The sequence below is a fragment of the Caretta caretta genome, chromosome 9 (assembly GCF_965140235.1).
Source record: "Caretta caretta isolate rCarCar2 chromosome 9, rCarCar1.hap1, whole genome shotgun sequence".
NCBI lineage: Eukaryota > Metazoa > Chordata > Testudines > Cheloniidae > Caretta > Caretta caretta.
In genome coordinates, this window is record NC_134214.1 from 5100004 (window position 1) to 5170957 (window position 70954).

A 70954-nucleotide genomic window follows, 5' to 3' on the forward strand; every position below is an offset into this window, starting at 1 on the left:
AGCAAGAAATGCTCTTCTGGTGCCATTTCTGCCTCTTAGTAGAAGACAGCCACTACCAAAGGTGAATTTGGGAGCAAAGGACCCTAGAAGTGGGAGAGGCCAGCCATTCACCCCTAGATGGTGGGTAGGGATAGTGGGCCTACCTGTGTGGGGGCTGGGAGGGAAAAATGGCTGCTGGGTTTCTCGAGAATAGAATGCTGGAGGCATTAGATGGGACCCTACCTCCCCAGGAAAACTTGCAAACTGGGAAGAGGAAGCTGTGGTCTATTGAGGAAATAAGCAATTGAATCAACTGTTTGGATACAATATTACGGTTCTGAGTGTGTTGAGGAGAACCTTACATCTGGAGATCAGAGTCCAAGGGCTGTTGCAGGAAAGGGTTGTGTGAGGATTAGGGAGGGAGCAAGGGTTGTGCAGCTTTCGAGCAGGGAAACCTCAAAAGCTGTGGTACATATAAATAAGCTTCAGCTAACGAGCCAGGATGAGTTCCTCAGCTGACGTAAGTCGAAGCATCTCTGTTGGTTTCCCCTAGACTTTCGACTCCTTACCCAAACTGCAGCCAGATTCAGACAGTGGTGAAGTTTGCCCATCCCGAGTTGAACTCACTTTTACTGGTTTCATGGGAGAGCAACAGGTGTGGGAGGCATTGCTGAGGGGACGTACCTGTACACTCCTGCTGCACACATGCCGCTAATGCCATGGAGGGCTGGAAGAAGTGCAGAGACATACTGGGGGGGCCTCGTTCCATGGGCCATGACCCTGTTCTCCTGGTCATGTCTTTAGCTCCTGCCAGCCAGCCAGCCCCACATACTAAGGGGACAAGATACTACCATGACAACTCCTGTGCAGCTCCCACAACTCCCATTGAGATGGCCCACACATGTTCTCAGGTAACACCTCACTTTCTGGGAGGTTTTTATGTGGGGCAGACTTAAGGTGGCCAACACTGTATTTCAAAAATAAGGGACTGCTTTCTTACCACCCCCGGCCCACCTCTCCTCTCGATATTATTATTAGTGTTATTAATAATAATAATAATTAGTAGTAATAATCCTAATCAGTAGTCACCTACATTCGCCAGAGGTATTTCTTGCTGCTTTTTGCAGCACGCAACAACCCTCAGTCTTATTGTACTGAGATGAAGCCCGGGACAGGGAATTTTCTATTTCGGTTTATTTATTTAGCATGTGCAGAGTCATCTAGCCAAGCAATGGCATCTTCAGTGGCGTGGTGCAGTTCTTTTAGGCCACCACTGAACCTAGTCAGCCGGCATTCCTCAATAATGTGCCTTATCATCTGTGTCACGCCGCAGCTGCACAAAGGGCTGTCACGACGGCCCCAGCAACACTGGTTGGCTGCACGCAGACCTTGCCCGGTCCGGAACCTGTCCAACAGGGACCACTGGCGATGGGGCGGGTCAAAACCAGGCGGGCAAATTGCGGGGCCGGCGACAAGGGACTGGTTGGGGATTATAACAGATATCCATTCCTCTTGCCAGAATGTTTCCGCCCTAACATCCTGGTGTGGTGGATGAGACCATAATGAGCGACGTGACGGCCAACGTGCAGCTGGTGGTTTTAAAAGATCATTGTGCAGCGGCAGACTTGGGTTGGCGCGTACTTCCTCCAGTAACTTGCCAGTGGCGACCTCTTGTCTGATAGGAGGAGGAGCAATATTGCTCAGAACCGGGAGCCAGGGGAGTGGAGTCGGCCGCAGGGTGCTGGAGAGGATACGCATGGCAGCATGTAACTACGTATCCACCAGTTTGGAGTGTGGCGATCAGCTCCACACTGGTGCCCAGGACCCTGCCACCGAATACGAGGTGGCAAGAGCTGACGTCCGCAGAGTTGGAGCATGAGCGCCCCACGACGAACCTGCCAGTTTGCTGAGAAGATTGTGGAACGTCTTCATATGGGACTGTGGGCCAAACTAGGCAGACTCGATGGGGCCCATAGTGAGTGAATAAACAAGAACTGCACGCGATTCCCATTCTGCCCTCTAGAGGACAGGAGGAATGCATACTCAGGCTGGGTACTACAATTCTTGGCAGACTGAAGATTGAATGGACCAGAGAGTGGACATGCCTCGTGTGTGTTTCTCTCTAGTTAAGGATCAAAGACACTCCTCAGTAATGCCTTGCATGCGGCTACTCTGAAAGCCAGTTCAGATCCAATGGGTCGTTCAACAGGACTGACGGATACAACTGTAATGTCAGATGCGTCTCTATCTCACTTAGCATCTGAACACATTTGGCTGATGTGACAAGTGGTTTCTTTTCAACGCCTTGCATAGAAAAGGTGAGTGTGGAATTGAGCTGTCATCTACAGCACTTTGTACCCAGTTAGTGCCAACCATGACACAATATTGTTTGATGTCACCATGTCCTCCAGTTGAAATCCAACACCTCCCATTGCCAGACAGCCTTACTTAGCAGGGGATCTCCAGGGCTGTTTCCTATTTTGTCTGATTTTCCTAACTTTATACGTGTGTTTGAAAGACAGGGATGGGGACAGAGGGGAATTAACAGAACGAATAGATATATTTTTAAACCCAACTTTTTAATGATAAAAGATTGACATGATTCTTTAACAAATACCTGACTTTGGAGTGTCAAAATGTGGATGATGTCATAAAGTATTCAGGGAGGTTGGGATTAGGGCTAACATTTATTAGAGCGATGAAATCTGAGAACCTATTATTTTGAGCTGGGCTTTCAGTATTCCTCTGACATTAGTGGGGATCGTCAGTTGTTGCAAGGGGCAACTCACAATTGGACAGCTTCAAAGCATCTACTCTGTCTCGTTGTAACACAAACACAAGGACTTGGAAAGGCAAAGGCCATTTATGTAAGATGCTGGGTAGCATTTCCCCCCCCCCCATGGTAGTATCTTCTAGAAAGTCAGTCTGATCTTCCAAAGTGGGAATAGGAAACATTTGCTAAAAATCCTTTGTAAAGATTTGAACTAGATCTGATGTAGCCCAACCTAAAGCTGATGCTTGATGCAGGACTCACTGGATGAAATTCAATGACCTCTCTTATACAGGAGGTCGCACTCGATGATCATAATGGTCCCTTCTGGCCTTTGAATCTATAAATCTATGAAATAAAGAGACAATGTGAGAGATGGGGACAAAGCATTCTCTGCTGAGAAGATCTGACTGTGGAGCAATCTTCCAGGGGAGATCAGTTAAATCCGGAGTCTGACCAGCTTCAGGAAATGTTTCAAGGCTTTCCTCCTTGAGAGAGCCTTTCCACCATATGTGATACTTGCAATTCAAATACCCCTTTTATTCCCAACCCACTAAAAACCCCTAACCTACCTCCCAAAACCTACCCCAAACACACTACTGACCCTGTAAAGGGAATAATACCAGAGACTCCAGGAAATCCACTAGGGACTTTGCCATTGCTATGGCTTTCACATGGCAGGTGTTCAGATACCGTGGTCACGGGCAGTAGTATATAAAACACTAAGATATACAAGATCGATAAAGCAATGATACTATCTAAGTGTCATGCTTCATCATCATTTAGAATTTGTTTGATAGCAACCCCACCTGTCCAGTCAATCCCAGATCAATATCACCAAGGTTTTCCCAGTGAGTTTGCTTTTACAAAGGTTGAGGGAGAGAAATACAGACAAAAAATACCAATTGCTCTAGGTCAGCCGTTCTCAACTCTGGTCCACCGCTTGTTCAGGGAAAGCCCCTGGTGCACCGGGCCGGTTTGTTTACCTGCCGCGTCCGCACGTTCAGTCGATCACGGCTCCCACTGGCCGCGGTTCTCCACTCCAGGCCAATGGGGGCTGCAGAAAGTGGCGTGGGCCGAGGGATGTGCTTGCCGCCCTTCCCCAGTGGGAGCTGTGATCGGCCGAACCTGCAGACGTGGCAGGTAAACAAACCGGCCCAGTGCGCCAGGGACTTTTCCTGAACAAGCGATGGACCAGAGTTGAGAACCACTGCTCTAGGTGTAGATGCCAGTACACTGGAGGCACCATGGTGACAGTCAAAATGACAATGTACTTAACTATTTCACTGCTGAGCATTTTAGCAGAAACATCCAGCTGATATGACCAATGGCTTTAAAACTTCAGATGGCAGTTGGCTTTGGAATATTAAGGATATGCCAGCTTTTCCCGTCCAGAAAGCATCTATGGTCAACTGGAGAACTAACAAGTTTATGCCACCAATGATACCCAGGCAGTGAAACCTGATTCAATGGAAGGGGGAAGTAATTTTTGTTCAGACTGTTTAAAACTCTTTGGGTTTGGTTGTTTTGGTGAAGAAGTCCTACTGGACTCAGACACATGCTATTCACCCCCCTGCTCCTGTCATTAAAACTTCAGAAAGCTTCCATTCCACATCTCTGAGTCATCCAAGAAGTTCTCCAGCACAAACAGGAAGATAAAGCTTGATGTTCCTCATGTCTCTAGGGTCAAAAAAACAAGCAACAAAGGAACTTTTCAAGCTGTCTAATGTGCCCAAAAGGTCCCTTGATTTTTCCTTGACAATTCCCCCTGCTTGTAAGAATTCTTCTGAGTGGAGCACAGACCTTAGCTCCGGCTCAGCAGGGGAATGACACATTCCTCCTGGGATGGGAATGGGACATGAGCTGGCAAAGAGAGAGAATGTCAACACTTGGGAGGCTGGGTGACTCCAGCCCCCCACAGCAGTGTTCTTTCATGGCACAATAATGAAAGCTTAGGGTGTTTTCAGAGGAGGGCTCTGATAACTAGAAGTACCAGACATTGGGTCTCCATTGGTATGCTTGTCTTAACTGCTGTCTTTCTTTCACAGGCTGCTTTTTGGACAGGAGTCAGCACATTTTGATTCCTGCATTCATATTTGTCCATGCCAGGTGCAAACAGGGCTGTTTCACAGATGCCGTAAATGTTACATCAGTCTCTCCCCTTTATCTATGTATTTATAAATTTTGCCTTTGTTCCAACTTGGTGCAGCTGGCATAGGTAGCTAGCTACACCTTGTGCTGAAGGCCAGTTCCTGGGCACGTGCACAGCTTCTGGAGTCAGTCTGCTCATCCCCCTGTGGACAGGGCATGATCCTTTCCGCTTCTCAGGAGACAAAGCCCTCCTTGACTGCCACCGGAGAATGGCAGGGCTGGACACTACACTGGCAGGAAGGAGGAGCATGACTCTTGTTGGTGTCCATGCAGTGATGAAAAATGCCCCCACCCATCAAGACAATTGGCAAGCCTTCTCTTTACTCCCTGGAGTTACCAAGTGCGGGCCAGCCTCTCTAAAACTGGCTGCCCTTCTCTTCGGAGTCCGCTCGGGCACTTTCAATACTAATAAAATGTAGCAGCTCCGCGGGGAGGGTCACACAGTGGCAGAATCAGGTTTAGAATAAAAGCCACCTAATTCTCAGCTCAATCCTCTAAACTGCAGCCATCACTGGCCAAGGTGAATGGAGCTGCACTGATTTCCACCAGCTGAGAACCTGGCCTGTGCTCTTTGCCCTGAAGGGATTCCAATCTGGATTTTAGACACGACACAAGAAGGTATTATTTATTGGTAGTATTTTGATAGTGCATAGACATGCCAATCTAGATCAGGGGCCCAGTGTTCTAGGTGCTGCACTACCAGGCGGTAAGAGGTGAATTGGGCCCCGAAATACCTACAGTCTAATTCAAGGCAAGACGCCACAAGTGCGTGTAACACTCAAAAGGAGGGCAGGATGCAGGTAAAAGGAAAAAGTGAGAGTATAAACAGACAGGAGGTGAGCAAAGGAACATTACAGAATGTATGGAGAGCACTTCCTTACCCATTGTGATGCTGCTTTGTTTATTAACTCACTTCTTCCACGTGCCATGGCAGGAATGGATTTGTGGATAGAACTGATTGGGAAATGGAGTTTTTTTTCCCCATTAAAAAAATGTAACGGAAGCAATACGGTTTTTTTCCATCAAAAGTTTTCAACACTTTTGGGGGAATAGGGGTTGGAGTCTTGTTGAAAAACCAAAACTTCTTGAAATGTTTTCAGTTTTTGACAACTGAAAAATTCCATTCAGTGGGGTGAACATTTTTCAGGAGAAACAAACACTGTACCCCGACAGGTTGATATTCTTGAGTTTTCAGTTACTGAAAACAGAATAAAATCAGTTTGGGATGGTTGGTGGGTTGTTTTTGTTGTTGTTGTTGTTTTTAAGGAAAACCCCAAAAGTGGTGTTGCAAATGGATATTTCCCAAAGCAAATTTCGTCTTGACCAAAAAAAGCCATTTTTCACCAGAAAAACATTTCAAACAAAAAATGCTGACCAGTTCCATTTGTAGGTTGGATTTGCATGAGGAGGAGAAGGTGTTGCAGAGAACAGTGGGATGAGAAGGGGCACCATGGAAGACACAGGCATTTGGGGAAAGAAATGAAGATACCATAAGTCTGGGGTCACTGGCAGAAAGAAGGTTCCTGGGGAGAAGGGCATAGGAGATGGAGCTGGGACAATCCACAAAGACCTTCAGCTTCCTGTGTTGTAGATCTGGCACCTATCACTGTCATTTTAAAAAAAAATACAGTATGCTAGTAATCCTTGGTGTTACAAAGGGAGCTCTGGTTGAGGCTGAGACAGAATGAGGAGATAATGATGAATCTTTATTACAAAGATCAATTTTCTGATGGGCATGTATCTTAGTATTTCCAGTCTTAGCACCCCGATTGCTTCTGGTTTCACTTATGTGTTGGATGCTAGCACACTGATTTGTTTTTTGTCCACTGAATTTAATGGTTCTGAATCATAAAAGGGCCTCGATCCAGTTTCCAATTTTGTGGGAACACCTTATAGCATTTAAACATCCTGATTTTAGCTGATTCACCACGGCACTTAGATTTTGCAATCACAAAATCAGAAGCCACTTCTCAAAATCAGCCTAAATGTCTCTGGTTTGGGAAATTCTGCCTTAATTTGTGTGCATACATCCCATAGGCACACACTCACACATACAGACATCCATGTGCAGATGGGCACACACAAATACACTCCATATTGGTGCTAGTTACGTTGATCAAGGAGGATAAAATGTATATTGCCAGCCTCCCAGTGCAACATACCAATTTTCAAGACACTCTAGATTGGAACTGTCCTGGCTCCAGATTGAAGGTATCCGGCTTCACTTCTATCAGCCAGTCCATGATCCAGATTCATAAAAAGTCATTGTCTAATAACTCGCACAGGGATCCAGGATCATTTGCCCACCATCCACACTTCTTGAGGGTTTGCCCTTTTGACACCCCCTCCCCAGATTGCACCTACCATCTCTCCATCTCGTTGGACAGATAGGACCTCTTCCCACCCCTCAAAGAGATGAAATTGAGGATCCATCCCAACACATTCCATTCTCAAACACTCCGGATCCCCTCCTCTCACAAATCTCTTAGACAGTGAGACAAATTAGCTGCTGGCATGACTTCACTGGATTTACAGGAGCAGAGAATCTGGTTCCTTACCTGAATCTATGTATACAAGGATTACGTCGTCTACCACTGAAATGCAGCTGCCTCTGGTGTAGAACATAGCAGTTGTTTTCCAGCCCTCTAGCAATACTGCACAAAAGTTTAGGGCAGAAAGTGAAGAATAGAATATTAAATGGAGATGGTAGATGGTCAAGATATAAATATCTCGTGGAATATGGCTTTGGCATATCTTAAACAAATATTGACTGGCTCTTGATGTTTCAGTCAACATGAATTGTCCTGAAGTCTAAACAAAGGAGCCAACAATGGTTTATAAAGCCAGAAGGCCAAGGTTAGGAGCATGATTGTTCTCTGGAGGTCAGTTATTTAACCAAGAGGAAATAGTTTTCCATTAGAAATAACTTCAAAGCCAATTCAATAGCTCTTTGTATTAACCCTTTAAGTGTTGAAAGGTTTTGTGATGCCTTTAATGGTTTCTGTGAATCCTTTGGAAGAGAGAAGAATGCAGCATTGCAGATGGCACATATTTTCATACCTGAATTAATGAGGCAACATTAAGGTAGTTTAGGCCTGCTCTATACCTAAAATTTAAGTCAGTTTTTATATCGCTCAGAGAGAGTGAAAAACTCACCCCCTGAGAGCCGTAGTTGAGCCAACCTCAGCCCCGCCCTAGATGCTGCTTGATTTCTTCCATTGACCTAGCTAACGCCTTTCAACAACAGAAAAATCCCATCTTGTGGCTGTAGCAAGTGTCTATACTATGGTGGCTTAGCTGCCATGCTGCTGGTAGTGTAGACACACCCTTGAATTTGGCTACATTTTTTAAAACATTAATAAAAAGAAACATTAATAGAAAATTTCTAAAAAATCAACAAAAACAGCTTTTTCTTTGACTTTCACCATTTACAAGACAAACCCTGACGCCCTGTGCTGGGGCCTGAGACCTATTCATTAATATTTATAAGCCACTTAGATAACACAATAATGAGCACCTGAAATAAAGGAGTCTGAATAAATAAAACAAGCAATACCTTCTGTTCAACGGGATTACTTGTGGTCTTTACAGACTTGGGACCTTTAATGTGGTGCAAAAAGATGTGCAAATCAGCTTAACTATTTGACCAATGGTGCTGATTCTCCATTAATGTAGCGTCCCAGCATAGCAATGGTGGAAGCTGTAGAGCATACAGGAATCAGGCATCATCACAATCCCATCCAAGGGGCACTACGTGATACAGTGGAAGGTTAGACATTCAAATACTCTGATGGTGAATGCCACGTACGAGGATGGAGCGGAATACCATGTAAGTTGAAGGATAGTCGGCAACAGCATACAGCATTAATAGTGAATATTGATTTAGAAAATGTAAACATTCTTTCCATTCCAGCGATCGCAGGTGCTCTTAGTAACAGAGGCCGCAGTTGTTGCTTTGGAAATCTATAACTACTTCTTCTAAACTAAAAACAGATCTCGATCCCATGACAACCACTAGCAGAAGAATTTGTTCTCTTGCAGCCAAACAATTCACAATCAATCCCTGCTACATGCTGAACTACTCCCTACGGCTAAACTCCCTCTGAAAGATGTACAAGCTATCTTTCATCTAGCAGATTTGGCCGGAACAATAGGAATCATCCTCTTCACGATATCATCAAAGATAGCAAGATAAAGCCCCTGGAGAAGCGTTTACAGTGAAATATGTATGACATGTTCTAAGGAGTACTGCCTTATACATTTCATTAATGATCTGGATGATGGGATGGACTGCACCCTCAGCAAGTTCGCGGATGACACTAAGCTGGGGGGGAGAGGTAGATATGCTGAAGAGTAGGGATAGGGTCCAGAGTGACCTAGACAAATTGGAGGATTGGGCCAAAAGAAATCTGATGAGCTTCAGCAAGGACAAGTCCTGCATTTAGGAAGGAAGAATCCCATGCACTGTTACAGGCTGTGGACTGACCGGCCAAGTGGCAGTTCTGCAGAAAAGGACTTGGGGATTTACAGTGGACGAGAAGCTGGATATAAGTCAGCAGTGTGCCCTTGTTGCCAAGAAGGCTAATGGCATTTTGGGCTGCATTAGTAGGAGCACTGCCAGCAGATCGAAGGAAGTGATTATTCCCCTCTATTTGGCACTGGTGAGGCCACATCTGGAGTACTGTGTCCAGTTTTGGGCCCCCCTCTACAGAAAGGATGCGGACAAATTGGAGAGAGTCCAGCAGAGGGCAACGAAAATGATTAGGGGACTGGGGCATATGACTTATGAGGAGAGGCTGAGGGAACTGGGCTTATTTAGTCTGCAGAAGAGAAGAGTCAGGGAGGATTCGATAGCTGCCTTCAACTACCTGAGGGGGGGGGGTTCCAAAGGGGATAGAGCTCGGCTGTTCTCAGTGGTAGCAGATGACAGGACAAGGAGTAATGGTCTCTAGTTGCAGTGGGGGAGGTCTAAGTTGGATATTAGGCAAAACTATTTCATTAGGAGGGTGGTGAAGCACTAGAATGGGTTCCCTAGGGAGGTGGTGGAATCTCCATCCTTAAAGGTTTTTAAGGCCTGGCTTGACAAAGCCCTGGCTGGGATGATTTAGTTGGGGTTGGTCCTGCTTTGAGCAGGGGGTTGGACTAGATGACCTCCCGTGGTCTCTTCCAAGCCCAATCTTCTGTGATTCCTCTCCTGGGCCAACTTTCTACCTTATACAGAGGTATCAGCAACTTTGCAGCCTATTAGACCCATGTGTTCATCTTACATAGGAGCATAGAGTTGCTGTGCTAGATGAGACCCGTGATCTGCCCTCAGCAGGTCAATTGTGCAGCACACATACCCCTTGTGTCCTCCATTCTGCAGCACACAGAGAGTGGTGCCTCCAGGTGCCTCCAGGCATCCCATGGCAGCAAACATGCAGTGTAGGCCCTCTACATGAAAGCCTCCATTCATCTCTCCATCCCTGTTCAGTTTACGCATGGACTTAAAGCCTCTTGACTTGAATGGGACTTGAGCACATGCTTAAAGTTAGTCCTCCGCTTACACGCTTTGCTGGGTAAAGATGGAATTCAGCGTGTGTTACATGCTTTGCTGAGTCGAGGCCTAGGTGGGGAAATAGATCCCTGTGCCAAGGGCCAGCAAAGGCCCAGGCTTGAGGGCTCAAGGGGATGATGCATAGGCCTCGTGCAAGGGGTGAATTTCACTCTGGGAGCCAGGTGTTTCCACCCCTGAGTCAGTGAGTGGGGTCAGCCACACTGTGCCCACCAGCCAGGTGGGCTCTGACCACCAGAGGCTGAAGCACAGCCAGCAGGGACTGGACATCATTATTTTGTCTGTGGGTATTTTTAAATTGTATGTATCTATTTATGTTTTATAATAAATCTCCCCCAAACTGGCCGACTCAACCCTTCCTCTTCTACCTTCCTTTCCCTGCCCCACCACTGCCCAGCAAAGAAAAATGCCCAACGCAAGGCAATGCCAACTGATTTCCTGCATCCCTGTCAGGGAGAGGTTACTTTAGATTCCAGCTGCAGCTGCATCTCTGCTGAGGCTGCTTTCAAAGGGATCCATTTCACGCCAGGCATGGTGGGCGGAGGCTTATTGTGGGGTGGATCTTCTGCTGTGGTGTCCATCACCCAGACCTCTGCAATGGCCGACATTTCAAGGGACAACCCTCATTGCCTTCTTAATGCTCCTTGTACATTTGGTTTCCCCCATGCTTCTCCTGCTGGAAATTATTTGCATCCAAAATGCCGACTCCCAGAGCTCAGGTCACAGGGAGGGCCAAGGCTGAGCCCCACTGTGTTCTAAGTTTTCTGCCTGAATATTTTTTGGGTGCCCCTAGGTGTGAAGTCTTTGTCCTGCATTTGGGCCATGGTGGTTAGAAAGATATGCACTGCCCACTAGGAAATGGGCTGAGAATCACCAAACTCACCGTACCTGGGCAACCTGACAGCTGCCAGTTATTTTTAAAGCCTCCCAGTCACTACAGACTAGAGTTGGATTTGAACCAGTGTTCTAACAGCAGCAGAGCTGTCTTTGATCTGAAGATAACATCTGAATCATGCAACATAAACTTCAATGTCAGCCTGATGACTCCTCCACTCCGCCTGCACCCTGGACAAATCCTGTCTCATTCTCCAACCCACTGAGCGCCTTGGGCATCATAAATACTATGATATCACTGTGCTAGTCAGAGAGGCATGATTTTCAGGGTCCACTAAGGGGGTTTGCGCCCCCTCCCATAAAGCCCAGACAACCCATTGCATGACATCACGTAGGGATGGCCCGGGGCAAGGATCCATTGCATATTTTTCCTCCTGTCCATTCTCCCCATGGCAAGGGCAGGGTAAATCTGCAGTAGAATCTATAAAGTAGATCTGCAGCTTGCTGGAGGAGGATTCCCTACCCATTCATCCCTCCCATCCATGGAGATACTCAGTGCACGGCCTAGTACTGGGGCTGGGCAGGGCATGGGAAAATAGGTGCCCATGTGCTTCATTAGCTGAATTCTTCCTGCCTGGGAGAAGACTAGTTACTCAGCTCTGATATTCTGGCATCACCCAAAAGTGAAAATATTTTTTGGCAAGGGAAGCAGGCACAAAATTAGCTGCTGTATTAAACTGCCAAATCCCCTTTACTCCTTTATTAGCTGCACTTGGTGATGAGAAGTGAGGCATTAACCAGTCCACAATGGATCAAAAAAGTATTACGTTGCTTTCACTTGGTGGCAGGGAGAAGGAAATATATTTTATTACTGAGATTCCCTTGAAGGTATTCGCTTGACTTTGAGGCACCGGAGATAGAAATGAAATAAAACACAGAGATCTTGGCAGAGAAGATTTGGCAGATAATAAATAGATGAGCGTTTGGTCAATTGCTAGCCCAAAATATATCTAGGTCAGTGGTTCTCAAACTTTTTGTATTGGTGACCCCTTTCATACAGCAAGCCTCTAAGTGCGACCCCACCCTTATAAATTAAAACCACAGTTTTTATATTTAACACTGTTTTAAATGCTAAATTTATAACCCTGTTGTTTAAAAGGAATTTACCTTTTCTCACCACTTTTAAATTAAGACTAAAACACGTTATCGAATTATTGTTATAAGCAGAAAAGTTATTTTTTAAATAGTTATTGTTTAATACTGGGAAGAGGCTGCGAAAAAACTTTGTCAATATCACTTTTCACAGCAGACTTAGTGTCCTATTGCCACCCTTAATTCTGCGCTGCTGCTGGTGGCAGGCGCTGCCTTTAGAGCTGGGCGGCCGGAGAGCGGCGGCTGCTGGCTGGGTGCCCAGCTCTAAGGCAGAGCCGTCCCCAGCAGCAGCACAAAGCTGCAGAAGTAAGGGTGGCAATGCCATATCATGCCACCCTTACTTCTGTGTAATGTTTGACCTTTGCGCTGGGAGAGTTGGCTATGGGGAAGAGGGGGCTAAGACAAATTTTGGGGTAGCGATAGCCCCTGCAGGCTCCTCCTCCCAGTATCACCCCTGCCTGTGTGTCTGACTGTTAAATTATAAATTACGTGTGTTTTTTTGCCGATCTCAGTGTTCAGATTGGTCTGTGGTTTAATGCAGTTCTTAAACTGCTGAACAATCAAGCCCTTTAATATTGCCTCAGTCCCAGGGCCAGCCTTAGGGAAAATAGCACCCTGGGCGAATTTCTATTTTGGTGCCCTTTCTTTGGAGGTGGAGTGGGTCTGGGGGTGGAACTGGGCTGGAGGGGCTCAGGCTGTCAGCCAGAGCCCCACCACCTGGGGGCTAACAGCTCGTGACCCCCATGTAATAACCTCGCAACCCCCCGTTTGAGAACCCCGGATCTAGGAGATTGAAGCCTTGTATTGAGGTTGAGTCTTTGGTGATCTAACGGGTTGTAACAATGTCAATATCACAGCCGGAATATCAAGGGTGAAGGAGGGCATCTAAATCTAGACTTATAACCTGGCTGTGATATACATTTATGAATCATCTTAATATAATAACAATTCTGTTTTCTTCTTTTTAAAATCACACACAGACACATTTATCTTCCTCCTGGTCACAGGTCAAAATCAGAGCAGGGCCAATTTATACGAGCAGAAGATCTGGCCCAGTGTTTTTTTATATTCATCTGGCTTTCACCCTGATAAATAACAATTTACTACATCTCAGAGCACTCAGAAGCTGCAGGGCTGTCTGACCAGCCCAGCGAGGACCGATGCCATCCCAGGCTGTGTTTCAGTGCCCTTGCCTCAGGACACAAATTTTTGGGTCAAACACTCCTCATCCCCAATGGAGTAAAAAAAAACAAAGCAATTCCCCCGACTAAAGCAGGCTGTAGCCCCAGAGACTTTCCCCGCTGATTCTCTCAGCTTTCCCCGGTTCCTTTCCTAATCCCAAAACATTCCTACACCCTACAGATCTCCAGCCCAACTCAGCTCTAGCTGGCCTTCGCGAGGACGAGATGCTCACCTCAGCCCTAACCCCAGAGTCTCAGTTGGGAAGCGACTGATCGGTCACAGCTGGGGATGGTCCATCGCCCCTTTCCAGTCATCTGTGAGTCAAGAATGCCGGATCAGACCCCTAATTTTTGTATAACTCCAGTTTGCCAAGCATCCAGATTTGGTGCCCCACAGTGGAAGTTTAGCCTGAATAAATCCTGCCTCATTGGACCTTACCTTAACTTACTGTTTCTACACAGGGCTAACCTAGGCTAACAGATCTTCGCTGCTGCACTGCTACACAGGGTGAAGAGTCTCATTAGTCAGGGTAGCATGAAAATCGTCATTAGCAAGTCTTAATAGAAAGTCAGGGTCCTGCAGGTCAAATACTGAAGGCAGCTAATGTTGAAAACTTAAGGTCAAGTCCTGCAAACACAGAGTCATGTGAGTCACTTTACTCCGGCGAATTGTCCCCCCTGATTACTGTCCCTTTGAACGGCTTTCCTTGACTCTTCCTGTCTTTTATTTAGAAATATGATGTTACTCGTTTCATATGTTTCAACAGAAAATAGATTTTATTCCCACAGTTCTGCACTTCTCTCCTAGAGGTCAACATTTGAAGGCAATGCATAAAGGTCTTTGTTTTGGGGAATAGGGAGGTCATTTAGATTGTGTGGCAATGAACATTTTAGAAGTAGCTAAATCAGGGCAGAAACCGACATGCTCTAGGCAATACAGATCATAGAATCATAGAATATCAGGGCTGGAAGGGACCTCAGGAGGTCATCTAGTCCAACCCCCTGCTCAAAGCAGGACCAATCCCCAACTAAATCATCCCAGCCAGGGCTTTGTCAAGCCTGACCTTAAAAACCTCCAAAGATGGAGATTCCACCACCTCCCTAGGTAACCCATTCTAGTGCTTCACCACCCTCCTAATGAAATAGTTTTGCCTAATATCCAACCTAGACCTCCCCCACTGCAACTTGAGACCATTACTCCTTGTTCTGTCATCTGCCACCACTGAGAACAGCCAAGCTCCATGCTCTTTGGAACCCCCCACCCCTTTCAGGTAGTTGAAGGCAGCTATCGAATCCTTCCTGACTCTTCTCTTCTGCAGACTAAATAAGCCCAGTTCCCTCAGCCTCTCCTCATAAGTCATGTGTCCCAGCCCCCTAATCATTTTCGTTGCCCTCTGCTGGACTCTCTCCAATTTGTCCGCATCCTTTCTGTAGTGGGGGGCCCAAAACTGGACACAGTACTCCAGATGTGGCCTCACCAGTGCCAAATAGAAGGGAATAATCACTTCCTTCGATCTGCTGGCAATGCTCCTACTAATGCAGCCCAAAATGCCGTTTGCCTTCTTGGCAACAAGGGCACACTGCTGACTCATATCCAGCTTCTCGTCCACTGTAATCCCCAGGTCCTTTTCTGCAGAACTGCCGCTTAGCCGGTCAGTTCACAGCCTGTAGCAGTGCATGGGATTCTTCCTTCCTAAATGCAGGACTTGTCTTTGTTTAAGCTCTTCAGATTTCTTTTGGCCCAATCCTCCAATTTGTCTAGGTCACTCTGACCCTATCTCTACCCTCCAGCTTATCTACCTCTCCCCCCAGTTTAGTGTCATCCGCAAACTTGCTGAAGGTGCAATCCATGCCATCATCCAGATCATTAATGAAGATGTTGAACAAAACCAGCCCCACGACCGACCCCTGGGGCACGCCGCTTGATATCACTGCCAACTAGACATCGAGCCATTGATCACTAACCATTGACTCCGACGATCTAGCCAACTTTCTATCCACTGTGACAAAGTTCCTCTGCCTTGGTGGGTCCTGCAATTTTTGGCGGATTTGCTCAGAGGTTCACGGCAGCCCTCAGTTTGGCCACTTCTGCTAGAGGCTCAATCCTGCTGTTCACTCAGCGAACCTCATCACTGGCCAGCATGGGGGGAACAGAGAACAATCCCCGCAGTCTCTGTGTTCCACATATTGCGTTGGGGACAGGCCCGATCCCTTTCCAAATTAGACCTTCCCTTCTGGTGTTCCTCACAGACCAGGTCAATTCCTCCTGTGTCCGATCAGGAGTTGGGGGGATGCGGGGAACCCGGGCCCACCCTCTACACCAGGTTCCAGCCCAGGGCCCTGTGGATAGCAGCTTTCTACAATGTCCCCTGTATCAGCTGCGTGACAGCTACAACTCCCTGGGCTACTTCCCCATGGCCTTCCCCCAGCACCTTCTTTATCCTCACTGCAGGATCTTCCTCCTGAAGCCTGATCACACTTGTACTCTTCAATCCTCCAGCAGCATGCCTTCCTCCCTGCTCCTTGCGCGCGCCCCGCCGACCCCATTAACTGATGGGAGGTCCTTTTTAAACCAGGTGTCCTGATTAGCCTGCCTGCCATAATTGATTCTAGTAAGTTCTTAATTGGCTCCAGGTATCTTAATTAGCTTGCCTGTCTTAGTTGGTTCTAGCAGGTTCCTGATTGTTCTAGGGCAGCCCTTGCTCTGGTCACTCTGGGAACAGGAAACTATTCATCCAGTGGCCAGTATATTTGCCTTCTACCAGACTCCTGTACCCCACTGGTCTGGGTCTGTCACATCACCATATAGTCCACTCATCCAATCCATACTTCTTTAACTTGCTGGCAAGAATACTGTCAGAGACCGTATCAAAACTTTGCTAAAGTCAAGATATATTACGTCCACTGCTTTCCTCATATCCACAGAGCCAGTTATCCCATCATAGAAGGCAATCAGGTTGGTCAGGCATGACTTGCCCTTGGTGTATCCATGTTGACTGTTCCTGATCACCTTCCTTTCCTCCAAGTGCTTCAAAACAGATTCCTTGAGGACCTGCTCCATGACTTTTCCGGGGACTGATGTGAGGCTGACCAGTCTATAGTTCCCTGGATTCTCTTTCTTCCCTTTTTTAAAGATGGGCACTATAATTGCCTTTTTCCAATCGGCCGGGACCTCCTCCGATCACCACGAGTTTTCAAATGGCCAATGGCTCTGCAATCACATCAGCCAACTCCCTCAGCACCCTCAGTTGCATTAGATCCAGCCCCATGGACCTGTGCATGTCCAGCTTTTCTAAATAGTCCTTAACCTGTTCTTTCACCACTGAAGGCTGCTCACCTCCTCCCCATACTGTGCTGCCCAATGCAGCAGTCTGGGAGCTGATCTTGTCTCTGAAGATAGAGGCAAAAAAATCATTGAGTACTTTTTCCACATCATCTGTCACTAGGTTGCCTCACCCATTCACTAAGGGTCCCACACTTTCCCTGACCACCTTCTTGTTGCTAACATACCTATAGAAACCCTTCTAGTTACCGTTCACATCCCTTGCTAGCTGCAACTCCAATTGTGCTTTGGCCTTCCTGATTACACCCCGGCATGCTGGAGCAATACTTTTATACTCCTCTCTAGTCATCTGTCCAAGTTTCCACTTCTTGTCAGCTTCCTTTTTGTGTTTAAGCTCACTGAACATCTCACGTTGGTGAGAAGGGCTGTGGCCTGCAGTAACACTGCTAAACCTACATAATGAAAAAACAGAGTTGGGTCTAAAGAGGGACTTCTAATCCAGCAGCTAATGTAATGGGCTTAAAAATAGTCCAGGCATCATGTGGTTCAAAATCACCAACAGCAAACCCAAATAGAGCCTGATGATTGTAAGCTGGCAAATTAAATGCTGGCCTAGTAGCTTCAGGGATGCTCTGGAATCTGGGTTCTTTTTTGCCTGCCATTATCCTCCACTCGTTTTGGTCTAGCTGGGATCTCATAGGGTGCCTATCGTTGCAGTATCTGGGCTCCTGCCAAAATTATAAAAGGTGCTCAGAGTCATCTCTCGCAGCCCTCCAGTCACCAAGGATGGGACTTCATTATTTTGTACATGGGGAATTTTAAATGTATGTATTTACATTTTAAAAGAAGCCTCCCCCAGCACCGAATAACCCAATCACCCGTTTCCCTCTACCTTAGAATCATAGAAACATCAGGCTGGAATGGAGCTCAAGAGGTCTTCAAATCCAGCCTCCTCTGCTGAGTCAGGACCAAGTGACCCTAGATCATCCCTGACAGATGTTTGTCCAACCTGTCCTTATAACCCTTCAATGATGGGAATTCCACAACCTCCTTTGCAAGCCTATTCCAGAGCTTAACTACTTAGCTAACTACTATAGTTAGAAAGTTTTTCCTAATATCTAACCTAAATCTCTCTTGCTGTAGCTTAAGCCCATTATGTCTTGTCCGACCTTCAGTGGACATAGAGAACAATTGATCACAGTCCTCTTTATAACCGCCCTAAACATATTTGAAGACTGTTATCAGGTCCCCCCCTCAGTCTTCTTTCCTCAACACTAAACATGCCCAATTTTTTAAACCTTTCCCCAGAGGTCAGGTTTTCTAAATCTTTGATCATTTTTGTTGCTCTCCTCTGGCCTCTTTCCAATTCCTCCACATCTTTCTGAAAGTGAGGTGCCCAGAACTGGACACAGTAAGCCAGCTGATCCCTCACCAGTGCTGAGCAGAGCATGACAATTACCTCCTGTATCTTACCTCCTGTGACACTCCTGTTAATACACGCCAGGACTATATTAGCTTCTTTAGCGACTGCATCACATTGTTGACTCATATTCAATGTGTGATCTGCTATAACCCCCAGATCCTTTTCTGCAGTCCTACTGCCTAGCCAGTTATTCCCCATTTTGCAGTTGTGAATTTGATTTTTCCTTCCTCAGCATAGAAGTTTGCACTTATCTTTATTGAATTTCATGATGTTCTTTTCAGACCAGTTCTCCAGTTTGTCAAGGTCATTTATTCCTGTCCCCTAAAGTGCTCACAACCTTATCCAGTTTGGTGGCATCATCCATATATTTTATAAGCATAATCTCCATGCTATTATCCAAGTTATTAATGAAAATATTGAATAGTACTGGACCCAGGCCTGACGCCTCCAGGACCCCTCTGGAACCTCCTAGTCTGAGAGTGAACCATTGATAGCTACTCTTTGAGTACAGTCTTTGTGCATCGACCTTGTAGTAATTTAATCTTCGAGTTTGTTGATTAGAATGTCATGTAGGACTGTGTCAAAAGTTTTCTTCTCCCTGACACCAATACTGCCTACAAAATAAAAATACACCATGCAAGGTGTTGCCAGCTGAGGGGTTTGGTGGCTGGTTTCAGCAGATGTGAGCAGAAAGTGGAATACACTTCAATTCCATAGTATGTAGATTCCTTCTTCTTTTACATTGCACCAAAAATCTGAAAGGTGTGTAAACAACCCAGGAGCAGGAGGGATTACTTAGAGTGGTATATGGAGGTATAGAGAGGAGTGAAATTAATCTGTGGAATAATTTTACTTGTAGTAGGTGGCATCTAGCTACCATACTTACATGACTCCCATTATGAACTGTCTGAGCATCTCATAACCTTTAATGTAGTTTTCCTCCCAACACCCCTGGGAGGTAGGACAGTGCTTCTAGGCCCATTTTACAGATATTGAACTGAGGCACAGTGAGACCAAGGCCCAGATCCTTAAAGGTACGTAGGTGCCTAACTCCCATGGGTGTTACGCACCTAAATACCTTTGAGGATCTAGGCCAAAATAACTTGCAAGAGGTCACCTAGAGAGCGTGTAGCACAGCAAGGAATTAAACCCACGTCTCCTAAATACTAAACACCCAAATCACTGGACCATCTTTCTCTGTTGTGTATGAGCAGCTCAGGTACAAATCTGAGATATTTGAAACTAGACTGGGGAAAATATAAAAAAAAAGATCATGTCTGGAACCTTCCTGTTTTGGCAGCCCGCGATATGCCAGATGACCTGACCCATCTCTAACGTCCAGCAGTCTATTATGCTTTCACTTCTGCTCCGGGAAGCCAGTGACATGCCAACACTCGGCATCCCAAGAGGGGGAGATTTCATAGGCGAAGCTGTGGTGTGAGCCTATCAGTTGGGCTCATCCAGTATGTGCATTGCTCTCCATGTGCAGCATTCTATGTTCCTGGGGGAAACACGGAAGAGACACCCATTGAAACTCCCCCTTGGGAAGTGAAGGAGGGAGCTGTGACATGCAGAGCCTGAACAAGCAGGGAGAAGGCAGGCAAACTGTAGCACTTCACTCAAGCTACTTCCTCTGCCTTGGGGAGAAAAGAGGCTATTTATTAAAAGGACCAGGCCTAGTTCTCCTCTCCCACACATTGGTGTAAATCAGGAATAACTCATGTGATGTGTGCGGAGTGTAGTAGTTTAAGGGAGATCAGACTCAAGCCCCTTTATTCCAGCATGGTCAGGATAAAATGAATCCCAAGCACAGCCCAATATTTAATGCCATCCTACAGTTTTTTCTGCACATATTGTCCTGATTCTGCGATCCTTAGTTATATAGAACACCCCGTATTCATGGAAGCAGCCCCCCCATTCCCCCTGGGGTGGGGTGGGGGGTGGGCTCTGAAGCCCATGGAACTATTGGTGTGCATAAGGGTGGCAAGATTGGCCTTTTTTGTTTTGTGAACAAACTCTTTCCATTCAGAGTGGATACCACTTTGATACTGGGGAACCCAGAAGTAGTGCACTCAAGTTTACTCACTTCTCTTTTGGGGAATATAGAGTTTAGTTAGGTTCATTTATCCATCTCTTTTTTTTACCACTACACCACTGGAATCCAGTAAGAGATGGCTTTCCTTGCCCAAGAGAGAGTGTGTGAACTGCCTCTTTAACTGAAACCTGCAGTCATATACTTCATCTCCTGTTTAATGATTCACCTCCCAACCAGCCCACTTGCACCTTTGTAATCTTTTTGAAGGTTAACTTGTTGATCCAGCCTTGGAAGCTTGCGAGAGGTAGCAGCTTCTCAGAGAAGTTTGGAAGCCAAAGTGGCACATTCTCTTTCAGAAGTCACTTTACTCGACGCTCAGGATCTGGGGAAACAGATGGGAGGCTTGGAAAGGGAATGAAAAAAGGGAGCGAAATTTAAACCAAAGAAAGGGGAGAAAAAGCACTTGGATTTTGCTTTTTACTCTTTGGAGACAGCTGGATTTTTAGTTCTGTTTTAGAGGAATAATTGGTTAAAAATAATCCTACAGGGAAATAATTTTTTTAGGACATATGGAGTTAAAATATGATTGATAACAATCTATGTAACCATGCCCTGGATTATAGGTTACTCAGTACAGCCCACAGATAGGGAAGAATGTATTTACCATATACTCGATGCAGATATATATCCCATGGAATTCTTCCTCATCACTGTCAGATCCAACTGACTATTGCTTGCTGCGGCTTTTATTTATTTTTTTAATTCTTTAAAACACAGAGAAGCCCCACTGGAATTATTCATCTCAAAATCATCTTAAATTACCCCAGCCATTTTACAGTCCATCATGAAAAAGGGGAGAGAATTCAATTTTTTACCAAGTACTTAAAAAAAAGCTCTTCCAAATAAAATAAAATAACATAAAATAAAATAAAATAAATCCCTCCCCACTTACTAGTATCCTGACAAATAATGTTGTGGCCCATTTACTGTATCTAAATATAGTTAATAATTCAGTCTACCTGGTATTATTTAATTCTGTATCTACTAATAGAATATTTGTAAAATACTTTGTAAATAGACAGATACAAATGAAGCTTTCCCAAATAAAGTTTGTTAGCACCATCCATCCTTTTAAAAAGGATACACAGAACTAAAGGATTCCAGGAGACATACAAATTATTGACATTTCCCCCTTTATTTATTGATATCTTCCAATTAATTAACTGAATTCTTGTTTAAGTATAGTCACAAACATTCCATGAACCAAAATTGTACTGATCACTCAAAGAACTGTATAGACAAAGCATTAAAATGTTATTTGAAGAAAGAAAATTAAATGCAGATAACATTAACCACATAGCTGTCTAACAAAACAATTAATAAAACAATAACTATCAAAATAGCTTAGAATAAGAATTAAGGGTCATATGCAAATCCATTGAACTCAGTGGGAGTCTTTCCATTTTTGGATCAGGCCCTTTGTCACTATAGGAAATATTGTTGGATAAACTTCTTAGTTCACAAAGTTCTTCTTATGAAATCAAAATGTTTTCCACAGCTGACTTTTATTACCTTGGATTTGGCTGGGCCTTCTAGGCACTATTGTAATAGAAATAGATAGTAATAATAAATAAGAATCTGTTTCAAAGACTGTCCTTGATCAATTTTTTTCAGGCAAACCAAACACTTATGTAACCGAGGCTTGAATCATCTCAGGGATTTTGTTTGTTTCTTTTGTTTTTAATCTCATTAGTTGATTGTTAAGAGAGGTGCCAAAAAAAAAAAAAAAAGCCATTTCTAGCACAGCTTAAAATACATGGTGAGTTTTAAATTTCCACAAGTCTCATGCTTAATATTTTCAAATGAGACAAATTCTAACAAGAAGCAGCAGGCAAAAAAGAAAAAATAGGGGTAAGGCATGGGGAAGGGAGTATGGAATGTATGGTTGTATTTGAAAATGTTATAGGTCAGTGGTACAAGGTCTTCGTAAATTTCCCTTACTACATGTGAATCACTTAATTTTGCTCTACTTAATCACCAACAAACTCAGCAGAAAAGGAAAAAAACAAACCAAGCCCCACAGACTTTGGTCTGTAATTGGTTAAAAATTGATTGGGGGCAGAGAGGAGGAAGGATAATTTTCTGTGATTGGCTGGATGCTCACTAGTACTTGGGTTTGAAATTTACCTTTTAAACCAAAGATCATGTATGTGTGGCATAGAATTGTGATGCCTACTTACACGGTGATGGGAACAATAGATACCCTTACATACATCCTGTGTAATTACTTTCCTGGCTGTAAGTATTTGCAGGGATAGATAGATAGATAGATAGATAGATAGATAGATAGATAGATAGAGAGAGAGAGAGAGAGATAGATAGAGAGAGAGAGAGAGAGAGAGAGAGAGAGGAAAAACTGCAAACATTCTACTCTTACACTTACCTGGGGAAAGTAATTTTTGACAGACAAGTTTCACAATGAATCTCATAGTAATGACGGGAAAGTAGATCTGTCAATTATCAGGATAATTTCTCAATAATATATTAATGCCAAATTTACTGATAAAATATGATTATCCAGTTCTCCAAGTCTCATTATCTGAACTGTCCTGTTGTGTGACACTGGGCCAAGTGCCCTCACTGTCTTGGAATTACATTGACAATTGCCTTGATTATCCAATTGCCTTGGTATTCTAGATTTAGTCTCCAGAATATCTGAAAATTGAGGTTTTATTTAGAGAGAGATAGTGTGATAACATGTGTGAAACCAGTAACACAACTGTTGAGTGGTTTCTTTTTAGGTGGATGAGTGAATAATAACTTCTCCAGTTGAAAGTACAGGGAGGTTTTTAGGCAGATAGGCTGAAAATCTCTCTCCCTCCCCTTCTGCAGCCTGTGTCCCTTTGTTGCATGAAGGATGAAATAAACAAGACACTCCACTGTGGGCATGTGAATGGAAAAGTACCAGTGTAGTCCCCATGCACATTCTTGGACTGTGAGTGATCTGCAGCAGCCTTCATAGCTGGTTTAGTATGGTCCGGTGTACCGAGGGTGTGTACAAAAAGCCAGGCCCTACCATGCAAATCAAGTTTTTCCACTTCCAGTCCTTTCCCCAGAAGGAAGGATCCTGCCAGATCATGAATACTCCAATAAAAACACTATTTAACATAATAATATCTCCCTCCTACTCCCCTCTCCTGTAGTTTACAAACATTAGGGTGTTTCCCCCTGGTTGTTCCACAACTCCAGCTGCTGCCACCTCTGATACCAGTGCTGGGGGAAAAATTGTTCTAAGCATAAGGAACTGAAATCAACAAATGATCAGCAAGAGGGGCAGTTTGTTTAGCTCTTGGAGTTTATTTTAATTGCAGGATTGTTTTGTAATGAACACAGCAGTCGCAGGGCAAGTCTTCTGGGATCAGGCAGAGTATTCTGAGGGTTTTCCCTGTAAATAAAAACAAAGAGATCTATATTTAAAACAATAAACTAAAACAGAATGAGATGCAAGAACCTGGCGTGTTGGGCTGTTTGGTTTTGAACTTAAACCATGACACTTATTAAAGAGCTTTGCTGTTGTCACGGATACAGTGGCAGAAGTGTCCATCCTTTTGAAAGTGCTATGTTAATAAATCCAGAAAGCTCCTAGTCCAGATGCAAAGAAAAGGGGAAAACATGCATTTGTGCTGACGGGCAGCAAGCAAAAGCAAGCTGGTAATCTCGAGTAGTTTGTTATGATGATGCCAAAAAATTATGACTGTGTGATTTTATGCAAATCAAGGGAATGGACGGTTAAAAAACTAAATGTCAGGTAGATAAGATCGCATACACCTAGAGTAGTGTCATGATATTCTTTGAATGTTACATTCATACTGGAAACCAAAACATGTTACAGAAATCAGACACCCACAAAAGGGCTCACAGATTGCACTGAAGACAGGCTCCTGCAAAGCACCAACCTCGGACAGAAAAGTAGGTTAGATTAGAAAACAAGATAATGCAATTGAATCAGGGAATACACTGCTCAATGCAGTGTGCAATCCACCCTTATTTTATAAAATTACATGCACTAAACTGCCTTTAAATAATGTTTATGTTATGACACAAAGCTGATAAAAAGGGCTGGATTTCCACAGCTCAGCTGACAATCCGACTGTAACTGCCATAGGAAAAGTGTCAAAGACGGAGTGTCCTTTCTTAAGGGTCACGTTTCTGCCTCTGGCACTTTTTTTTAAAGACCTGGTGGTTCTGTGTATACAGTATTTGGGTAAGTAGGATTTATTTCCTGAAGGGGCTAATTTTAAAAAAAAATGAAAATAATTTTAAATTGAGATTTATTTAAAAATATATATATTTATCAAAAGATCAGGCCCACCCCTTTAAATGTGTTGCTTACCTGACAACATGAAATACTTGCATATAAAAACGTATTCTGTATCCCTGTAGGACTGACTAATTCTGTATTCAGGGCCATCTACCATCCTTGATCAATATATCCTATGGCCTTAAATCTAGAATTGTAATTGTAGAGGGGTAAGTATTATTATTAATAATAATTTACATTTATGTGGTGCTTTTCATCCAGAAGTAGTTTAGACAGGGAAAACAACCAAGCCACCTGTGACATGCCTCTCAGGTGGCTAGTAACTCAGCAGTTTTGCAGGAGGGGAAAGTGAAGAATAAACTTTTCCCAACCATAGGAGGATTTTTAAGTCAGCAGAATTACCTCCATTGCCATTTTGACTAGAATACTAGGGTTAATACAATAAATTATAGCCTGTGTCAGAAGCAGTGGTATCAATCTGATGGGTGACCATGTCTTCATCACTGGTTTGAAACCTAGGTATGACTGATCTGACACACTGCAAAAGGAGATGTCCTGGTCCTTCATGCAAATCTAATGTTTACTATTGTATTGACGTGGAATATGGACAAACCATGTAGGTCGATATAGTGAGGACTGCTCCTACAGTCCTTATATGTATGTAAGGACCAAAAAGGAAATATGGGGGGAACGGAGGGTTGCATGCATCAGATCTGAAGCACTGGATCCAGATTATACAAGAAATTAAAGCATTTGCATAGCAGGTCAATGTTAACAACTTGGTTATTTACATGTTTTTATATCCACTCCACTCCCTGCCCACTTTCCTGTTAAATTCCCCCTTCAAGGGCCAGTTTCGTCTTAAAATGCAGACAGTTATTGAGCTAAAGGAATGTCATCATATAGTCAATATTAGTAAACTTCCTTGCCATTTTGCAAGATGTGACTACAAATCTGGCCTGGAATTCCGACCTCACTCCCAGGCCCAGCAGGGGCTAGATGTGCTGTGAAGAAAGCAAATGACGGACTTGCTCTGCGGTGACCCCTCTGGCCAATGTAGGAGTGGCACGCATGGGATTTGAAGGGTATTCTATGTAGCCTTTCCTATGCTGGATATTGCATTCCCTACGCATTCAAAACTCCCATTTCAGAGTATGGGGAAGAAACTTCAAGGAAAGTTAATGGGGGGGTTAGGTGCCCAAGGAATGCATGTTCAAGGTACTGGGTGGGGGTGAAGGGAAACCACGAGAAGGCAAGGGCGAAATGGAGAGGAGGGAGAGAATATGGGACTCCCAGGAAAAATTAATAAAATCTATTATTTGCTTCCAGGCTGAGAACCTAGATACCAAGTTCCCAGCCCAAAGGGAATGCTCATAGCTGATTGATAACTCCTTGTAAACAGGGGGCTGATAATGGAAACTCTGATGCAACCCCACATTTGGCAGCATAAATGCATGACAAGAATTCAACTCTGTAAAATGCCAGTTGGAACAGCAATCATGATAAATCTTCAATCTTAGGATTTTTTTTAGCTCCTTCCTAACTTTCTGCAAACATTGCATTCAGCCAACCGATCAATACATGCAGAAGAAAAGATCAGACTGCAGAGCGGGACAAACAGAACAGAGATTTTCTTCATAAATTCCATCTCGTATGGAAACAAAAGCCTAGTTATTATCATCATTATATTATTTGTTATTAAGTCCATTTATATAGCACCATTTGTTTACACTGCTCTTTGCAAACACAGATAAACAAGATAAACACATCTTCCCTGTCCCTGAGATCTTACAATCTAAGTAAAGCTATGCTTGTTCGCGTTGAATTATATATTACTTTTTAACTACAGGGAAGACGTCTTTAAAGCATGTCTGTATCATCTCAAGTGTCTGAGTATGAGACCTGACTTGCTACTGGGCTATTTTAAAGAATAGATGGAGTATTAGTCGTAAAGCTCTCCTTCTTTTTTCTACTTTAAAGCAGATCTGAGCATTTCAGTTCAGGGACTTTGCTGCAAATAAAAAATGCAGCATAGAATGTACAATAATATCTTTGTATTAGGGTTGCAGCCTTTGTGGAATTCATTTGTAATTTAATAAGTTGCTCTAAGCAATTGCATTAGCTGGAGCTAGGGCACAGTGACCCTGTGATGGTTTTTCTTGTGAACAAATTTCTATTAATCGTTATAAACATGAAATACCATCATTCAGACACACACACCCACACGGCCGTCCACCCCTTCCTTCTCTGTTATGTGGAAGTAGCCACCAGAAATACTGGATCCTTTTACCCCAAAATGATCAGGGAAAAAAATAAATAATTGCAATAGAAATCAGCTGACATGTACACACTCAGACCAGGCCTGAGTGGATTCACAGTGAAAATAAAGATGCAATGCATTTGCTTATATATATATATGGCTAAAGGGTCCACATAATAATATGTTTACAATCTGCCCCTGCCCCCTCCGCACTACCCACCACACACACCAGTAACTCTATCAGTAACACAGATCGGAAGGTCTTTACATTTTCACTGCTGGCTGAAGTCTCCTCCAATGGCAAAGGCAGAAGGCAGGGCAGGCCTTTACAGTTCCCTCCCGAAACAGTCTACAGCTGCTTTAAAAAACCAAAAGTAATAAAAAAAATTCCACACTACCGTAGCTTGACATTTCCCTCCACCCAGAGGAAGCTATCTATTGACACACTGTTTACAATCTATTTTGCACGAATCAGCAACAATGACAACAACTGCGAAGAGTCCTGGAAAGGGAAGGAGGGGAAAAAGAAAAGGACCAAACGAAAACATAACCCTCCGAGTCTATTTCTTTTCAAGAACAAGGATATTCCTCACATGAAAAAAAGCAATGCCAAAACCATAATTAAAACACAGATCTGTCTGGGGGGGATGGGGGGAAGAAGCTTCTTTCGTCGAAAGTAAATCCCTTGCACGATCGTGAGAGCCAAAAAGAGGTGGATGGAACATTAAAAAAAAAATAAAAAAAAGACGGATTATTTTTCAAAAAGCGTCCAAGGCAGCAGGATCCCGGGATCTTTTTAACAGGAGAAACTTGCTCAAGCAGATGCAAAAAATAACGTTAAACGGTTCTGTGTCTCGCCTCCCTACGGACTGCCTGAGATTTTGTCTGCCTCCTCCTCCTGCTTTTTTAATTAGGGTTTCCCCCCCCCCCTCCTGCGTTATGAAAACCTCCCCCCAACACCCTCTCCCAGGTCCCTACATTGTAACGCATTTTGCTGGGGGGGTGAGCAGAGCTGGGGGGGGGGGGGATCTGGTGTACTGCGAGGAGGCCGGCGGTGTTTGCGGGGCTTTCACGACCGAGAGCGGGGTGGCCTCAGCCCCGGATCTCTCTTATGTCACCGAATAGCAAATTAGTTCTCAGAATTCCAGGGGCCGAACGCTGCAACACTGAAGCCGCCCCGACGTCACAGAAGGCAGGCGGCCACGTGACTCCAGAGACCGGCGCCTACCACCGGCCGCGGGGGGAGCCCCCCCGGCCCCGGCCGCTGGCCCCCGCTGGCGGCGCCGCTGCCGGGTGGGGACCCCCGGCCGGGAAGGCTCCGCGGGGTCCCGGCGGCGGGCGGCAGGGGGCGGGCGGGGCGGATCAGGGCGGAGCGAGCGGGGAGGCAGGGAGGGGTGGCATGTGGCCTCCCCTGGGCCGGGCGCAGTGGTAGAGTCGGCAGCTCAAATTCCGAGAATTGAGCTCTGTTGATTCTTAGAACTGGGGTTCTTAGAAGTGGTGATGCAAGGAGTTTCTAGGAAAGCCCGGAGACCAGGTGATTGCTGCCGCCGCCGCCGCCGCTTCTAGCGCCGCCGCCGCCGCTCCTGCTTCTTTACCCTTTAAGGCTGGAGGTTGCCAGGCGCCTGCCCCTGGCTCCCAGGCGCCTCTCTCCCCGTCCCCGTCCCCGGGTCCCTCCTTCCCTCCCTGCCGCGCGTGGCAGGTGTTCGGGGCGCGGAGCCGGCCGGGGGGCTTGTGGGGGGGGGGGGGGCTCGCGTGGTTTTATTTGGGGGGTGCGGGTGAGGTTGGTGTGTTTTGTTTGGGTTTTTTTTTTTTTTGTCCTTTTTTTTCTTTCTGCGGGGCAGGGCCGAGGCGCCGCCGCGGAGCGAGCCCGGAGTGTTCGCCGGCGGGGAAGGGAGGGGTGCCCGGCGGAGATCGCCGGCTCCGGGGACGGGGGTGGGGGCTCTGCGCTGCCCCGCGGGGCTGCTTCCCTTCCCCGCTGACTCCTGCGCCGGGCCGGGCTGTCAGGAGGAGGATGTGGCGGCTCGCCCGGGGCCGGCTGCCCTCTCTCGGGCTGCCTCTCGCCCTGCCCCCGCGGACGGGGAGCGGAGTCTCTCCGCCTTCGCTGCTCCGCTCGCCTTTCTTGGCCGAGGCGCCCCTCGCCTGGCGCCCGGCCACCACCGGCCTCTCCGAGTCGATTAAGTGACAGCGGGCAGAGATTTGCCACAACAAATGTCCCCAGCAAAACTCGGCCGCTTTGCCCTGGCCCCGGAGCCCCGCTGCCTCCCCCTGCGGTCGCTTGGACACCCCGTTGGGCTTGAATTGTGTGTGTTCGCGGCCCGGCGATTTGCACGGTGGTTGTCTCTGCGTGGGAAACCTGTTTAGCATCCCCTGTCTTCTTTGCGGTTGGGGAAGAACCTTCCTCCCGGGGGGAGGGGGCTCTGCACCTGCAGCCGCATCTGGATGTGGGCTCTGGGATCTTCGCGGCGATGGGGCGGTGTGGACAGGACAGGGGAGGGAAGGTGGGAGCGAGATCGCTGGCCTGGGGGGGGGGGGTGTGGCAGTAAATGTTGTGGTGTTTTGGGTGCTGCGTGACTTAAGGTTGTCTCCTAATGGCTGCGTTGTTGTTGTGTGTTTTTGTTTTTCTCCTCCACGGTGCACAATCTCCGAGAGGGGAACCTGTACGGCTGATAAGGAAAGGCACATGCACCAGGGCTCAGACTAGACAGGGTGTTTGCACAGGGCAGGAGCGGCGGGGGACAAAAACGCTCCCGATTTTATTTCTAGACTGTGCTGGGGAGGCGTTGACAACGCAACTTGGTTGCGTGTGTGGTGTGTTTTTGTTTTTGTTTTTTCCCCCTCTCCCCAATCCAATGCAAATAGATGACTTTGCAAAAGGGCTCGCGAATTCCGCAACCTGTGGCTGTCTAGTCCTGCCAGCCCAAGCGGTAAAAAAAAAACCAGGATTGCTGGATAAGACTTGCGGGAGATTTTGAGGGGGATCCCAAAGTAATTGTGCGAAGTGACTGTTGCTTGGATCGACTAACTTTCTTACCTGTCTGAGCTGACAACGTCCACTCTTTGCTTTTTAAAAAAGTTTAAAAAAGCAGAGTAATTATTTAGGAAACATGCTTGTATTTCATAGAATAATGACCCCATCCTGGGTTTGGTTTGTGGGTTTTGTTTTGTTTTTTTGACAGAGAAATAAAAGTATTTTTGACCAAGACATAAGTGCTTTAAGGAGGCTTTAAAAAAATCTGGCTACTGATTTACTATATATATATAAATAATTTGGATTATCACCAGTTTGAGGGGGAAAGTCCGTCAAACCAGCGTTTACAAAATAATTCTGGGCTCAGAACTCAGGTGCAAAGGGAGCGAAATCTCCCAGGGCTCGTGTCCAAGAGGGCGAGCGTCCTACAGGAAACCCGTGTAATCTTTTAATGGATTTCCAATTAGTTTATGGTCTCCTTGAGTGCAGCTTATGTCCTCAAAACGCCCAAGACACGGCTGCTGCGGAATGTAAACACGAGCCGCGGATGGCTCCGGAGCAGGGTTGCTGGTTGCAGGGCCCGTGGAGACGGGCTGCCCTCTCTCTTCCCGGAGGGGGGGGGAGGGTTTAAAAAACAAAAAGAAATCAGTAGCCGGGGACAATCCCGCTTGTTCTCCGCGCCGTTTACTACCACGGCGCGCTTGGCGTGGAGACTGGCGGTCGTAAATCTGCTGTCCTAGCTGGCCCCTTTCCACACGCTATTCCTGGAGGTAGCACCAGCAAAGAGGAGCAGGCGGGTTTGTTTGAAAAGGGAAGGTGGGGTGGGGGAGGGATCAGAAATCTCAGAGCTTTGCAAGAGTGCACGCAACCCCCCCAACCCCCCGCTGCTCTCTCGAATACAAGGTGCAAAGTACCAAACTTTGGGGGGTGTGTGGGGGGGTGAATCTTTAGAAATCTCTCTAGTTCAGCCACCAGGGCTGAAATCCGATCCCTGTTGACACATGGAATCACGTCAAGGGGTTGCTGCTGAGGTTTGACAATTCTGATGAGAGAGGGGTGGTGAAAACCCGTCTGTATTTCTATAAGGAGACGCAGGGGGAGAAAGTCGACCAAACCCCAGTGCCCACAGAGCGAAGGGTTCATTTTCCTCACACCTAACCTTGTTAATTTCTTCAAGGGATTTTTTTTTTTAATGGCAGGAGTGTCTTCTCCAGAGGAATGTATCCAAGACAAATTGCTTCTGCTTGGCAGGGAGGAATGGGGGGAAAGCTGGGGTCTGTGTGTGTGTTTTATTGGAGAGTTCCAGTTAGTTGTGTAAATGACAGATATGACTTGATGTCAAAATACTTTCCCCTCCCACCCCGGAGAAACTTTGTTGTGAAAACTTAGTGGTTTAGGTAGTCGCGTGTGGCGTAGCAGCGACCTCTCTCGGTTGTAAAGGGAATGGCCTTTTGGATGTGTCGGGGGTTTTGTTTATTGTCACAATATTTTGAAATATTGTGAAATAGCCTTGATGGCCGAGAAGGAGGAGTAGGGAAATAAAAACAACCTACTTTTTTTGGAAAATGTGTGGCTTCTCTTCCAGTCTTTGAATCTGACTTTTAAAAGGCATCCAACCCAAGATCTGGCTATGTTTATACACCAGGTAAATCTGATTTAAAAATAAAGTACAAAAAAAAAAAAGAGAGAGAGAGAAGAAGCCTGTATCAGTGAGTTTTGCCATTGACTTCACTGGAAGCAGGGTCAGCACTAAACTGGCTTGGGAATGGAGGAGATCTACACTGATAAGCAGAAAAGGATCCTGCAGCCTCTAACTGGGGCAAAATTCTCATTGACTCCAGAAGATGTTTTACTGTCATCAAGCACCATCTTGCTGCTTGTCCTGAGGTTTTAAAATTTAATGATTATTCACAATATTGTATTAAAGGCTTATGGGATAAGTGCTTTCAGAATAAATACAGACTTCCTTCCAGCAAGCCTTAAGGGCTTGTTTTACAGCTAGGAAATCTCTTCAAAAATATTTTAAGGCAAAACTTTTTCTCATAGGGCAAGAACTCCAGTTTGCATTACAACTGTGTGTTTTAACCAGCAATCCAGTCTCTTTAAAAAAAAAAAACCCCTCAAATTTTCTTTGTCAAGTAATCAGTGATTTAAAATATTCAAAGGCTGTGTAAGGATCTTCCAGAAGAATGGATTCTTTCATTGTTCCAGGAAGAATAGTCTTCATTTGTAGGGAAATGCTCAATGTTGAGGGGGCAAAATAGATCAAAGATCTCTTGGGATATGTTTCAAATCAAGTCCGCTCCCACCCACCCCTGTTTTGACTGTCTGAGTCAATAATCAGAGAAGAAATGGTATTTCACTGGTTATTTATTATTCTAAAGAGACAGAACTCTGAATGAGAGTTGATTCTCAAAGAGAACACCAAAAGCAAGTCAAAGGCGTGTTTTCTTCTTTTTTTTTTTTTTTTTAATTGCTAGTGTTCCCAGCTAGCCTAAATGCTGGATAGTGAGGACTGAAGACTTCTGTCTGAGTCTAAAATAAGCCTAGCAGAAACATTAAGTTGTGAAAAGCAAGGATGGAAAAGCTTGTAAAAAAAAATAATAATGTTGCTCAGACGTGTGTTTAAGAGGAACAGAATTACATCGACAAAATTATATGTTTTCCAGCCTCAGCTGTGGCGTTTTATTTTCCAAGGGAAATAGATCTCTACGACAAAGCTAAAGGGTGCCATCTAGTGGTGTGTTCTTAAAATTCCTTTTGGTGACTGGTTGCAACTAATCTTTCAAGCTTGGGAAATTAAAAACATGTTGTATGCAGTACTTTAAAAAAAATTCCTAGCTCGCTAAAAGTCAGCAATGAAGAATACAGAGACCCATCTAGGGCCACAGAAATTGACTAGCCTAGCTGAAAACAATCAAGTACATATTAAAATGTTATTGATACTTACATATGGAGCTCTGTCTGAATGTTTTCATGAAATCACATGTAAAATATTTCCTGCCTGTGGTGTTCCTCTACTGTTCCTGAATCATTGTCTAATATAGGTTGTCTTGTGTTGCAGAATTATGCATTCATTTAAAAAAGGTTTCAGTCACCCTACATGGCAGCAACCTACTAGTTTATAAGAAAGTCTTAAGAAATATACTATATTATCAATATGTTATCCAAATACCAATGTAAATGCAGGTGGCAAAACTTAATTGAGATAATGCCAAGTTTTTAAAAAAAATCTGATTTCAAGCAACATTTTCTTAATGTGCTATAAGGACTTTAGAGGAGCAAGATAAAATAATTTAAATAGCCAAGTTACATTTATCCTCTTGGACAAAAAAGATCAAGGTAACATCTGTTTCAGCTCCTAGTGCTGCAACATTTTGGATGCAAACACTGTCTGGGGAGGTGTTAACAATTTTAGTTGAAACTTTAAAAAATAATGGGGCCTACTTAAAAACTAATTTGGGGAAAAATTTGACTTGACAGTCTTTCATTTGGATTTATAGTTAAGTACGGGGTCTGTGAACAAGAATCTCCTCTATGAAGAATGCCCATATTTTTGCCCTAGATTTATTATTAAACCATTCTTGTGGTTGGTAGAACTATAGCAAAAACTGTAATTCCCATGTGGAAATTCTATTTCTAAGGGAGGGTGGGGGATAGTGGTTGGCTTTCTCCCCCATCCCTGTGTTGTAGGCTAGTCTCTTCACCTCCAATTACATTTATTATCAATCAGACACAATGAAGACATAAATTTTACTGACCACAGAGGGAGGCTATTGACTAATGCACTGTAGAACTGCTCGAAGAGGAGAGACATTTCTCCCTGAGTCACAGGACTGGTCATTCTGTAGGATAACTTACATGGATGGCATCTTCCCAAATACACCATGCTATGCTATTTTCAAAAATGTAGTGTGGGCTAATAGCCACTGGAGCAGCTATGAGGGCTAAATTTATTTGCTGACTCTGAGCTGGAGTATACCTGGATATGTGTCCACAGTCCAAACTTGCAGTTACAGTAATGTATTCTTTTAAGCCACTTTAAATAGTATGTGATGTTTGAGATAATGGGCCACATTTTCCCTGGCGTCACTTCAATTGAAATAACATTTCTGTATTCATTTTAAAAATGAATGGGTGGACTTTCTTATGGATTTGGAAGCACTGAAAAAAGGGTCACTCATCCCTTTCCAAGGACACTTATTGGCTTTCTATTTTCATTAATGCTAAGCAAGATTTTGGCAGTATCAATAGGATTTTGAGATGGTATTTTCCCCCCTCCCCCTCTTTATTTTTAAATGAAGAGTAAAGTAATGTGCAGACTAGAAATTGGGCCATTTCCAAGCATTCAAAAGTGCAACCAGTTTAAACTCTTCTTCAAAGCAAGACATTAAAATACACTGTAGCAGCTTGCAGTGCCAGAAGAAATATGCAGGTTTCCTGGTTACAAATGCTGATAATTAACCCATCCCTGTAATATATTGCATTTCCTAGAAACAATTGTTTGCTGGCAGGAAATGGGACCAGACTGAAAGAGCACAGAATGCTTAATATGCTGCTAGTGACCTAGTCGCCAGAGGGAACAAGGGATGGGGAAGAGTATCCAAAGCCTCTTTGATTTACGCTGACACAGTATTTAACTCTTAGAGATTTTTTTCTCTCTTTATTTTGTTGTTGTTAATCAAAACGGGTGTTGGCCTAGCCCCAGGAGGCTACTAGATTAATAAAGCCATGCTCTGACAGCTGAAGGCCTCTTACAACCCCCTGATCTCATGCCATTCTGTAAGAAATGAAAGCTCTGAGAGCCGGGGAGCTGGCAAGGAGGTCTCTGTCACAGGAGGGTGACTTTCCCCTCTACTAATGGGGACTCCCTGCGGTGCCCTCTGGGCTCTGCTTAGCGGGCAGGTCCAAAGGGGATGGCAAACCCTGGGGTCCCTGCTTTGGGTCACTTGCCCCCAGGAGACCAATGGCAGGGACCCCCGCGGCTGTCTCTGCTGATGCTACAAGCCTGTGCCTTGCTGGAGTCGGGTGGCTCTTTGATGCCTGGCGGCGGAGCGCCCCCTAGCGGGCAGAGAGGCGTCGCAGCCCGGCGCGAAGGCCGGCTCGCTCGCTGCGAATCAGCCTGCCGTGGCTTGCAGAGGGAGAGATGGGGCGAGCGCCTGCCAGTCGCAGGCTGGCCCTGGCTAGGGCTCCGGGGGGCGAGGTGCCGCCGCGCTCCCCCCCCCCCCCCGCCCAGTGTAGGTGGTGGTGTATTTATTTATTTATTTATTTAATTGCAGGTGGATTTGATCCACCAGCCTCCTGCCAAGGACGGGGAGGGTGCAGCGGCAAGGGGGAGGAGCTGGGGGCGGGGGGGGGGGGTTGGGGACGGAGCTGGCCGGGCCCCTAAGCGGCGGACCCCCCACCTCCACCCCTCTGCGGGCTCAGCAGCGGTCCAGCCCCAGAGCAATGGTGTCTCCAGCCCCCTCGCCCACGTGGGGGGGCCGGCCCCTGGGCGCCCCCAGGCCGGGCTCTGGGCTCCCGCCCCCCCCCCCTTGTCGCGTTGCAAAGGGCTGCAGCCTGGCCCGCGACGGGGACGGTCTCCCCAGGCTCGCCGTGCCCCGGGCTCGGCTCCCGCCTCTCTTCCTAGAACAGGGCTGCCGGGAGCCGGAGCCCGGCGCGTTCCCGGAATGACAGCGCGGTGCCCTTCCCCGGCGCGAACTGGCCATGGGGGGGCATTTCCTCCCCGTGTAAACGCAGCCAGTCCGGAGCACGCCCGGCCGCTCACACCGCACCGGCTGGGCTGGGGCCGGCAGCTGGCTGCAAGGTACCGTGGGAAAGAGAAGCTCCGAGGGGGTGTCTCTGTGCTGGGGGGGGGGGGGGGGAGGATATTTCCTTTTCCCTCCCTTACATCAGCAGGGCTAGAGGGTGACCTGGGAGGGGAAGCATTATTTGGAAGCGGATCCCCTCCTTCCCACCCCCCCACGTGCAGAAAAGGTGACCTTTGGTGGGGTGAACCCTGGAGCGTGAGAATTTGGCTTTGGGGGGGATAATAGATTTCATATCGGAGTTGCGGGGTGGAGGGGGGTGGTGAAGGAACTATCAGCCATTAAATCTTGACCGTCTCTTTATTGTTGCTGAACTGTGCTGTCTTATGATCAGGTGACTGTAAAGGCCAAACGGTGTGGGGCGGGGGGGACGACACGACACTCATTTGCATCTGGCTTGATTAATATGGGGTGGGTGGGTAAAGGGTGTGTCGCGGGGGGGGAGGAGCGCCTTCCTCTTTCTCAATCACAGCAGCAGATTGAAGGCAGATCCTGGTGTGAAGCTCAATGCAATGGTCCCTTGTTGGATAAGGCTGCTTGGCTGTCAGGAGCCCAGATTTGTCTGCTTTCTAGACGAGCCTCTTCCAGGCCAGCGGTGGGTTTGCAGAGGGGCAGCCGGGCGGACCCAAGATGGGTTGGGCAGCGAGACTGGACGGGTGATGTAGATGTGCTGGGGGGGGGGGCAGCAGCAGGCTGGGACAAAGGACCAAGTAGCACCCAGGGCAGGCTGCCCTCCTGCCCCATCCCTGTCCAAGAATTCTACCACTGCAGGAAGTTCTTGCATTGCGTGGAAGGGGTTGGCATTCATGGTGAGCTTTGTACTTCTCAGACCCATGTCGTAGCCTATAAATGGGCCCTGTTCTGATCTCAGGGACAACTCTTGTGACTCCAGTAGGTCGTAGACATGCCTGGCATTTACGCTGAAAGGACTGAGCTCAGAGTCTGACCCGGTTGTGCATCACTTACACATTCCACTGGGGTGGGAACTTTGAAGCAAGGCCAGTTGCTAGCAGAGTCTGTAAATCTCTTGGCTTTCATGTGAACGCTGAAAGTGGCTGGCAAAGAGGGCTATGCGAAAAGGTCAGAGTCTGCAGTATTTGGGAAATGAGTCACCTTCTTTGAGTTTCAAGTTAGGGAGGCTCAGAGGCGCTCGGGAGACTCACCTCATTTGAGTGTATGAAATGGATTTTAATGTCATGCATTTGTTTTAGCATGTTAAAAATCACACTAATTCATCTTCCTCCCCATAAATCTCTGGGTACACATCTTTTGGGGCTTGGAAAGGTTTATGGCTATATCTGAAAAGCCAAATAACAGCTATGATGCTCTTTCCCCCTCTTTTAAATGTAAAAGCCAACTATGGGGGGAAAGTAATTGTCTTCATGTAGATAAGAAGAAAAATAAAATTCTCTTAGCATGGAGTGGAAAGAAGAAGAAATTCTTCTCTGTCCCCATTGCATTAACTCCCCAAAGCCAGCAGGTGGAGGCAAAGAGCATCTTTTGGCAGTCAAAGAAGGGATTAGGTCTGTTTCTAGCTTTGCTACTGATTTGCTGTGTGACCTCGATCAAGTTGCTTAACCTCTCAGTGCCTCAGTTTCCCAGTCTTTAGCAATTTCTAGTGTTTCATATTTCCAAAGTGCTTTGAAATCTTCAGAAGAATGATGGCTACTAAGGAGAATGATTCCTGACCCCTTTCAGTTTCTGGGGAGAATGAAAGAGGGGAGGGGAGAGAGTCTTGCAGCCCTGTGTGATGCAATGAGATGATAAGAAAGGAGTGGGAATACTGGGGATAGGGAGAGGCATATCTGAAAAAAGTGGTGAGTGAATTCTTGTTTGACTCCTCCTGTACCCTCCCCAGCTACCCTCGAGTCCCTGACTCATAGATATGAAAGGCTCCTTGGCATACACCTATGGTTTGGGGTAGAGGGTGTGGAAGAGTCTATGATTAGATTCCCAAAGCCTGTGGCTGCAATAAGAACATGCTGTACTGGGAGAAACAAATTAACTTTATTGGAGAGGGGAAGTGCTATTAGCTTCAGCTCGCATCCTGCTGATGTTACATCAAAACAACAAGCTTGCATCCTACCACAGCCAATTTACATTTCTGAACTAATCTGGTGTTTGTTTTCTTGTGCTTGCTTTGTAGGTTTGAAAGAAACTTTTGGGCTGTGAATTGAGGCACTGGGTATGTAAATTTAATTTCATGCCTTTTTAAATGTGTTGAATGAAATGTTTCATTAGGCCCAGCCAGAATCTGTATTCAGGAGAGTGGCTGCTCTGCACAAAATTACACATTCATATCCCACCGCCGCCAGTGGAACAGTGGCTGGAACTAATCCTGTCATTGAGGAATTTGGCATTTAAGAATCAAATTCCAATGTGGAATTTCAGGTGCTGGATGGTAGCTTCTTGGGAAAGGCCTGGGTCAGACCCTCCAACTTTGATCAAAGAGAACGTGTTTTGGAAGGCTTCACATCAAGAACTGTTGAGGGAAGAGGAACAGAGTTCTGGAATTAAGAATTCCTGGTGATTTAGATTCTAGGGAATTGGGTGTCCGGAGACCTGGGTTTTCTGTTCCTGATGCAGCTACTGATTAGTGACCCTGGGCAAATCATCTTCAGAAGTGGCCACAGATTTTTGGGTTCCCCACTAGAGACCCCTTGGTCCGGATTTTCAGAAGCACTGAGCACCTGTAGCTTTGTATGGGATCTTTATGAATAGCTCTAATTTCCATGGCTGGATCCTGTAGTTTGGCTGCCCACTCAACTGTGTGACGTCCGTGGGAATGACGCATGTATCAGAGCTGCAGGACCAAACCATAAAGTGTGTAATCTAATAATGCAGATTAGTGTGCAGAGTTTGCTTTGCTTTGTCTGCTAGTCCTCTGAGATCTTCAAATAGCAACTTCCAATGGAGCTGAGCACGGCTCCTGCTGACTTGGCCACAGTGGGAGCAGGATCAGGCTTGGGGTGTGATGGGGAGGTGGTATAGCTTGCCCACCTATTCCCCAGGAAGGTCCTATTGTGTTCATCCTTCAGCTAGGAGTCTGGGACTCATGCTGAATCCACTCCAGTCATGGCCACTACAGATGGAAGCTGAAATGTGGTTGCATCCTAGATTATTGTTGTTTCTTCTCTCGCTGGGGGGTCTATTGCTGCCCTAACCAAACACTGTCTTGCAGGGTAGCCCCTTTGGAGTAGACCAATGGCAGGCTCTTGGCCCTGCTTTATGGTGCTTTCTCAGTCACTTCATGGTCCTATCTTTTTTTTTTTTTTTTTCTCTCCCTTTTTCAGGCAGAGTCAAGATGGCCTCTCAGGCAGACAGCTGCATCCAGTTCACCCGTCACGCAAGTGACGTGCTTCTCAATCTCAACCGCCTTCGGAGCCGGGATATCCTCACCGATGTTGTTATCATCGTGAACCGGGAACAGTTCAGAGCCCACAAAACTGTCCTCATGGCCTGCAGGTGAAGAGGGGCTAATGACACGGTCGCTTTCTCCTCCACCCCGCCCAGCCCCCTTTCCTTCCTCTGCGCGCACACGCTGTTCCGTCAGATAAAGAGCACGCCTGACGTCCCAGGGTCCAGCGCTGCCTGTCTGAGCCCTGTGTTCACATCCATGAATATCCGATGCTTGGCATCTGACTGAAACCCATTCGCCATTGTACACCGTAAATAAAACACTCGCCACCTCTCGTGGCCTTGTCACCGGGCCTCGTTTGACCAGGTGGCGCTATTGTGGAGGACATGAGAGGCCGTTGGCATGGAAGGACAGAGATGCAGGGAGGCTGCTCCAGGTGGCAGGAGCTGCAGAGGAGAAGGCGCTCGCACTCGGTGTAATTTGGGGGACCCGTGGAAGAATTTAATGCTAGATCAGAGGAGGGAGGAGACATGGGAGGGAGGGAGAGGATTTCCATGAGGGAAGTCTATGGAGGGTCTTTAAATTAACTAAGATCAGAGTTCTCAACCTTTTCCATAACAGGACCTCCCTGGGGCGAGCCTCCCATCCATCTTCCAGCGTCGCAATGTAGGAAGGGCAGAGATTGAGAGTTCGTGATGTCCCGATGGAGAACCCCTGTAATAAGTTCTCTCCCCCTCTCTTCTTCTGAAATCTTGCAACTTGGGTTCACTCTCCCCTCCCACCCCTTCTCCCCTTTGCAGCGGCCTCTTCTACAGCATATTCACTGACCAGCTAAAGTGCAATCTGAACATCATCACTCTGGCCCCAGACATCAACCCCGAGGGATTCTGCATCCTGCTGGACTTCATGTACACCTCCCGCCTCAACCTGAGGGAAAGCAACATCATGGCCGTCATGACCACCGCGCTCTACCTACAGATGGAGCACGTTGTCGATACTTGCCGAAGGTTTGTCAAGTCTAGGTGAGACACCTGTGGCTGAGTTGGAGAGCCTGTATTTTGGGGGGGTGAAGGGTGGAATTGCCAACACATTTGATAGCTTGTTTCAAAGGCTGGGAATAAGGCGTAACACCCTTCCTTTTGTCTCCATGCAGTGAAGCCGAGGTGGTCTCTGCAATGAAGACGCCAAGGGAAGAGTTCTTGACAGGCCGGATGCTGAGTCATCCAGAAGTGATGGCTTACAGGAGCCGGGAAGTCTCCGAGAACAACATGCCTCTCCGAAACACGCCTCTCTGCGATGGAAGGGCCTTTGCCTCCAGTTTGTACAGTGGCCTGTCTGGATCGCCCCTTTCCTACACTGGATACAACCCCATTCCAGTCAACGGTTTCCTCTTAGATGACGAGCTGCGAGAGGCGAGGATCCCTCTGCCGGATGTCTCGAGGGTCAACCCTTTCCCAAAGGAGAGAATGCTGCCATGTGACAGCTCCAGGACAATCCCTACAGACTACACCAGAGCTGTCACCGACCTTTCAGCCAACATGTGCCACGCCACCATCTATTCTCCAAAAGAGGCTGCTGCCGAAGAGGCCAGAAGTGACATGCACTACAGAATAGCCGCTGGCCCTAAGCCCGTCGCACCTCTGGTCCGAAACAATCCCTACTTTGCCTGTGACAAAGCAGCCAAAGAAGAAGAGCGGACCTCTTCAGAAGACGAGATAAGCCAGCACTTTGAACCAACCAACACACCAGTGAACCGAAAGGGTCTCATCAGCCCCCAGAGCCCCCAGAAGTCAGACTGCCAACCCAACTCGCCAACCGAGTCCAGCAGCAGCAAGAACGCCCGCATCGGTCAAAGCTCTGGCTCTCTGGGTACCAAGAGCCCTACTGACCCCAAAGCCTGCAACTGGAAGAAGTACAAGTTCATTGTCCTCAACAACCTAAACCAGAGCACCAAGCAAGACGGTGCCGACCAGAATGAAGCGGGGACCCTCTCCCCTCACTCCTACGTGTCTGCGTCGGCTTGCCAGCAGTCCATGGAACCTGAGAATCTAGACGTCCAGTCCCCAACCAAGCTGAGCTTGAATGGGGAAGACTCGACAATCCCACAAGCCAGCAGGCTCAACAACATTGTGAACAGGTAAGGCAAACCCCCTGGAGGAAACGGGACTCCTTGCAGCACTGCTCGGTTTTATTAATGCTTTGGGTAGATGCCTAGTTTTGGTGAATCAGTTCCTCGGCAGGTGTAAATCAGTGAGTTCCGTGGAACCTCGCCAGTTGATGCCAACTGAGGATCTAGCCAGTAATGTATGTTTCCCAAATGTGTAACCACACCCAGCATAGGCTGATGGTTACATTAGGGACTAGGAGTCCTGGCTCATTCTGTGGCTGTGGCCACTTCACTTAAACCCTGTGCATCGGTTTACTCTTCTGTTACCTACCCGAGAGGGACGTTTATAAAGTGCGGCGAGATCCTTGTGGGATGGGCACTATAAAAGCATGAAGTGTGATTGCTGAATGCCCTGTAGAGGGAATGCCCAATGGGGCCCTGATCCCGACTAAGGCTCCTTTAAGTGTCCACCTGGCAATGCGTGTGTATTCTTCATGCCTGCGCTGAAGGAGGTGCTGTGATCTTATGGCACTAAAGCCTTCCGATGGGCGTTGCTCCTCTTCCACAGATCCCTGGATGGGTCCCCTCAGAGCAGTGAGGGGCAGTCCCCTCTGTACCTGCATTCCTCAAAATGCAGCTCCTGCGGCTCCCAGTCCCCCCAGCATTCTGAGATGTGCCTTCACACCCCTGGCTCGACCTTCGGAGAGGAAATGGGCGAAACCCACTCCGAATACTCCGACTCCAGTTGTGGTAAGTCCAGAATCCATCCTCCCGCACTTGCCCTTCCAGCTGGCAGAGGGGGGCGCCATGGAACCTGTGGGATGAAGCTCCCCCAATGCCATTCCGCCACATAGGAGAGGGGCCCGGCCGCAGCACCCCCAGAACTCTGGGCATGATGCATACAGGCTAGCAGGCTGGTGTCTGTCTCTACAATGGGCTGAACCCAAATTCTGAATCTGAACTTCAATGGTTCAGGCCATCTCTTTTCCAAGCGGATCTCAAAGTGCTTTCCAAACCCCCTGCTAACTGGCTGAACGAAGCATTCATGGGAATTGGTTTTTGCCTCTAACAAGGCAGCTTGGGCTAGTTGAGAGTAATTATCATCTCCCAACATTTTAAAACAGGATGTGAAGAATGCCACACCCAATCAAAATTGCCAGGGTGGGGGATTGAGCTCGGCAGAAAGAAATGATCCACACTTGGACCTGGCCATGTTATCTGCCTCACTCATCAGTCCTTGGAACTGTCTCTAGTCTAGACGAAAAATTGTGGATAAAGAGGGCTGGACTGTAACAGGGTTTAATAAGGAGCTAGATAAGTTCATGGAGGATAGGTCCATCAATGGCTATTAGCCAGGATGGACAGGGATGGTGTCCCTAGCCTCGGTTTGTCTGAAGCTGGGAATGGTTGACAGGATAGATCACTTGATGATTCCCTGTTCTGTTCATTCCCTCGGGGGCACCTGGCATTGGCCACTGTCAGAAGAGAGGATACTTGGCTAGATGGACCTCTGGTCTGACACAGTATGGCCATTCTTATGCTCTTAAGAGGCTTACGAAACTCCGTTTTGTAAAAATCTGTTTGCCTCCATCCTCCAACTCAGTGGGGGGAAAAGGAAGATTTTATTTGCTGCCCAAAACCCAAGTTTCCCCCAATGAGCAGAACTCTGAATTCATATACAGTGAAACCACCATCATGAGGCAGCCTTCCCACCTTCTGCTTCCTATTTACTAAGACGCTACTTCTGATTGGTTTGGTTGTTGGCTAGCCCCATGGGTGATTTGTTTTGCTGTGTATGTATGAAGGAAAGTGTAACGGACGCTGTGGAAGTGCTGCTTTCCCCAACTCCATCGAACCCCCGTGAAACAGACTTTAGCTTTGACACGCTGGCTTCCCCTCCCCACGGGCTCCTTGGCCCCGTCCATACAGGAGGCGACCCGTGTGCTGCTGTGCTTGCTGATCTCATTCATTCTCCCCGCCTCTCTCTCTGTCCCCGACAGAAAACGGAGCCTTCTTCTGCAATGAGTGCGACTGCAGGTTCTCTGAAGAGGCTTCTCTCAAGAGGCACTCCCTGCAGGCACACAGTGATAAGCCCTACAAGTGTGACCGTTGCCAGGCCTCCTTCCGCTACAAGGGAAACCTAGCCAGCCACAAAACCGTTCACACAGGTACAGCCCGGCGCTCCTGGTGCCAGCCCATGGCAATGTGTCAAAGCAGGTCCTGAAAAGCACACAAGGCCCTGAAAGCTCTGCCTTGCATGCAGGCCTAATCCGTATCCGGCACTGGGGCATTGCAACTGGGTATGCAAGGAAGGGCAAAGCACCCCAGCACCTGACAAGGGATGGTCGTGGATCTTCAGCCACATCCTGAGAGCCTGAACTCCTAGGTTCTGCTCCTTTGGAAATGGCTTAACCCCTGTGTGCTTCGGCTATAAATGGGGAAATACTTATGTTCCCCTCTGGGGGGCTGTGAAGCTTAATATCTGCAAAGTACTTTGGGATCCTTGACTATGAGGTGTTGCCTAGCATTTGGTTCTCTCTCCACCTGTGAACTGTATTGGCTGTTCCATTCAGAGTGTTTCGGGCAGGGAAGGGGCCCTTTGGACTTTTTTTTTTTTTTTTTTATGATGGATAAAGAGGCTGAGAGGGGTTATTTTACCAAAAATAAATAGTCTGGTGGTTTTTCCATTAGAAAGTCTGATGACTGGCAAACGGCTGAAATGGTCTGAGCCAGTTGAGAAAGGAAGGGATCAGGGGTTGAGCTGCTGCTCAGAATCCTGGGTCGGGTTTGGCTTGTTTCTGTAAACGCTCAGAACATTGATAGCCAACTAACACTTTGGAGAAAGGAAGTTTGGGTTAAAGACCCAGCCTTCCTCCCGCATCAGTTGGGCTGAATTGCACATTGCCTGACTTTACAGCACATAAAGCTAAACACGTGCCGGATCGGAGCCGTAAGGTGCAAGAGCTCACAATATACATCCCCCTCAGATTCCTTAAACATCTTCCTGCAAAATCAGGGAAAAGCAGATTTGATGTTCAGGCTATTCTTCATTTAAAAACAAAGGCAGGAGGGGAAAAAATAAACTTCCGATGAACCTTTCAGCCCATCTGTTTCCATCCCAAGGATGCAACGGAGGATAAAGATCCAATGAAGATTACCTTGTGTAGATGGCAGGTGGGAATAATTGAGGCTGAATAGTTTGGAGTGCAGTTACTACTGACTCCATGGCTATGAACCAGCCTCTGTCGCTCTCAGCCTTGCTCACTTTGCCAAAGGAATGACCAACAATTGGATCAAATGTATTTAAAACCATTCAGAGACCGACAGAGCCAGGCAGATCTCATCTGCTTGCTGTATCTCTGCTTTGCTCACCCAGCTACAGTATAAAGTTGGTCAATATTGCTTGTCGCTGGACTAGGAGGGGCTAGTTAATCCTGTTTGGCAAAGCAGACAGACTTGCCTTTGTAGACCTGATTTCTAGGGCTGTGCCTCACAATCTGAGCCAGACAGTAGTTCTATGAATAACTTTCTGGGAGAAGGAGAAGAGGGTCACATCTGGCTAGGGTTCCCTGCCAAAAATACCAGTGCGCAGTGGGTGTGCCACACAGTCAGTGAGCAGATTCTCTGCTGCACCCAAATGTTGTAGGCGGGAAGTTCCCTGACTCTTAACCCAGCTCTGTATGCAGGCTAGAGCAGCCTGAGGGCTGCTCTAACATGCACTGGTCCCCCAAGGGACCGCCTGCCAGCTGAGGATAGCTGGAGCATGCCATACTGTGGCCATGCCTCTTCCCTCCAGTGCCTGTGTGGAGGCTGGCGTAGGACCGGACTATGATTTGTAGTGATCTGTATGATCTGCCCCCACTGGGGACTCCCATCACATACACACTGAGGGAATTCCCAGCTAGGGGGAGCAAAAGCAGAGCAAAGGGATTGGAACACAGCAGGGAGTCTGCCCTGGGCTTTGCAGGTTCAGCGCTGCTAGGAGGCCCGTGTTTTTTCCATTCTCTTGTGGACTATATGGCAATTTAGTGACTGTAGTGGAAGCTTTGGGGCGCTCGGGACACTGTGTGCTAACCTGGCGTCTCTCTGTTTCTGGCGGGGTGACAGGCGAGAAGCCATATCGTTGCACTATCTGCGGAGCGCAGTTCAACCGCCCGGCTAACCTGAAGACCCACACACGCATCCACTCCGGAGAGAAGCCCTACAAGTGTGAGACCTGCGGGGCCAGATTTGTCCAGGTGAGGATCCCGCTTCATGCTCTACAATTCCCCTGGAGAGTGGGAGGCGTCTTCCTGCTGCTCTGGGTCCTGGGGCTCTGCTGGATGTCTGTGATATGGGAAATGCCCTGAAGGGGGCACTGTTCCTTGCTTAGGGCCTGGTGATGATCCCATGCTGTTGTGGGGCAAATACAGGTCCCTGGAACTTTGCCCTTGGCAGGTCAATGAAGCTAGTCCATTGTTTTTTTCAATGAAACAGATCTGTGCCTCTTACATTTCTCCGTGTGCTGTCAGCCGTTCGGGCTCTCAAAGGGTTTTGCTGCAAACATTCATTAGCTTATGCCCATGGAGTCTGATCTAGGATTCCGTACTCGAGGAAGATGGCCCTTCGGATGGTCACTTGAGTAATAAGGACTGGGCTTGTGGTTAGAGCCTCTGGCCACAGAGATGGCAGCTTTTCAAACTCCTTTTGATGAAACTGGTTTATTAGAAAAATCCATTCGGTTTAGAGTCTGCCTTTAATATCAGAGCTGCCGTACCGAGTGGTCAGTCCAGTGTTGCCTCTCATGGCCAGTGGGTGGGAGGAGGATTTCTTCCTGACCCCAGCTGTTGTCTGGCTAATGCCCTGAAGCATGAGGATTGATAGGAGTGGCTTGGGGAGCTTGGTCTGAATGTGAAGTGCATGTGGCAAGCATGCCTATGGGGACACTTTTCTGACATTGTCTCCTCTGCGGCAGGTTGCCCATCTCCGAGCTCATGTGCTAATCCACACTGGCGAAAAACCCTACCCCTGTGAAATCTGTGGCACGCGCTTCCGGCACCTGCAAACGCTCAAAAGTCACCTTCGAATCCACACAGGAGAGAAACCGTACCATGTAAGTGACCTCCTGGCGTTATCGGTGCTAGTCACCACGAGCCAGAACTCCCTAGCAGCCATAAGGGCCACGTACCGTGGTGGGGAGAGGTTGTCCGGCACTGACCGCTGGCATCACCCCTGGCATGGCTCAAGTCCTGACCACCAGTTCAGTCTTAGCTCTGGTGTATCCTTACCAGGCTTCTCCCCAAGGACACCTCTCCGTTTCCCCTCCCCATCCACCCTCCGGTACACAGGAAATTAGAGGCCTGCTGCTGAGATGGCATTTTGACGGGTTGAGCTGTATCTGGAACCAGCCCTGACCTGTTTTCTCGACCTGTTTTCTCTTCCTCCCCTTCCCCAACCGAAGAAGGTCACGTTCCTTCAAAGGGCCTCGGCTCACGTCACAGTAGAGGACAAAGGACATTGCTTCTCTACTGTACGGGAGGGTGAGAGATGCTAGAGATGAGGTGTGTCAAGACGTCCCCTCCAGGCTCAACTCATCCCTGGCATAGCTCTACGGAGTGAGGGCTATTCACCGGTTAGGGTACGCTGCTGTGCAGTTGGTGGCGTTACCCCAGGGGTGAGCTTGGCCCAGGATGCTTTTTTAACCCTGAGGCCCATAACATGGGGGCTTAACCTCCAATCCAAAGAGCTGGAGCTAACCAGGAGTAGACGCTACCACGACACGGAGGGACTGGGGCCTGGAGTGGCCCCGTGCCATGTAGCACCCACTTCCCATGCATCTTCTTGGGAGCCCCCATCCGACCCATATGGAGATTGCTACGTACAGTCTCCTGTGCAATATCAGCAGGTGGGAATAGTTAGGATGGAAGGGGACAGAAAAAAGCTACTTTGAGTCTTACGCGAGGCAGAACTCTGGTTTAGAGGCTAAAGCAGGCAAGCTAGGACCCCGGGGTCTACTTCTAGCTTTGCCACTGACTTGTTGCGTGGCCTCAGACAGGTCACTTAACCTCTCTCGTGCCATTTTTCCCCCTCTGAAGAAAGGGGGTGTCCAGGGTGCTGAGAGTCCTGAGCAATCCTTGCTTAGGACAAGATTTCGAGTCCCCAGACAGAGGCACTACAGACCTGCCAAGTGCTTCATATCACTCTTACTCACTGTGTTTAAAGTGACCGGCTGGGAGATGGCGTCCGTCTTTTCGTTAGCATCTCGGCAACAAAGATATTTTAAAATTGAGGCAGAAGTGTGGGCTGGCGGGTCAGGCGCTGGCCTTGGGTTCAGATCCCGGCTCTGCCACTGACGCCTTGCGTGGCTTTGGGCAAGTCACTTAGCCTCTCTGCGCCTCAGTTGCTCATCTGTAAAATACGCTCCCACGCCATGTTGCAAGGCCACATGAATGAATGATTGTGAGGCAACTCCGACAGGGCGGGGGCTGCTGGGGGCATATATGTGGCTAGATTACATATGGCTCTGTAAACTTTTGAGCTAACAGCACCTTCCCCATCCTTTTGGTTTTAGTGTGAGAAGTGTAACCTGCATTTCCGCCACAAAAGCCAGCTGCGGCTGCACCTCCGGCAGAAACATGGTGCCATCACCAACACCAAGGTGCAATATCGCGTCTCGACAGCCGAGCTGCCACCAGAACTGCCCAAGGCGTGCTGAAAGCCAGGTGGATTTCTCTGCGGGGAGAGGGGAAGGGGAGTCTGGGGGAAGGGGGCGGGGGGAGATATCCAAAGGATACTTGTAACACTTGTAACACTTTAAAACTTTCATCACACGATGGAGTGCCTCTAAGCCCATAGTGCAGAAGGTGGGAAAAAATATTAAAAAATACACGGGTTTTATTTTTATTTTTCCCAGTTATGTGAAACTAAAAAAAACTTATTCAGATTTAAATGTGTATAAAAAATGTCTGTCCAGTGGAGTGTTGATAAACTCTGGAGTTTAACCTTCACAGTCTGAAGATGAGGAAGGTCATGCTGATTTACGGGAACAGTTGGGTTTTTTTATTTTTTATTTTTTGTGTTGTTGGGGTTTTTTTTGCTTTCTCTTTGTATGCAAAATGTGTGTTCTTTTAAAGAGACGAAAAGAATTGTGTACTATTGAAGAGAGGGCTTTAACTTTTTTAACCAAAGGTGAAGGAATCTATGGCAGAGTTGTAAAATATATGTGTATATATATATATATATATATCAAATATAAATATATATATATATACATATATATCAAATATAAATATATATAAAAATATAAATATATATAGACCTTAAAGATATATTAAAAATATATAAAATGCATTGAAGACTTGATTGAGCATCTGCAGGCAGATGCTGATTTGAGACTCTTTAGTGTGGTAGAGCACTTAACAAGATATTTTAAAGTATTGCATCTGTATAAGTAAGAAAATATTTTGTCTAAATGCATCAGTGTATTTGTATTTTTTTGCAAGTGAAGGTTTACAATTTACAAAAAAAAAAAGTGTGTATTAAACCAACAAAGCTGCAGAAGGAATTTAAAATAATAATAAAGTGTAATTTTTTTTGTTTTTGTTTTCAGTCTGTATATATGTAAAATGTGGTTCGCACGGTGCCTTTTTTTTCAATGGACGTTTTCAATGTATGAACTGTATGAGCCCAATTTCCTTTTTAAGGTACAGCCTTATGTTGCAAAAGGAGTCCTCTGGCAGAACTGTTTATCGGGGAATGTTTTTTTTGGGGGGGGGGGGTGGAGGTTGGGTTTTTGGGGTTTTTTAGGTCTTATTTTACATGCTTGTGTTATGAACAATCTCGGGAGACAGGGTTTGGGCTGTGTCTAAACTGCATTAACGCGTTCTGTAAAATATAGCTGTACAAATACAAGAATAAAACGATGAAAAGTGAAGTACAGTGGAGTGAGGGGTATTTTCTTCTGTCTGTTTGGCTTAAAATGTCTTGATCTGGTATTCTCTCACTTGGAAGGGTCCAGACTTAGTCACTAAGGGTCTGATCCAAAATGCACTGAAGTCAATAGGAAAGACTTACCCTAATCCCTATTGAGGCATGTGGCCCCAACCCAGCAAAGCATGCGCCCAAGTGATTCTGTTGACTTCAAGGGCCTATGCTACTTGCGTACAGTTAAGCATGATCTCAAGTGATTTGCTAGATCATGACCAGTGAGTAGCCTGCAGTTCCCGTTGACTCCAGTGGGTCTTCTGTGAATGCTCAACACCTTTGAAACTCAGACCACTTTTACTAATGTGCCTAGCTGCGAAGTCCACGTTTTCCAAATTTGGGGGCCTAATGCTCAGCACTGAAGGGCTAGATTGCTGATGAGTCAGAGTCCGTAATCTCTAGCTGAGGAGCTCAGCTGAAGATATGGTCTAGGCCATATAGATTCTCTTGTGAGTCTCCACCCTTCCCACTTGGAACCAGAGGGACCCACCTCCCTCCATTCATGACTGCATAAGGCCCCGGTGGCAATACCAGTCATCCTTTGGCTGGTGAAGTCTGACTGGGGATGTATTTTAGGAGCTGCAAAGAAGGAGACACCAGTAATCATGTGACTGCCAACAAATTGTTCCTGGACCACAGTTTCAGAACTTCTGCTCCGCTTTGATGTCCGAGCAGGTATTTGGCTTAACAAAGAGAAGGTAAGGGGTAACATCTTTATAGTCTGTGAGTACCTACAGCGGGAACAAATATTTAATCGTGGGCTCTTCAGTCTAGCAGAGAAAAGTGTAACCCAGTACAATGGCTGGATGTAAAAGCTAGACAAATTCAGACTGGAAATAAGGGGTACGTTTTTAACGGTGAGAATAACTAACCCTCGGAACAATTTGTTAAGGGTTGTGGTAGATTCTCCGTCATTGTCCATTTTTAAATCAAGGTGGGATGTTTTTCTAACAGATCTGCCCTAGGAATTTTGTTGAGGATATTCTCTGGCCTGTGCTAGGCAGGAGATCAGATGAGATGAGTACAATGGCCTTGGAAGCTACGGGCTGAGAAATTTAACAGAATAGCTGCTGTCCCCATGTGACTTGTTGGTTGCTATTTTTGCTCTGGTGCGCAAGCAACACCAGCTAATAAAAGTCATGTTTGATTTCAAGTTCTGCTGGAAGCACTGCCCTCTGGGGAGGTAAAAGTCCAGTGTCTATGTGGAAAAGGACAATATTTGTGTAGGGGAAAAACTAATTGCATCCATGAATAAATAATACCCAGCAGCCTAAGTAATAGACCAAAATACTGCACTGTCCAAGAGCCCTGTTTTGCTATGAACTCTTCTCTTTATCGGCTACACCCCACTCTGCCTCTCAACTCTCCACTCAGGCTAATGAAGCCTGGAGCATATTTTGAACTAAGGAGAGCAACCCCGCTGCTGCTCAAGCATTATAAGCGTGGCTCAAAGGCCACTGGGCTTTAGCTGCCGGATCACCGTGGTGCCCGCCACCCTGCTAGCATCTGCTGCATTGTGCAACAGTGAAACTGAGCTGTGTTTGTAGCCTCTCCAGGAAATGAACGATCCAGAGCATGGGGGTGGGTTACGTTATTGCACTGTCTGGGCTGCTGGCCAAAGGTGGGACAGTCCAACCTGTCTGGACCCTAGTGCAACATGATGAAAGAAACTCACTTCCTCTGTTGATAAACCACTGGGCAAGGCTCCCGTTTGTTAATTTAAGGCCAGGGTTTCCAAACCTGGCAACGTAAATGAAAAACTATGCAGCACCCCCAAATTCCACAGACCTCAATGGGAGCTGCAGGTGCTCTGCATTTCCTTAGGTCAGGCGCCCACTTGTGAGATGCCTGGCTTTATCTTTTTAAAGGCACATGCAGTCTGATCACCACACCACGAATGTCCGTGCAGCTGGACACTGCCTCGGCAACGTGCCAGATGATGAACGAGCTACGTGGAAAAATAATCAGACCCGCTACCTTTCACTCAAAGGGGCGTCGCAACTAGAAACAGGCAGGAATCTTTGGGGTGGAGAGGGGCCACAATGAAGCCAGGAGTGGCGCTGTAAAGGCAGGGATGAGACGTTTAAATTTGATGCAGCTCTGAAGGGGGAACCGATGAGGAGGAGGAGAGATGTGGGGAAAGCAACGAGGGAGGGTATGACACAGGGTGTCCGATAGGCAAGGAGAAGGCAAGAAACAAGACAGCGCCTGGACAAGCATTTTAGCTACCGGAACAGATTTTCCATTGACACTGGAGGACGGTGTGACAAGACCCAGGCCAGGCCTGGAGGTGAGTGCTACCAATCTGACACCGACCAACGAGTGCTATGTTCACAGAGGACGAGCTCCTTGGGTGGGGGGCGGGGGGTTCGCCTGAGTCTGCAGCATCTTGGGCTCCTCTACCAGCATGGAAAGATTTTCTCCTACCACGAGCCAGAAGAGGTGATCAGTGAGGCCCAAATAAAGACCAGGCCTGCTACCACGTGGCCACCAGCTCACCACCACTGTCCAGCTGAGAACGGAGCTGGGCTAGAGATAAACCGGGGGGCCAGGGTTACTTCTAGGGGTGGGTCAGCAGGGCAGTTGCCCTGGGTACCAAACTGCTGAGCTGCTTGCCTTTTTTTTTCTTCATCTCTGTGCTCTGATTGACTGGCCATTTTTGCTTGACCAACTTTTTCCCTTTTGCTCGACCACTTGGGTTGTGGGGGAGCCATTTGCCCTGTTGGGCCGGCTGACAAAACAGCTACTGCCTGGAGTGCTTCAGTCTGGATCCAATCGCTCCCATGGATGGGACTCTGGCTTGGGCCCATGAATGGTGTTTTCTGGGACAAGAGCAAGGTGAGCAGCTGGACCTAGATGGGATGGGCCAAAGGCGTCTTTCCCCGTTGGTGGCGATCAGTGACGGAGCACAGCTGGCCGTCTTAGTGCTCCGGCGTCATATCTGCTCAGAGAATCCAAGGTTAAATACACTCCCAAAAAATCCTTCCCCTCTGATGCGTGAAACCTTCATGTCAGATAACACTTGCACATGAGCCATGTTACTCTGGTACCATATTCGGAAAAATGTCAAAATAAAACATCTTGAAAAGCTTGAAACTTTTTCTTTTCAACAATTTAGTGGGTCAGAAAATGCTTCCAACTTGACCATGGGTCACAAAGTTTGTTTTTGCCAAATTGGTATTTTCCAACCAAAAAAACCACTTGGTTGCAAAACTCCCGACGCTTTGAGAAGAGCTCTGTGTAAGCGCGAAAGCTCTTCTATCTCCCCAACAGAAGCTGGTCCCACAAAAGATATCACCTCCCCCACCCTGTGTGTTTGTTAGCATGCCACTTGGATCTCTCCCTGGCACTCATCTGGTCCCTGTTTCCATAGTCTCTGAGCGTTGCACAGTTGTTACTGTATTTTGGAAGATTGAATGTTTTTCTAAAAGTTCTGCTCTAGGAATTATTGTAGGAAGTTCTCTGGCCTGTGTTATGCAGGAGGTCAGACTAGGTGATCACAATGGTCCCTTCTGGCCTTGGAATCTAGTTAGGCTCAAAAAACCCCCTATACGCCAGGGCTGCGCTGTTTTCCCCATGTACACATGGGAACCAAAGCACAGGGAGACAAAGTGACTTACCCAAGGTCTCCCAGGAACTCAGTAGCAGAGCAGGAACTTGCACCCAGGTCTCCCAAGTCTTAGCCTAGTGCTAACCACTGAACCATAGCTTCCCAAGTGGGAGAGGTTGGACTGGATTCCATCCCCCACAGACCAAACTTTGAGTTTTCAGGGTGCAGAGACTTTTGCCCTCTATGCAAATCAATCCATGCAGAGATCACACACAGCCCCAGTTTGACTCTAGTATTTTTATTATGCTCATAACAAAAAATATCAAGGGCCCGATATTCCTAATTTGCATGCTTAGCTGCATGCACAAAATCGGTGTTTGCATGGACTAGTGGTCAGTGAAACACAGCAGGCCGCTTGCTCCCATGTGCACTCAGTTTTGCCCGTGCAATTGCAGTGATGTGACTCCACACCAAGGTTTGCCCACAGAGTTGTGTACTTGCATTTAAGGATGTTTGCATCTTGAAGAAGTAGTTGAAAATGGAGTGGATCGAGTGTTTTTCAATCAAATGGTTTTTTGGTTGAAAAATGCCCATTTGTCTAAAACAAACTTTGTGAACCAGGGTCAACTTGGGCAAATTTCCTTAAAAGGCTGGGGAAAAAGAGTGTCAAAATGTTCAGAATGCTTTGTTTTGACATTTTCAAAAGGAAGCATTCCAGTTTTCCAGGACAAAATGACTTTGCGTTTCAAAAGGTAAGCTAATTAGACTGAGTGGGTGAAAAGGGCAAAATAGAAAGTACATGTTCTGAAATGATTGAAAGAAAACTTTCTGAAACCTTTCAATGGACCCAAAATTTCAGGTTTTCAGTTTGTGGATACTTTTGTGGAGAGTTTGACTGTTCGTCCAGATTTGAGATTTTTGGGGGGTGGGGTGGGGGAATTCCCGCATTTGAAAATATTCACAGGACAGGAAACAGTTTCCCACACAGTAATAGTTGATTGGTTTATTTATTTTTATGAAAAATACCTTTCTGATAAAGCAGGCGTTTTCAGAAGGTCATTCCTGATGTGGTCAAAATTGGGGGAGGTTTCATCTAAAACTCCCCAAACCTGCAAAGTGTTTGTTTTTCACATTTTCAACATCCCCTCCTGATATTTCTGGAGGTGCAGCAGGAGCTGGCTCAGAACGGGATGTGGAAATCAAGCCACCAAACACTTTTAATGGTAAAACAGACGCAAAATCACCTTGTTTGAAATTTAAGGAATGTTTACACATAGGAATTATCTTTGCAACTTTCCAAATACATGGAAATTGCCCTAAATATATTGATGGATGTGATAATTCCAACACCTGTATTTTATTTATTTATTAAGGCAAATAAAAAATAGCTTCTTCAGGCTTTAAGGTGCAGAGTTTGTCTCTGAGTTTTGGAGCACTCTGATAATATCAGCTATGATTTATAACGATTATGATTAATATTACCTAGCTGTTACATAGCTCTTTCCACCAGTAGATCTCAAAACACTTTACAAAGGAGATCAGTATCATTCTCCCCATTTTACAGATGGGGAAATTGAGGCACACAGAGAAGAAGTGACTTGCTCAAGGTCATCCAGCAGGCCAGACTATCACAAATTGTATCCAGGTCTCCTAGAGTCTAGTCCCATGTTTCTATCCACTAGGCAACACTGTCTTAATATGAAGAAGTTGTTTGATAATGATTTTAAAAGTCTCTGTTGACTGGAGGTTAGCGAGAGATAAATATATATAATAATTCTGGATACCATATAAGACCTTATATAAACAGATTACATAGAATAATAATGATGATGCATATGGGATAATCCAATTTTTATTTTAATAATTTTCCCATTAATTAATTGGAAGTCTTAAACACATACATCAGCTGCTGACAACTGCATGTACATAAGTTAGTGTGACATGCCTTCAGTGATGGAGGAATTTTGTTATTATGCAGATAGTGTGAAGTGTGATTTTTGGGAATGCTGTTGTAATCTGTCAAAGTGCCACAAGGTGACAGTGTAGGACAAAGTTTGAGTGTACGGTAAAACAGCTCTAGACTGAGAGCTTGAATGTGTTAAGTGTGTTGTGTGTACACACACACACACACACACACACACACACACACAAATGATTAGGTCCAGACTGTAAAAGAGGCCTGTACCTTTCAGTGTATTTTCTAGTTAAAATAGTGTTTAAAGTTTTAAAAAAATAAGCAAAACAGTGCACTCAGTAGGATTCATTGAACTCTCACTCTTAATACAAGCCAGTTATTTATTTTTTTCATTCACCTCTGGCCTCCCGGATCCTTTTATCTGGCAGGAAGGCAAAATTCATGGTCAGCAGCGTGAGACTCTGTGTCCACAGAGACAAGACCCTCTGAGCCCTTGTTACAAGGCTTGTGCAGCTGGGTATTAATTTCTCGGGAAAGTCCAGGGTAGCTTAGAGGAAGGAGAAGATGGAGCCCAATAGTGGTTCTCTGTGTTCCCCCATTTGTCTGTAGCCTCCTGTTCTCTCTTGTCTTATGTTTACACAGTGAGCTCTTTGGAGCAGAGACTGTCTTTTTGATTCTGTGTCTGTACAGCGCCTAGTGCAATGGGGTCCTGGGCCATCACTGGGGCAGGTGCTACTGTAATACACCTAATAAATACTAATAATAGATTGGAGCCCCTTTTTCACTGCAGAACCCTGCTCGTTCCTTGAGGTTTAACAAGTCAATGGGGTTTGTTTTAAATGTCAAGAACATAAGAACGGCCAGACTGGGTCAGACCAATGGTCCATCTAGCCCAGTATCCTGTCTGCTGACAGTGGCCAGTGTCAAATTCTTCAGAGGGAATGAATAGAACAGGGCAAGTGTCGAGTGATCCACCCCATCAGCCAGATGCAGCTTCTGACACTCAGAAGCTTAGGAAAGCCAGAGCATGGAGTTGTGTCCCTGACCATCTTGGTTATTAGCCATTTAAGGGACCTATGCTCCATGAATTAAGCTAATTCTGTTTTGAACCCAGTTATACTTTTGGCCTCCACAACACCCCTTGGCAATGAGTTCCACAGGTTGACCGTGCATTGTTCCACAGGTTGACCGTGCATTGTGTGAAGAAATACTTCCTTTTGTTTGTTTTCAACCTGCTACCTATTAATTTCATCTGCCAACCTCTTGGTCTTGTGTTATGTGAAGGGGTAAACAACACTTCCTTATTCACTTTCTCCACCCCATTTCTGATTTTATAGACCACTGTCATATCCCGCCTTAACCGTCTCTTTTCCAAGCTGAAAAGTCCCAGTCTTATTAATCTCTCCTCATATGGCAGCGGTTCCACACCCTTGATCATTTTTGTTGCCCTTCTCTGAACCTTTTCCAATTCCAATATATCTTGTTTGAGACGGGGCGACCACATCTGCACGCAGTATTCAAGGTGTGAGCGTACCATGGATTTATATAGTGGCATTATGATATTTACTGTCTTATTATCTATCCCTTTCCTGTTGGTTCCTAACAGTCTCATAGCTTCTTGACTGCCGCTGCACACTGAGCAGCTGTTTTCAGAGAATTATCCATAATGACTCCAAGGTCTTGTTCTTGATTGGTAACAGCTAATTTAGACCCCATCATTTTGTATGAATCACTGGGATTAGGTTTTCCAATGTGCACTACTTTGCATTTACCAATGTTGAATTTACTCTGCCATTTTGTTGCCCAGTCACCCAGGTTTGGGAGATCCCTTTGTAACTTTGCCGTCTGCTGTGGACTTAACTATGTTGTGTAATTTAGTATTGTCTGCATACTTTGCCACCTCACTGTTTATCCCTTTTTTCCAGATCGTTTTTGAACAGCATTAATCCCAGCACAGATCCTTGGGGACCTCAGTATTCACCCCTCTCCATTGTGAAAATTGACCATTTATTCCTACCCTTTGTTTCCTGTCTTTTAATCAGCTACTGGTCCATGAGAGGACCTTCCCTCTTATCCCAAGACTGCTTACTTTGCTTACGAGCCTTTAGTGAGGGACCTGGTATTACTAGGCTCAGGCATTCACAAATCATGAGCTTTCCCCGTCTTCCCCCCAGATAATGAGGTTGGCGTAAAAATCATTGGAAGTTAATGCAATAAATTAGGGGTTCTGTTTCTTCACCTTGTGACAATAGAGTCTGTAAGGGTCATGGTTTCAAACTTTTCTCTGCAACCATGTGGGCTGGCAACTGACTTGTTTTAAATAATGAAAGTTGAGCTTTTCTCATAATCACTTAAAGCTGGGGCCTTTAAGAAAAACACCAAATATCAGATGACTTGTGATATAAATCATGAAAGTTGGCAACACTGAAAATAGGGGCGTTTACGTTATCATTTGCAGTGGAGAGATTTAAACATTCCCCTAGCAAGATAAGTAAGGCCACCACAGATGTTAAAGGGCCCATCTCACCCAGCCGTTTCCACAGTTTGCTGGGATTGCCTGATTAATATTATTTAACATACTGGGTTTAGTGTATGAGCTGAAAACAGTCTTCCATTCCATTTTTTGTGACAAGACCAAGGAAATGTATATTTCCAAACCTCGTTACCATCTTCACTTGGAACCATCTTTCCACTCAAATAATATATTTTGGCTTTTCCCACCCCTTTGGTCTCTGAATTATACATTTTAGACAAGAAGGAGTTTTAATTAGAGAGGATTTGGGATCTCAGATTAATTGTTCCTGCCAAGATGCATTGGAGAAATAACACTTTGTCAATAGCGTACTATAGAACATTAATTTCGTGAGATTCTGAATTTATAGGTCCATCAATGGCTATTAGCCAGGATGAGCAGGGATGGTGTCCCTGGCCTCTTTTTGCCAGAAGCTGGGAATGGGCGACAGGGGATGGAACACTTGATGATTCCCTGTTCTGTTCATTCCCTCTGGGGCACCTGGCATTGGCCATTGTCAGAAGACAGGATACTGAGCTAGGTGGCCTTTGGTCTGACCCAGTATGGCCGTTCTTATGTTTCCTTTCTCGAAAAGCTGAGAGTCACTTGCAATGTTATTATCTCCGAATTTCATAATTACTTTGGGATTGCTAAATAAAGAATTTTTAAAACTGGAGGCAGTGTTGTCTAGTGGACAGCGCATAGGACTAAAACTCAGGAGCTCTGGGTTCTAGTCCCAGCTCTTCTGCTGGGTGACCCTGGACAAGTCACCTAACCTCTCTGTGCCTCAGTTTCCAATGTTTTACAAATGGGATGAAGAAAGTGCTTTGAGATCTACTATGTAAAGGTGCTGTGTTCAGAGTAGTAAAACTTTTGTTTAGTATTTGTTCTGTGGTTGTAACTAGTAGCCCGAATCAAGGATCAGGGCTCCATTGTGCTAGGTACCATGCACACACAATCAGTGAACAAACTGCCTTGCCTCAAGGAGTGTACAATCTAAGTGTAAAGCCAGAGTGCAAAGGAATTTTATCTTGACAGTATCCTTTTAAGACTCTCATTTTCCAAGGGGAGGCACATGTTAATTTCCCATTAATAAGAATTTATTGTCCGGAATATTTCAAATGACACTATGGTAGCCAAAAATAAACTGCTAGGAGTGGCCATTGCATTTGAGAGCATGCTGGCTCTGTAGCCAGAGACTCCCCAAAGGGAACCCCTTCTGTTCTTCTAGTAGTTATACACATTGGCACACAGCTCGGGTTCACGCAGAGCCCATTCTGTGAACAGCCCTCTCCCAGGGATATGCCAGATACCAACCAGAATGGGTTTTCTAGCTCTTTTCTGAGCTCTGCCTCCTCATTATCTTTCAGGTGTAACCAACTGCTCCTCTAATGCCAGCATGTGTGTCTCCCGCAGGGCACAGTCACACGGCTGCACAAATGAGAGGCTTGTTGTGTTTTAAAGGCAAGCTGCAAGAGATGTGGTACTCCAGCTGGCTGCCTCTCTCCTCCCCAGAGCTGGCTGCATTTCAAGGGGGTTGTAAGCATTGTCACTAATCTGTGACCACTTAGGAATTCATAGTTGTCATCTTGCTGCACACTGTGGCTAACTGGAATTTCACGGCTACAGCACTCATATTTTACATCTTCAAAAGCACCAGCTGCTGGCAGTTGAGCTGAAGGAGAATCTCCATTCACTGCTAGCAGTATAGGGTCTATGAGAAAGAACTGAACAGTTCTGATTAGTGGGCAGCAGCCAGATACAACCTAGGGAGTTCATTACAGTAGATAGTCTGTGAAACTTGGGGAGCATTTCAGATGAAGGGCAACAAATACATTCAAGATCTGATCATTGTCACATCCCCCCAACAAATGCACACTTGCACCAACACAAAAGGGGAGGACAGTGAACTTTGCACAAGCTGGGTGGCCTGGCCAATAGCCCTGCTCCATCGGAGGTCACAACTAGAGCTGGTTAAAAAAGAAATGTTTTCAGATTTTTTCCCCTGATGTTTTGGAGTTTCTTTAATGTTGACGTTTTAAAAGTTACAAGCAGTTCTGTAGTGGGTGGGAAAAGTGTGTGTCAAGGGGGGATTTAAAAAAAAAGTAATTGCAGATTTTCTTGTTGTTTATTTTTGAAATTTCAAACTTCAAAACTTGTCCACAATTTTGAAGTTGGCAGCATTTCAGGCACTGGGGAGAGACCTGGCTCTCTGTGGGAGCATCCCAGCACTTCACAGATGTCCTGAGATCTATGGCATTTCTTGGGTAGAGACCCAGGCCCCAAGCTGGCAGACTCCATGCATCAGAGGGGAAGATGCAGCAGCCTCAGAGTTAACCACTTAATTTGGCCATCATGGGCCTTGCTTATAAGGCGAGGGCACGATCAGGCCACCTGTCACTTCGCACAGCACTGAAATGCAGCCACCTCTGGGGTGGAACATGGCAGCAGCGAGATAACACTGCCCAACTGAATAAGGCAGGATCCGGATTGACTCTATGCAAATTGAGGTTTAAGCAAGGCATTGAGCCTGGGTCATGCAGCTGAAAAACACTGTTCATGTCCCTGCTATGACAGCAGAGGGCAAACTTCCCCAGCCTGAGATCTACACTTGCGGCCACGACTGACTGCTTTCAATGATTAATAGCTCTAAGTATCAGCAGAATAACCTGTAAACCTGGGGGTGATCATGGGAACTGGGGCAAGAGGCTGTCACTTAGACTGTCTCCAAAACCACATGCTCAACAGGGCTGCAGAAATAACGGAATAAAACAACAGCAACCCAAAGAGAAATGTCCCTTCAGTTAACTCAATTTCACTCCCTTAAAGAGCTATAGCTTTGCTCAGGCAAACCTTACAGACTATGTAAGGCTATGTTCCCAAAGCCGGTGGATCTTGCCAGCTGGATATCTCCCTGAAATCCACCTCTGCAAACCAAGGCCTAGCAGGCATATCTGGGGAAAAGAGAGATGGCTAGCACCTCTCCCCTCCAGCTACCCCCAGTTGCGAGAATGGCCCATTGGCGGCATGGGAAGCCGGGTGTAAGTTACAGCCTCCCTGAGGCTGCTCTAACTTACTCCAGGGACCAAACCAGCTCCTGGCTGCCCCAGAACATAGAATCTGTGAATGTGGCATAAAGCCACCTCTGTTTCCCTGCACCCTGCACACTCACTTGGCTCATGTGCCAAGCGCAGCTCTGCCGGGTGTGGGAATCAGACCTGTATGGTTAAATGGTGCCTTTAGAGTCAGCGCTGGGCATGGGGCAGGGAGGGGCTGAGGGCAGAATCTGGACTGGTTTGTTTTTCATTCAGTTGTCATCTCCTGTCTCTGTGTTACTTATCTTTACACCCCCAGCTGATTATCAGCAGGAACTCCACCCCTGGGAATTTATGAATGATGGGGAGTAACAGAGCGTGATGGGACTCGAGTGGTGAAGACATACCCACCCTGGATACTACAAGCCCCCTGCACAGGGAAGATAAGGAGTCATGCTGTCAGTGAGGCCATTGTGAGCATGGGAATCGTGGAATGGGACCAAGACTCAGCACGTGCCTTTAAACAGACACTAACGAGCCCCTTCTCAGGGCACCGACTTTAATGGGAGTTGTGTGACTAAGGCCTGATGCACGACTCAGGAAGTGGGGGGACAAGCACGTCATTATGAGAACAAGGGAGCAATAGATCGACTCCCTGTCTGACGAACAGCAGGAGAATCAAAGCCCCTTCTGAACTGTGATTGCAGAGGGATGGGAACCAGGGAAGACCTGAATGACATGAACATTCACCGTAATGCTGTAACGTTGACTGGGAACGGAACCACGACAAAGACAGAGTCGCCTCTGACTATTGTTTTATAGGATTGAGGCTTTTAATTGCTAGATTGCAGGGAATCACTTCCAGGCCAAGTTCAGGTGCAACACACCTGTTAAGCTGCTGAATGCAACAATGTATTGGGGATGAAATTCACCCCTGGTCAAACACCAGACCAAGGCCCATGCAATGGTGAACCCCTCTACATAGGGCCTAGGTGGGACTTAAAGGAGGCACCAGCCCCCTGCACTAGGATGAATTTCATCTGTGGGAGTTATTGTAATCATTGCTATTGAATTAGGGGTTGTTGTCATTAGGGTGCTGACAGTGTGATCAGCATTTGGACAGAACACGGAGGAAGATGCTGTCAGTCCACAAAAGGAACTGACCTTTTGCGGGCCTGATTTTGATCTCACACCAGTTTGACACCAGTTTAACTTCACTGACATCGATGGAGTCACTCCTAATTTCCACCAGTGCAAGTGAGAGCAGAATCAGGGCCTGTGCTTAGGAGACATGGAAGATTGGTGGAATCTATTGAACAGCTCCATATTGAATTGGGCCTCCTCCCCAGTCTAACCAGATGACGTGCATACACACCAGGCATTTGAGCACTGATTTCCAGAGAGAGAGAGAGAGACCTAACCGATTCCACCACCTCTGGGCTAAAGGGCATATAAATGCAGTGCGACTAGCAGCCATTGTTTCCTTCCCTGAATGAATTTAAGTCAAGGGCCCCAGGAGTACCAGAAGCACTTTACATTTGTTTTCCTTCTTTCCCCAGTGCTGGGGCATGCTGGGTGTCGAACTGCAAGTTAGAGCAGCCTCAGGGTAGCTGTAAGTTGTGCTGCAACCGCTACCAACCGGAATTAGTAGAGTGCCCCTGACATGTCCACTTGATTTAGTTGGGGGTCGGTCCTGCTTTGAGCAGAGGGTGGGACTAGATGACCTCCTGAGGTCCCTTCCAACCCTGAGATTCTATGATTCTGTGCTGACTCCCTGCCCTCAGCTAATGTTTTAAGGCCGCTTCAGTTCCCTTTGTACAAAAGACATGTGAGGGACCAAGGACATAGCCCTTTGTCTCAATTCCGTCCCCCCCCTCCCCATGTTTTCCAGCTGGAAGATTCATTTGTACAGCGCTGGCAAGTTCCCTTGCATTTTGAATGCAAAGTAACCGTAATCAGCTCTTGATGCCTGAACCAAACATCACGAAGGAAGAGGTGGAAGGTGCGGGAGGGAAGGGATTCCAGTGAGCTTCCAGAAGCCTCTGCAAAGCTTCCCATCAGTCAGGCCAATGAAATAACAACACTTCCCTCATCCCCACCCCTTCCTGCTACATCATTCAGATAGACTGCTTTGCTACTTAGCTAGTCTGGACTTGGAAACATCACCTGCTGGCTGGAAAACTGGGAGCCCAGATGCCCAAAGGAGTATCACCCAGTGATTAGAACAGAAGGCTGGCAGGCAGGATTTCTGCATCCTATTCCTGATTCGGGGGGCAATGTGTTCTAGAGGGTAAACCAGAGGATGAGAGTCCAATTTCCCCCTCCTATAGGGACAAGGGATCCCCACTGGCTTCAGTGGGAACTGGATTCTGCTGCAGAGGAAGAACAATTCAGAGGATACTATGAGGGAGTTCAGACATCTCCTGGCTACCTGGGTGTGTAAATTATACCAGGTGTTAGACTCAGTTAGGCACTCTGAGACTCGCGTCCATTCATGAACCTATTGCTTACTTTCCCATAAACACCACCGCAGATATGGTCCAGGGAGCCAGAGAGATTAGAACCGTGGCTGATAGAACGGAATGTAGAAGGGAAAGCAACTGACAAGAGGGTATAAAACAGCTTAAAGTGAAAATTTGGGGTGGCCGGCGGTGTAACCCTGGGCAAGTCACGGCACCGCCCCGTGCCTCAGTTTCCCCATCTGTGAAATGAGGCAAATGAGCCTTATCTCACGGGGGCGCTATTCCTTCGTGTTGTCAAAATCAGTTGGGATCTTCAGCTAAAAGCAAGTCATTGATACCAATGCATGCTCCCAGGAATACAAGGCACAAGGTTGCTTGGAACGGCCCCTCACCACTGGCTGAGTAGATCTTAGTTCTCTACCGATAGTGATGGCAGGGATAGACCCTGCGGTCCTTACTTCGGCCAGACTTGTATGGAAGGAGGGCATCCCCTGTGTCACTGCAGATGGGCCCTGATCCCACAAAGCACTTAAGCCCATGCGTAACTTCAAGCACATGAGAAGTCCCATTGACTTCCAGCGCACGTTGAAAGTCCCACATTTGCTCGCTCAGGCCCGCCGTGGGAAGGGCTACGCCGAGTTGTGGATTCCCCATATCTGGGGAAGGGGACCCTTCGGACAATGCCTGGAGATTTTGCTCTTTTTGAAGAGGTAAGCTGAGAAACACGCACTTACTTCATATTTTCCCAGTACAAATGATTCATGCAAGTGGCTTCATCATTATCTAAACCACCGCCTTTGTCTCGGAGATCCCGTTCTGCAACGCTCAGCCATTCCGGCGCTGAACACAGGCTCATTTCCTGTCTGGCAACGGCACCCCCGCCAAGCCGATGAAACTCAGCAGCTGGAAAGCAGGGCCGGATCAAAGCGCCTTCTGTACAGCCCTATGGACCAGGTTTCCTTGGATGCTAATGAAGTGAGGCTGCCGCTTTATACCAGCTAAGATCTGGTCCTGTATCAGGACAGCACGTGGGAGGTGATGCCAGACGAATCACACGCAACTCACAGACTAGACACATTTTGTGGCATTTTCTCCAGCACCCCAGATCACTCTGGTGGCCAGTTCCCAAGAGCCCTCCAGCGGCAAGCGCCCCACAGAAACCCACCAGACCATCAGACAAACAGAGCAGGGATATCGTACCCGGGATGCTGAAAGTGACAAAGGGCATATTTAATGAGGGCAAAGCAGGTGCCAGCTTACCAAACGAGCTGAGCCGACGGGACGAATCTGTTCTAGTGAAAATCAAGTGAACCTGCTGCCAGAGACAGTGTTTGCTGTTACATCGAGGAGGTGCCTGGAGAGCAGGAGACGGCAGGATGGGAGACAGACAGACAGAGAGAAGGGGATGCGGGGATGGATGGACAGACAGATTTATCTTCTGATGTTCTAACTGGGTCAAATCTAGATACCCTTTGCTCAGGTGAAGTCCAGCGCTGATTTCAGTGAGGGGCTGTCCTTAGCCCAGGGTTATTACTGATTGATTCTAGGATCATTTCTGCAGTGCAAAGGTGATTTAGTTCAAACATGAATAACAGTGAAACAAAACACGAATTAATAATCAATGCTGACCAGCCCCCCGCCCCCGGAGAACAGACCCTCTTGCATATTCCAGCTGTTGCAGGAACAGGGCAGAACTCAGGGCCGGCTGGCTGGCACTGAAGGTATTTACCAACAGGGAAGGGACCTACCTCGGGTTGCCAAGCCGCCGGGAGTCTCCAGGGATCAAAGATCAACCTTTAATGAAAGATTGTGTCGTGGGATGAAACCTCAGGGAATGTGGGCAAAACTGGCAACCCTAGATCTATACCAACTGGATCACTTGCGGGACCTGCCTGGTGCCCAGGGCAGAGTGCCTGGTCTGAGCCAAGGTGGCCCCACGTCGGGTCAGATTCCCCCTGCTGTGACTCAGTGGGGTGGGGCTATAACAGGGGTGGATTTGGCCCACGATCAAGGCTGGAGAAGAAGGCAAGACTCCTATGGCGTTCGCGCTAGTCCCTCTGACGCACTGAGCAGTGGAGACCTGGCCCTACCCAGAGCAGTTGCACCCGGCTGGGATGGGAACAGCCAAGCCTTTGCTGCTGCCCATTATGGATCTCTAAAGAGGAACGCCTCTGGCTCCTTGGTACTTAAACTCAAAAGTTTCCCCTGCATTTTATTACCCATCACGACCCACCACGGCGTTCCTTAGACCCTGGCCGAGTTTAACGTTGCTAGTAGGGGACATGTATCCGTGCCAAAGAAAGAATCTCAGAGAGACGCTTACAGGGGGGATGTGAACTCCATCGGGAGAGATGGGGCCAATGCATGATAAGCAAAGAGTGTCTTTGAAAGATCAATGTGTACATTTCATTCCCTGGATTGTCTCTTAATAACCCACCCCCCTCCCGCCCTAGATATTTGCATTATAGTTGTGTGGTGTTGGGTTTGTTTGAGCTGGAAGATGACACTCTTCTCTCAGGAAAGAGAAGTCTCCCGTTTAGCAAACATCCACTGGGTATTCCCTGCACCGATTCGTGTATCGCTTAGGAAAAAAGTGCCATCAGACGGGCTGTAAAGGCTGATTTCAACATGTTTAACTAAAGATGCAAATCCGAGTCCAGTCCCGAAGCAGATCCCAAGTTTGCCCGCTATTGAAAGTCCAGGAAGGGAAATTAACGTACCAATCCATATATAAGACAGTGAGACAGAACGATCTTGAAATGAACGGGACACGGCTTTTGAAACCCATTCATGAAACATAGTTGGGGGAAAGGAATAATGTCATGGCAGAGAGATGTAATTTAAACAGAAGACACTGAGCGGCTTGAAAGGTGGGGAACAGTCACTATAGGGAAGCTGATCCTAATAAAAGGAATTAAAAGCCCAATTCCTTATTTGCCTAGTTCTTCCTATAACGCGGAACAAATGATGGTTGTCTCCTGGAAAGTGTCATCTTTGGGGCAGTTTTCTTAGAACTAATAATCCCAATCATTCCAGCCGGTTACAGGTCTTTACACAGACAAATCGATGTGAGTCTGGGTGAATATTTCGCACCTCTGTGGTCTCTACGGGTGGGCACAATTGTTTCTGTTCAGCCCGTTAGACGGAAATCTGAACAAATCTGTACATTTCCTCTAAGCGTGCTAAGGTTCATTGATGAGAAAAGATGCATCTTCCAGAGGTGAAATCCGCCCAGGTTTTACAATGGCGAATACGAGGCAATAAACATTATGAAGACGCTTCATATCATGCAGCCATTAAGCTCAGGGGCAAAACTATTTCCTTGGGAATGAAAAGCCTCTTAAAGCTAACTGATGCTGCTGGTTTCATCAAGTTTTCTCTCTCAGATCTTTGCAATCCTGTCTAATATTTCATAGCCCCTTCGGGGCTAAACAGATTCATTGGAGATAGGTTTTAAAAGGTGGAAATAAACTTAGAGCCTTTTGGGGAAAAAAAAGAACAAAAAAAAGCCCCCTGAAATTTGGCACAGGTAAATAGCCAGACGGACTGACAAACAGGGAGTCGGTGTTCATGGAGGGGTTTGGAAATACATGATAGTTACACCGTATATGCGGGATATTTTACTTTTAAATTCATCTTCCTTTCATATGAACACCCCTTTGCTCAAAATAGCCTTATTTCGCAACAGGGCTTTCGCTTCTCATGGAGCTCATTTGAGCTTCTTTTATAGGAGTAGCAAGATGCACAGGTGCTGGAAGTAGGGGTGCCCCTGCACCCCCTGGCTTGAATTGGTTTCCATTATGTCCGGAGTTTACAGTTTGGGTCAATGGCTCTCAGCACCCCGCACTGTAGAAATTGTTCCAGCCCCCCTGGCAGGATGCGAAACAAACGATCCAATATGGAGCGGAGAGAGAAAAACGTTTGACAAGTTCAAAGAGAAGTGATGAGCCTGTGAGATGCGCTGCACTGATTCATCGGCCAAGTGATCGTGAAAACAAGCCATCGGCTGAATGTTCAAAAGCCACACCAGCGAGGGGACTGAGCCAAAGGACACCCTTGCCACGAAAATGTAAGGGACGCATGAACAGAGAGAGTCCCAGCCCATTTCATAGTTCTCCCTCCCTGAGTCTTCCCAATGGGTTCCTGAAACTTCTCGAAGAGCATTTGCAAGCCCCCGGGAAGGAATCAAAAGAGCCCCCCGGCCCCATGGATCTGCCCCCAGAGTTACTTTTTGGAGACGCAATTGTTGCTTGGGAACCCCCTCTCACCCCCAGCCCCCCGGTTCCTGTTCATTGTCACAACAAGGGACGCTCCGAACCAGTCTGGCAGAGGGAAGGAAGCTCGTCAGCCTCCTGGAATTAGTAAAACCCCCTTCGCCTCGTGTCAACGCCAGCATCTGGGGTGATTGATCTGCGCGCCTAATGGTGCGTAAAAGTGGTGGTTACATTTGGCGAGGGGGGCGCCTCCGCCTTGACGTCAGGAGATGGGTTTAAAAAGGGGGTCGAGCGGGGAGGAGATCCCAGAAGCAGCCACCGTCTGAGAAGTGGAGACACTGAGCGGCACCCCGGCCCCTCCCGTTCGTTGTCTGACTTGCTGGCGCAGGTTGGAAAGATGCTGTCCTGCCGTCTCCAGTGCGCCCTAGCCCTGCTCTCCGTCGCCTTGGCGGTGAGTAGCGTCTCCGCGGCGCCCTCGGACCCGAGACTCCGGCAGTTCCTGCAGAAGTCACTGGCTGCGGCAGCGGGGAAACAGGTAAGTCCCTCCCGCACCTTCCCCCGGAGTGCGCCGCAGGGATCCGAGCGAGCTGCGGGCGGCCAGGGGCCGTTAGCGGGTCGGTACCAAGTTCTCCCCCGGCTGTGCCGGGCATGGCTCTGCAGCGCGCTGGCTTTGGCTGCTGCCGTGGCGGGGTGGGTTTCTCAGGGGCAGCAGGTCCATACACAGGTGCATTTCACCTGCACCGGACCGAGCTTAACGGGCCCCGCAGGGGAGGGTTTTTCTAGGGCTGATTTCACACGAAACCAGCCAGCAGGAGCGAGGGGGATTAACATGCGCCCGCCTGCACTTTTCAAACTGAGCTCTGCAGAGGAATCTAGCGGGGGGCAGAGGGGAATCCAGCTGCGCCCAGTGCTCCTTCCAGCCGCGTCCCAGCCCCAGGAGCTGGTGGGCCAGCGTCTTCCGAAGGAACAGTCCCGAGGCTGTTGAGGAGCAGTTGCAGGGGGCAGCCCGGGGCTAGCTTTCCCACTAGGCATTTAAAACGAACGCAGGGTTAATGTGGCCCTGCCAAGAAAGCTGTTAAGCCTCCAGCCGGAATAGGGGAGAACTCTCCAGGGTGCTAGGGAGCAACCCGGGGGACAGGCCGTGGTGGGATTTCTCCAGGGTGCTGAAACCAGCCCCACTGCCAAAGCCTCCAGCTCCGCGCAGGGGTTCCAGGTGGGGTCGAGCTGGCCAAGGCGCATGGGGGTGGCTTTAGAGGCATCTGGTGTTGGCTTTGTGTGTTAGCTCCCGAGGAACAACGGGATAGCGGATAGGTCCCATTCGCCCCACAGGCTTCTCTGGGTACATCTGCCTCGAGCCCCCGCTTTCCAGGCGTGTCTGGACAGAGACTTGATAGTCCATCGCTGTGTTTTAATCCGCCTGCTTTGATCAGCGATGCTAACCTCCTTCCCCCCCACACACCCCCCAGGGTGCCAGGTTACAAACCGGAGGAAGCCCAGCCCCTCTCAGGGCTTTGGTGGATTAAAGGAGAATTCAGAGAGAATTTAAAAAGTTGAGGGGGCGGGGTGTTCCTTTCGACCTTCAGACTGTAGCCGTGTAACACGCCCTCGCTCCACACTGGGCAGGTGTCTCTGCTGGGGGGCGCTGGGTTGACACTCTCCTGGCTAGGGATGGTTTGATATGCAAACCTCGGCTCGCTTGCAACTAGCAGCTGTCCAGGTTGGTGGGCGCTGGCTTTGGAGAAATGGGACTTGCCCATTCTGATGCTCTGGCGGTGGGAGAAACGCTGCCAGGCAGATAACCGAGCTGCGCCCAACTTTTCATGGTCTCTCTGTCTCCCTCCCCACCCCCCAAGGAACTGGCGAAGTACTTTTTGGCAGAATTGCTCTCAGAACCCAACCAGCCGGACAATGAAGCCCTGGAGCCCGAGGACCTGTCCCGAGGGACAGAGCAGGACGAAGTGAGACTGGAGTTGGAGCGATCGGCTAATCCCAACCCCGCCTTGGCGCCCCGAGAACGCAAAGCCGGCTGCAAGAATTTCTTCTGGAAAACGTTCACATCCTGTTAGCTTTAGAAGCCAGCCGCCGCCGCCCCGCCACCCCTGTTCCCCCCATCCCGAGCAAGACCTTCACGACAGGAGCCGAAGACTGTAAATATACAATCCACGGTTATGGTGAAATTTAAACAACCGCCGAAATAATTGAGTTGATTTCCACTTGTTTTAATAAAACTTTCCGTTCGATTGTACCCGAGTTGTGATTTCTGACTAGTTCTTTCTCACAGGCGCTCTGCAGTTCTCCCACATGTACGATTTTTAGTTCTTTGCCGCAATAAAGTTTAAGTTTCAAATGGTGCCGCTTCTTAGAGTTGTTGGTTTACTGAAAAAAAAAACCCAAAGTGGCCTCTTTGAGATCGGCTTTCCCTTTAACAGCCACAGACAACTACAGTACAGAAAAAACATCATCTAAACACAGCCCTTCAACATGGTCCCTCTGCTTTACCCTCTATATGGCGTACAGAGACAGAGAGCTATCTTCCAGAATGAAGGTTGCGTTGAATTTCGCACTGCAAAACATATAGGTTGATATTTCAAAGCTGTCTAGGGGATTTAGACACCTGTCAGGGACTATGTGTCTAAACTCCTTGACTGCTTTGAAAATTGAAACCATGCAATCTGCACGGATGAGTTACACACAGGGCATCCCAAATCAGCACCAGTTAAACCTTTCTACCACACTGGGATGCAATTTATTGATGCAAGGTTGTTAACTAAACACGATTTTTTGCAATATTTTCGGAGAGTTAGGGGGAGGGGTTAATTGGTGTTCGTTTTTGCATCTCTATAAAGCCACTCTGTTGAACCCAACTGCACCAGCCTTTAAGGGGGAGAAAAATGTGTGAGTAAATAGCAGAGCACTTTAAAACGAGTTACTGTTGCTTTTCTATATCTCGAATGTCTGGTAATTCCTGGTGTATTTCATGTTAGCCCAGGAATAGGAAGAAGTGACCTCTTTAAATGGAAAGGAGATTGGGGTGCATCTCCAGTGAGATAAAGTCTCCCCCCGCCCCACTAGTCTTGATGGTTTGCGAGATCTTGAGGCACCAGCCAGTTACTGATTCAGGACTGAATATTAGCCATCCTGCATTTGGGAGCAGTGAACCTCTGAGGAGAAATTACACCCTTGGAGAAAAGACAAAACACATTCCTGTAGCAGCTGATTCTTTAAAAATTGCTGGCTGATTGAAAGCTGCTATCTTGACACCTTAAATGACTGCTTCTTGGAGCATCTGGTCCTGGAACCCACAAGAGGAGAGGCAATTCTTGATTTAGTCCTAAGTGAAGCACAGAATCTGGTCAGAGAGGTGAATAGAGCTGGACCCCTTGGGAATAGTGACCATAATATAATTAAATTTAACATCCCTGTGGCAGGCGAAAATACCACAGCAGCCCAACACTGTAGCATTTAATTTCAGAAAGGGGGAGGACACAAAAATGCAGAAGTTAGTTAAACAGAAATGAAAAGGTACAGCGCCAAAAGTGAAATTTCTGCAAGCTGCATGGAAACTTTTTAAAGACACTGTAATAGAGGCTCAACTTAAATGTATCCCCCAAAATAAAAAACATAGTAAGAAAACCCCAAAAAAGGGCCACCGTGGCTCAACAATAGAGTAAAAGAAGCAGTGAGAGGCAAAAAGGCATCCTTTACAAAGTGGAAGTTAAATCCTAGTGAGGAAAATAGGAGTATAAATGCTGGCACGTGTAGTGTACAAATATAATTAGGAAGCCTAAAAAAGAATGTGAAGAACAACTAGCCAAAGACTCAAAAAGTAATAGCAAAAAAATGTTTAAGTACATCAGAAGCAGGAAGCCTGCTAAAGAACCAGTGGGGCACTAGACAATCGAGATGCTAAAGGAGCACTCAAAGACAATAAGGCCATTGCAGAGAAACTAAATGAATTCTTTGCATCAGTCTTCCCAGCTGAGGATGTGAAGGAGATTCCCAAAGCTGAGCCATTCTTCTTAGGTGACAAATCTGAGGGACTGTTCCAGATTGAGGTGTCAGTAGCGGAGGTTTTGGAACAAATTGATAAACTAAACAGGAATAAGTCACCAGGACCAGAT

General features: G+C 47.0%; 2 protein-coding genes and 1 long non-coding RNA gene across 6 annotated transcripts; 2 read left to right on the forward strand and 1 right to left on the reverse strand.

Annotated features, from left to right (window-relative positions):
• Positions 1 to 21538: 21538 nt before the first annotated feature.
• On the reverse strand, positions 21539 to 28071 carry LOC125643211 (uncharacterized). Its single transcript, XR_007358628.2, has 3 exons — positions 27212 to 28071; positions 22806 to 23807; positions 21539 to 21961 (listed from the first exon to the last, which is right to left on the reverse strand). It is a non-coding gene; the product is annotated as an uncharacterized LOC125643211 (long non-coding RNA).
• A 325-nt stretch (positions 28072 to 28396) lies between these two features.
• BCL6 (BCL6 transcription repressor) lies at positions 28397 to 49095 on the forward strand. Of its 4 annotated transcripts, none has more exons than XM_075132047.1 (10): positions 28397 to 28477; positions 37865 to 37903; positions 39012 to 39183; positions 39877 to 40098; positions 40230 to 41213; positions 41752 to 41933; positions 43184 to 43351; positions 45291 to 45421; positions 46138 to 46275; positions 47734 to 49095. In XM_075132047.1, the coding sequence occupies exons 3-10, from the start codon at positions 39023 to 39025 to the stop codon at positions 47875 to 47877; spliced, it is 2130 nt and encodes a 709-aa protein (XP_074988148.1). In that variant the 5' UTR covers positions 28397 to 28477; positions 37865 to 37903; positions 39012 to 39022; the 3' UTR covers positions 47878 to 49095. The 4 variants fall into 4 exon arrangements, with proteins under 4 accessions (XP_074988148.1, XP_074988150.1, XP_074988151.1 ...); XM_075132049.1 differs by having other exon boundaries at positions 39877 to 40083; XM_075132048.1 differs by lacking the exon at positions 28397 to 28477 and adding an exon at positions 35294 to 35717.
• An 18028-nt stretch (positions 49096 to 67123) lies between these two features.
• On the forward strand, positions 67124 to 69184 carry SST (somatostatin). The gene is made up of 2 exons (XM_048865502.2): positions 67124 to 67368; positions 68687 to 69184. The coding sequence occupies exons 1-2, from the start codon at positions 67231 to 67233 to the stop codon at positions 68897 to 68899; spliced, it is 351 nt and encodes a 116-aa protein (XP_048721459.1). The 5' UTR covers positions 67124 to 67230; the 3' UTR covers positions 68900 to 69184.
• Positions 69185 to 70954: the final 1770 nt, after the last annotated feature.

What these genes read in the sequence shown, in the direction of transcription:
- BCL6 (XM_075132047.1), top strand. Translation starts at nt 39,023, where the DNA reads ATGGCCTCTCAGGCAGACAGCTGCATCCAGTTCACCCGTCACGCAAGT. An exon ending in ATACTCCGACTCCAGTTGTG is followed by an intron (nt 41,934 to 43,183) that starts GTAAGTCCAGAA and finishes TGTCCCCGACAG; the next exon opens with AAAACGGAGCCTTCTTCTGC. An exon ending in CAGGAGAGAAACCGTACCAT is followed by an intron (nt 46,276 to 47,733) that starts GTAAGTGACCTC and finishes TTTTGGTTTTAG; the next exon opens with TGTGAGAAGTGTAACCTGCA.
- SST (XM_048865502.2), top strand. Translation starts at nt 67,231, where the DNA reads ATGCTGTCCTGCCGTCTCCAGTGCGCCCTAGCCCTGCTCTCCGTCGCC. An exon ending in CTGCGGCAGCGGGGAAACAG is followed by an intron (nt 67,369 to 68,686) that starts GTAAGTCCCTCC and finishes CCACCCCCCAAG; the next exon opens with GAACTGGCGAAGTACTTTTT.